This window comes from Oncorhynchus kisutch, linkage group LG7, assembly GCF_002021735.2.
Source record: "Oncorhynchus kisutch isolate 150728-3 linkage group LG7, Okis_V2, whole genome shotgun sequence".
NCBI lineage: Eukaryota > Metazoa > Chordata > Actinopteri > Salmoniformes > Salmonidae > Oncorhynchus > Oncorhynchus kisutch.
In genome coordinates this window covers 49849887-49915169 of record NC_034180.2, presented here as the reverse complement: position 1 = coordinate 49915169, position 65283 = coordinate 49849887, and the positions used below count along the sequence as shown (strand labels likewise).

Genomic DNA, 65283 nt, shown 5'->3' with positions numbered 1-65283 from the left:
GGTAATCCAATTAACTCTCTTGGACTAGGCCCTGAACTGGTTGGGGTGCTATTTAACTCTATGCATGCTTGCACTAGCTTTGGTCCCCAATCTTTGTCCGCTCTCCACAACCCCAAAGTTGTTTTGAGTTTGCCAATGGTCCTCTCTGCACACCCATTTGCTTGAGGTGTGTAGGGAGGTGAGAAAGTGTGCTTTACTCCCCTCTGGGTGCACCATTCCTCTACCTTTTTGTTTTTATACTGACGTCCATCGTCAGTCCTGATCGATTGAAACCGTCCTAGGGTCAAAGTCAAAAGGTTAAGCATTGTCAACACAGGCAGAGCATTGCATGTTTTCGCTGTGTGTACCATTGTGTAGCCTGTTGCCATGCACACCGCTACTATAGCATACCTATGTCCCAGTACCGTAGCACTTTTCATGGGACCCATAGTCTTTAATGCTATTTGACTCCAGGGTGTACATGTTTTGATGTGTTGATCAGACACTCTTCCTAGATTACTAGGCTTTTGCTCTTGACAGGTAATGCACTGCTGGCACACCAGTTTGGCCTCTACTGGGTCAAATTCAATCTGGTCCTGTCTAAGACGCTTCATAAAGGTTTTGGGACCTAGATGTCCCCAATCTATGTGTAACGCCTTGAGTTAGTCTGCTTCAGTTTTGTAGATAATTATTCTGCCCATCTGGACTAGTTCATCTACTTCCCTGTTGCCTTGTTGATTGAAGTCAGCTTCCTTTCCACCCCCATCTACTGTGTGGGCTTTTTGGTGACTGACAACAATATCCATTCTATCCATTAACTCATGGATCTATCTCCACTCTCCTTCGTGCTGAATTGTTTTGTTTTTAGCACTTCTGTAACTATTGTTCTGCCATATCTTTTTGTCAGAAGTCATGGCCTGGGCACTGTAGTAACTGTCTGTAACCAGTTCTATTCTCTTTAGATTGGATGTAGAACAGTGTAGCAGTGCTTCCTTTATGGCCATGACTTCTGCTTTCTGGGCAGTGCTTCCTTTATGGCCATGACTTCTGCTTTCTGGGCAGTGCCTGCTATTTCTTGTTTCCTTTTTATGAGTGTTTCGCCAGTGGCTTTGTTTTTTACAATAAAACCCCACTTGGTTACTTCCTGTTTTCTCACTTCCATCCGTGAGCACTACTATGTCCCTAGGTTTATCCTCTTTTGGTTTTACCTTGACTGTTGTAGGTCCTGGTCCTGGTTCGTCAGTGTCCCATCCTTGGTCACTGATGAACATAACTCCTTTGGTGGCATGTACTTTCCTCCACTTATCCCAAGTGGTGGTTGTAATACCTACCATTTTCTTTGTATGGTTAGTGGCCCATAGTTCGTTTAGTTCTGTGTCTTTTATGATTATGGCCTGTCCTTGGGCAAGGGACACACATTTTAGCCCCTGTACTGGAGTACTTCATTGTGGGCCCTTTCAGCTGTTTGATGTAACATTTTAATAGTTTTTCCTGATAGCTCATTCGAAATCCAAATGTAGCCATCCCTCACCACTTCTAGCCCTTCAAGTTTCAGACACAGCCAGAGGGGTACGTTGGGGTCTCTGGGCTTATTTTCTTGGGCTTCTTTTTGTTGTCCCATGCTTTGGTTTGTCTACCATATTCTTTGTGTGACATGGCCTTTTGATGCCCTTCTCTTGTTATGCCTCTGTAGCAATGCTTTGCAGCTCTGCTATAACCTTTGACGTGGTTTCTTAGATACCCTATTTTGCATAGGGCCCTCTGCATTTCCTTTACTGTGTGAGGCTTGCTGAGCTCTGCTACTTTTTCAAATAAATTGTGGCTTGCGGTGATTCCAGTGCCTATAGTGAAACCGAGAAAGTTCACTTCCTCTCGACCTATTTGGCTCTTTGTCAAGTTCAGTTTCATGCCTGCTCTGTTGAGTCTGTCTAGGGCTGCTATTACTGCCTCTGTGTGTTCTGACTCTCTCTATTTAGTCTGGAACATTTTTTATGACTCCCCTTACTTAGAATTTTTTTGCGTCCGATAAGCTGAGGAGATTTTCTTCTCCTTGTAGCATATTTATCCCTATGTGGTTTATTATTTTCATATCCTTTTTTTAAAGTCCATCCTGAAATTTTACCCTGAGGCGTCCACTCTTTGCAATATTTACTTCCATGTAAAGTCCCATTCCCCTACTCCTGTGTCAGTGTCTAACTGACCTAATACATTTGCACATGGGCCACTATCTATCTCAGCTCTTTCAATGTAGTTATGTCTATGTTTAACTTCCTCTTAACTGCTGCTTTTAATGGCTGTGGTTTAAAACCGGCCTTTTTCACTTCCGCATCTGCTTCCTGTTGCCGCAGCTAATACTGACAGTACCAGATATGGTCTCTGTTTCCAAATATTGACTGACTGTCTCACTGTCTCCCTGTTTACACTAATGCATTTTATAGAACTCAACATTTCTATGTAGTAATCTATAAGATAATTATATAGTTCAACTTAATTAACCCGATACTCTCAATGACCCTGGGTCACAACAGATGCCATATATTCTTGTCATCTTTCTACTATTTGAAGACAAACCTTCAAATGATTAGATAAGGCCAAAACGCTGCTAAACATAGCATATGTTTTCTGTACTAATGAAATCTCTCTTTCGGGAGTCCACTGTATTTTATCTAACAATAACCTGGGTTAATCTTAACTCAGTCTCATCAATAATTTTATATATGTTGCGTAGTATGTGATCCATTACCTACAGTACTTTATTATCCCTAAGAACTGCAACATATTTATTTTCATAATTAAATTGAATGCTTATAAAATCACTATTTTTCTACCTTCATCTTTTTTCTGCCCTGTTGGCTTAAAATATATCCTAAATATTTAACATAAATCTTCCTGCATGGCTCTCAACATTACACTAGTGTCTCCTAGATTCGTTGGAGTCCCATCTTGTATCAGGGCCATTGCCATGGGGTACCAGGGCTGTGCATAGAAGGCCACTTTGCCACAATACATACTTACATCCTCTGGCCCCCCTTCTTTTTCTGGAATGACCTTTAATTAGAACCCAATTTCGTATTACTACGAGGTCTGCCTTCCTTAACGGCGCTGAAAATAATTCACTCTTGTTAACATATCTTCACCTTGAGGTTTGTATAAATTTCCTATTTAGTTATAAACTCTATAATATTTTCTAGTTTCCTCAGCGATTTTTTTCTCAAAGAGTAGACTCTAACCCGCCATTGCTCTTTACCTTGAGACTGTATTTAGATTTCCTATTTAGTTATAAACTCTAGTACTTTCTTATTTCTCAGGGATTTTTCCTCAGAGTAGACTCTAACCCAACATTGCTCTTTACCTCAAGATTTAATTTAGATTTCCTATTTAGTTATAAACTCTAGTACTTTCTTATTTCTCAGGGATTTTTCCTCAAAGAGTAGACTCTAACCCAACATTGCTCTTTACCTCAAGATTTAATTTAGATTTCCTATTTAGTTATAAACTCTAGTACTTTCTTATTTCTCAGGGATTTTTTCTCATACAACGCCCATAGTGACACTTACGCACTATGTTAGCTTTACTTTCCCAAGGAAATAATACAATTCAAAGTAGTTATACACTTTGAATAGAGACTGGTGTTCCTTAATCATTTTATAATTAATTTCCACCTGTTCCAACAATTTCTAGTGAAGTTGATCAGTCTTCACTGGAAATTCTTAGGATTCAGGGCTATTTGTCTAATCCTGTTATTGGAGGGGCCGTCTGTTCCCTCTTGGTCAGCGGCCCCAGGGTAATTCCTGGTACGCACAATGCGAGCCTAGTGCTGGGCAGACCTGCCGTTTGCCTGCGTATCATTTCCTGTTCATCCTGTATCATTTCACCCACGAGATCAGGAGCAGAGTTTCAATCGGTCAGAGTTCTGTTAAGAATTTAGATAGGTTGCGACTCCCCTCTACTGGCTGAGAGGTTGAATTGGAGTCGGTGCTTTACTAAATTGAGAGATTCAAGTTTGGCTCGGATGGGAGAACCCGCTGGTGATTCCCTGCCCCAAATGGAATACCAAAAAGTCTGTGTCCGCAACACTGAGCTCAATCGAGAGGCTACAGAGAACTCTCTGGATATATTTGCATCAGCACCCACGTACCTGGCGCAAAACCACAGGGTCAATTCAGACATCCATAAGAGAAAGGAAGGGATAACCTTAAGGACTAGTAGAGTGCCTCTCAACCCCGTTGAACTACCGCAGTGTCAGTGGCCCGCAACGAGGTCGAGATACTGAGCTCAATCGAGAGGCTACAAAGAACTCTCTGGATATATTTGCATCAGCACCCACGTACCTGGCACAAAACTCACAAAACAACTGTTCAATAGTTAAACGGTATATCGGAGAGTTACTTCTCAGATCCAACAAGTTAGAATCTTTTAAGTAATTTGAGTCAGGTGTCAATTTACCCGAAGTCAAATGGTTGTCTAAATGAATTCAGAATTCAAGAAGTCAGCGCGCAAGGAATGGCAAATGTCTCTTTATATACCTTTTGATTAGGGAGCCTGGTGTCTCCTGGTGGATTTTTGCTTCAACACAACACCAAAACACCTTCGAACACTGATTTGTTCCCGATTGAGAAAAATTGGCTGAGCACTTTAAGTGGATACATTTCAGCACAGGAAATTGCCTAATAATACAATAGAAATCTCTCACCCCACAGCTTCAACGTGTAGGTCGTTCTCATTTTAGAGGCAGTGGACCCCTCCTCTCTCTCCCCAAAGACACTAATTTTAGAAGCAGTGGTCCCCTCCTCTCTCTCCCCAAAGACACTAATTTTAGAGGCAGTGGTCCCTTCCTCTCTCTCCCCAAAGACACTCATTTTAGAGGCAATGGTCCCCTCCTCTCTCTCCCCAAAGACACTCATTTTAGAGGCAGTGGTCCCCTCCTCTCTCTCCCCAAAGACACCCATTTTTTTTTGCCAACCTTTCTAAAAATGAAGTTCTTAAAAAGGATAATCCGAGTTATTTTCAGGGAGTAGCCATTCCATAAGGGAAATATGCAAATACATGCAGAAAGAGGCCAATAGAATCTGGCTTCCTTGTGCTTGGCTCTGCCCACCTTCTTCCTTGTTCGGCTCACTGTGTGAGAGTCGAGGTGCAGGAACCAGTTGGTCCACATTGTGTCACCACTGATACACTTCCTCCCTGTATGAACACAGATCAGACCTGCAGCGCTCAAATGCGACCACTTGGGCAGCCTGGTCTCATAGAGTTGACGTAACATAGTAAATGTAAATCTGGGACACTCAAATCAGTATGATATGTTATGTTTGGTATGGTTTCATAAGACAGGTGGTTACTTAAGGCAAAAATGAAAGAAGAGTGGTTGGCTGGGGTGGATTGGTAGGTGTATAATGCTAATGTCTAGCAACTCAAAGACTGTGAGTTTGAATCTCATCACAGACAACTTTAGCATTTTAGCTAATTAGCAACCCAAAAGTTGTGAGTTCGAATCTCATCACGGACAACTTTTGCATTTTAGCTAACTACTTAGCATGTTAGCTGAACTCGAACTCTTTTAGCTAACCCTAATCTTAACCCTAACCCTAACCTTAGCCAGCCAGCTAACATAAGCCACCTAGCGAGAATTCGTAACATATTGTACGTTTTTCAAATTCTTAACATGTAAGATGAATCATAATTATTAACATAACATAAGAAATTGGTGATTGAAAACAACAAATGAATACATACCATATGAAACATAACATACTAAATAAATTAGATCGCCCAGATTTACGTAAAGAATAATACGAAATTCTCAGACACCAGGTTGCAGCCAGCTAGTCAGCCAGCTGATGACGCTATGGCAGTGCAAGAAAGCGCAACACAATTCAATAATAAATCAAGAGCAGCCTTGTAACTTTGCCCTCCCTAAGATCCTCATCCCTGCCCACCTCTACCGTCTTGCTTTCTGCTAAAATAATACTATGCATTATAGGAAAGATTATTTGAATTTGGTTCAGGATTTTCCATAAACTAAGTCAAATTATACAGTTGTTTTAATATGAGTACAAGCATTTCAGAGGTACAGTTTTGGCCAGAATACATTTGTTATGTTCAACTAATGATTTTAGTCTTTATTTTATTTAACCAATTTAACCAAATTCCAATGGCTTCTGTTTTTGTGAACAAGTTTGTTCATGATTTACACTAATAATATTCATTAACAATCGAATAATGTCAGCAAATACATTTATAGTGTTTAAAATAAAACGTTTATTTATTTATTGTAACGGCAAAGTATTTCAGTTTTTAATTACAACTGTCGGTTTTAATAACCTGTAATAAAGCTGAAAGACCAATATACTAAAACGAATATTATTATACATCATTTGTAGCTATACTAGATGTGTTTCAGTTTTATTTGTTCTAATAAAAATAATTTATGCATAAAAATGTATGCATATCAAATTGAGAATAAAACTTATCTCACGAATAAGCTTGTATGTGATTGTATGTGACGCTCGGGGTCGCAGTTTGCATGAACAATGGAAAACAAAATTGCATCCTCTCCAAACCCATCGCATCGTTTGCCTATCCTAGTGTGCGTAAAGCAGGTCACACACCTGCCCCGAACCAACACCGAACTGCGATCCTTTCTTCCCACTTCTAATTTTCGATTGGACAACTTTCTCCCACGTGTGTTGGCCGGAGATGCTTAAATATGCCCCCAGAGAGCAAATTATTGTACTCGTGGTTTAGTATTATGAATTGCTTCTTGATACGGACCTATTAAAAGAACCAACTGCCTGCCACAGGATGCCATCGTTAATCGGAGGACTCGTCTGTTGTATTTCCTTCCTTGCCCTGGAAGTCCAAGCAACATACCGACTTCATGGGGGATACCATCCTCGGCAGCATCAGGCAGACAGCCCTATCGTGTCACGGCAAACGTTTCAGCGGGGCTTCCAACAGCAACAACCATTTCAGAGTGTTCAGCAAGGTCAGCAACAACCATTTCAGAGTGTTGAGCAACCAGCTCAGTCTCAGAATCAAAGAACTATTGACTTGGGAGGTTGGTTCATTTTCATGCATTGTCTATTATTCTGTAGAGAGGCTTATGCTTTCTGTCTATAGTGCGCAGACAGCCGTAGCCGGTATTTGGAATAGTCAGCGCAGACTGCGGTTTATATTAAATTATATTTGAGATTATAGTGTATTTAAATTAATAATTTGCCATTGACGTCCATGTATGATGTGCATTAAAGTTTCGAATGTAGTCTAATCTCCTGTATTGGCCAGTCGTCTGGAATTACAGAATAAAGGATTCTCTAAATGATTTGATACTGTAAATATACATTCTTATCTTGACAGACAATAACATACATGTAGAAATTCATTAGTAGGAAACATGTTACCAAATAGCACATCAAAGGAAGGACTGTCAATGTGTAGGCTTGTCAATGTGTAGGCTAATTTACTCAGTCCTTTGAGCTAAATTAAACCTTCCGGCTATTATATTTCAAAGTTAAATGTTCAGAACCCATCAACGTTACATTGTGAGAAATGGTTAACAAGATGATGTCGATTACTACTGTAGAAGTTGTATTTTTAATGTTTATTTTTCATCAGCTTTTTTGCATCTGTACTCAATTGCTAGCAGACAGGATCGATTCTTAAGGTTAGCAGCCAGCCTCTTACTGATGCTTAAGGCTATACGCGTTTTTTTGTACTTCACGTCATCACCATGTAAGCCATAGGCGCTGGACCAAAAACAATAACCATTGCTCTACTGCATCTTCCTCCCTCGTGGTGGCCCAAAGCACATGGCAATAATCACGTACTAGCAGCCACACAGGAAATGGCCACCAGTCATGTACCTCCAGCTCACTGCACCACCCCTTCGACCTGCACCCCCACCGCTCCCTTCTGTGGGTGCTTTTACCCCTTTCTTTTCCCAATCTCTTATCTTGTTCAATGATTGAGCAGGTGCTGTGGTAAAAGTCACTATTGTTTTTTTTTTTATGTCCTCTGCAGGTGAATCTTGAGAGAAATAGGATAAACATGTGCTTACTATACTACATTGGATGAATTGACTTCCATGTTCAAATTTAACCTTTATTTAGCTAGGTAAGTCAGTTAAGAACAAATTGTTATTTACAATAACAGCCTACCCGGGGAACAGTAGAACAACAGATTTTTTTATTTTTATACCTTGTCAGCTCAGGGATTCAATCCTGCAACCTTTCGGTTACTGGCCCAATGCTCTAACCGCTAGGCTATCTGCCGTCCCAAGTTACCATGTTTACTTCCCTGAGAAAAGGTCAGAAACAAAGCTTTGTTTCATCTCGTATCCATTCCTAATCAACTTTACTTCAGATTTAGATTCAGATTCCTTTATTACTTCAGATTCCTTTATTACTTCAGATTCCTTTATTACATCAGATTCCTTTATTACATCAGATTCCTTTATTACTTCAGATTCCTTTATTACTTCAGATTCCTTTATTACTTCAGATTCCTTTATTACTTCAGATTCCTTTATTACATCAGATTCCTTTATTACATCAGATTCCTTTATTACATCAGATTCCTTTATTACTTCAGATTCCTTTATTACTTCAGATTCCTTTATTACATCAGATTCCTTTATTACATCAGATTCCTTTATTACTTCAGATTCCTTTATTACATCAGATTCCTTTATTACATCAGATTCCTTTATTACATCAGATTTCTTTATTACTTCAGATTCCTTTATTACATCAGATTCCTTTATTACATCAGATTCCTTTATTACATCAGATTCCTTTATTACTTCAGATTCCTTTATTACTTCAGATTCCTTTATTACATCAGATTCCTTTATTACTTCAGATTCCTTTATTACATCAGATTCCTTTATTACATCAGATTCCTTTATTACTTCAGATTCCTTTATTACATCAGATTCCTTTAGACTTGTATTTCTACTGCTTTGTTTTGTAGCATATCGTTGCTGTGTGTAAAGAAGAGTGCACGATTGCCCGCTTAAAAACTAACGTTCCCGTCCAATCTTTTTTTAAATAGTAGCACATGTTAAGGTGACTTGCTAAAACCTTAAGCAACTCCAGGCCTGAATGTGAAACCTGAATGTGTTTGATATATACTGAATGTACAAAACATAGGGAACACCTGCTCTTTCCATATCATAGACTGACCAGGTGAATCCAGGTGAAACCTATAAATCCTTATTGATGTCACTTGTTAAACCCACTTCAACCAGTGTAGATGAAGACTTGAGACAATTGAGATATGGATTGTGTATGTGTGCCATTCAGAGGGTGAATGGGCAAGACAAAATATTTAAGTGCCTTTGAACAGGGTATGGTAGTAGGTGCCAGGCGCACCAGTTTGAGTGTGTCAAGAATTGCAACGCTGCTGGGTTTTTCCATGCTCAAAAGTTTCCAGTGTGTATAAAGAATGGTCCACCACCCAAAGTACATGCAGCCAACTTGACACAACTGTGTCAACATAGGCCGGCATCCCTATGGAACACTTTCAACACCTTGTAGAGGTGTACCCCGATGAATAGAGCCTGTTCTGAGGGTGGAGCAACTCGATATTAGGAAGTTGTGCCTAATGTTTTGTACACTCAGTGTATATGACAGACGAACTCTGGCTAGCAGTTCCCTGATAAAGTGTGTAGAGCAAACCATTTCACCCTCTGTGGTAAAAACCTATGTCACGTTCTTTTCCCTCGCAGAAACCCACTGCAAAAGCCGCCCCCTAGATCTGGTGTTCATCATCGACAGCTCCCGTAGCGTACGCCCCCAAGAATTTGAGAAGGTCAAAATCTTCTTGGCTGACATGGTCGACACCCTTGAGATTGGCGCAGACGCCACACGTGTGGCCGTTGTGAACTACGCTAGCACAGTGAAGATTGAGTTCCTGCTCAAGACGCACTTCGACAAGCCGGGCCTGAAAGCAGCGTTGGCGCGCATCGAATCCTTAGCGGCTGGCACCATGACTGGGCTAGCCATCAAGACGGCCATGGAGGAGACCTTCACCGAGGGATCGGGCGCCCGGCTAACCAACAAGAACATCGCCAAGGTGGCCATCATCGTGACGGACGGACGGCCCCAGGACACGGTGGAGGAGGTTGCCGCGGCGGCGAGGGCGGCAGGCATCGAGATCTACGCAGTCGGGGTGGACAGGGCGGACATGAAGTCCCTGCGTCTCATGGCCAGTCTGCCATTGGACGAACACGTGTTCTACGTGGAGACCTACGGCGTCATCGAGAAGCTCACGTCCAAGTTCAGGGAAACGCTGTGTGGTAAGAGAATGAGGCTAGTGCTAAGACTTAGGTGAGAGATAAGACATGTTTGCAAGTCCTCCTATAATAGGGGTGCACAATTGAATAAGAGCCTCAGTCCTTCTGGTTTCAGTTTCTTTCAGTCCTTGACACCTACTAATGTTACTGACCACCCAGGAAACATACCTGGTTTCCCAGTTCTAAACTAGTTGTAGGATTCCCAGGTCTAAACTAATTGTAGGATTCCCAGGTCTAAACTAGTTGTTGGTTTCCCAGGTCTAAACTAGTTGTTGGATTCCCAGGTCTAAACTAGTTGTTGGATTCCCAGGTCTAAACTAATTGTTGGATTCCCAGGTATAAACTAGTTGTTGGATTCCCAGGTCTAAACTAATTTTTGGATTCCCAGGTATAAACTAGTTGTTGGATTCCCAGGTCTAAACTAGTTGTTGGATTCCCAGGTCTAAACTAGATGTTGGATTCCCAGGTCTAAACTAGTTGTTGGTTTCCCAGGTCTAAACTAGTTTTTAGATTCCCAGGTCTAAACTAGTTGTCGGGTTCCCAGGTCTAAACTAGTTGTTGGTTTCCCAGGTCTAAACTAGCCGTTGGATTCCCAGGTCTAAACCAGTTGTTGGATTCCCAGGTCTAAACTAGTTGTTGGTTTTACAGGTCTAAACTTGTTGTTAGATTCCCAGATCTAAACTAGTTGTTTGATTCCCAGATTTAAACTAGTTGTAGGATTCCCAGGTCTAAACTAGTTGTTGGATTCCCAGGTCTAAAATAGTTGTTGGATTCCCAGGTCTAAACTAGTTGTAGGATTCCCAGGTCTAAACTAGTTGTTGGATTCCCAGTCCTAATCAAGTTGTTGGATTCCCAGGTCTAAACTAGTTGTAGGATTCCCAGGTCTAAACTAGTTGTTGGATTCCCAGGTCTAAACTAGTTGTTGGATTCCCAGGTCTAAACTAGTTGTTGGATTCCCAGGTCTAAACTAGTTGTTGGATTCCCAGGTCTAAACTAGTTGTTGGATTCCCAGGTCTAAACTAGTTGTAGGATTCCCAGGTCTAAACTAGTTGTTGGATTCCCAGTCCTAATCAAGTTGTTGGATTCCCAGGTCTAAACTAGTTGTAGGATTCCCAGGTCTAAACTAGTTGTTGGATTCCCAGGTCTAAACTAGTTGTTGGATTCCCAGGTCTAAACTAGTTGTTGGATTCCCAGGTCTAAACTAGTTGTTGGATTCCCAGGTCTAAACTAGTTGTTGGATTCCCAGGTCTAAACTAGTTGTTGGTTTCCCAGGTCTAAACTAGTTGTTGGTTTCCCAGGTCTAAACTAGTTGTTGGTTTCCCAGGTCTAAACTAGTTGTTGGATTCCCAGGTCTAAACTAGTTGTTGGTTTCCCAGGTCTAAACTAGTTGTTGGTTTCCCAGGTCTAAACTAGTTGTTGGATTCACAGGTCTAAACTAGTTGTTGGATTCCCAGGTCTAAACTAGTTGTTGGATTCCCAGGTCTAAACTAGTTGTTGGATTCCCAGATCTAAACTAGCTTTTGTTTAAAAATCAAGAATGGAAACCAGCAGATGCGGCTCTCGAGGACTGGTGTTGTGCACCTGTACCCCAAAAACATTGACTAATAATAATAATTCTTTCAATATTTAATGTGAAACAGTGATTAAAAATAAAATAAAATAAAAAAAATAGATTCCGTATGATAACCCTCAATTGACCAATTAGAAAGTTATTAATAATTTACCTGAATGAATTCTAACCTGATTAATCCTGTTCAAGGTGACGATGTTGTCAGACTAAACCAATCAGCTGTGAGGATGTTTGTTTACAGGTGTGGACGCCTGTGCCCTGGGACACGACTGCGACCACATATGTGTCAACAACAACAACAACAACTCGTACGCCTGCAAGTGTCGGGAAGGCTATACACTGAATGCAGACAAGAAAACATGCTCACGTAAGGACCACAAGCCTCTATCGGGAATGTGGATAGCACTTTGTTCGATAGGTACCTACATAAGGACTTCATAACACATTCATAACCCATGAATAACCCATATATAAGCAAGCATTTCCCAACAACCACAGGTTGATTTTTGTGATACTTATACTGCAGATTTCAACGATTGTTGACATAAGTATTTATGAAATGCTCATGTACTGCTTGTGAAGGTGTTATGTTATGTATGAGTTATGAATGTATTGTGAAGTCCTTATGTAGGTAGCCTTCAAACAAAGTGTTACCGGAAAGTTTTTGTTTGTAGGGGACATATTTTACTGTATTTATTGTGTAATACAGAAATGGGAGGGTAACAAAACAAGCCTTGTATTTTGGGGCAAAGGTCAATATTAATGTGAAAGATTTTGTCTTATGTTTACACTTGGCAGCAGGTTCTTTGCAAAACCAAAACCAAAACCAAAACCAGAACCAGAACCAAAACCAAAACCAAAACCAAAATGGATCAGGTTCCAACGGTTGGTGCACCTTTATTTCAGAATTCATAGACTAGACATCCTAAGTGCTGCTGTTATGGTATGCATGCCCAGTGCTTGAAGTGGACTGAAATAGATGCCACAGTCATTCTGGCTGCTGGTACTGTTATATTTATTATTCTACAAGAGGTGCAGAAACTCATGATGTGGAACATTTAAGGTGCCCCCCGGGAACTCAGTCCCTGTGTGTTCCTGCCAAAGTCAAGCACTGTGCATGCCACTATCCAATGCGTTTACGCCATCTTCGCTAGCTAACATTGCTTTGTCCCCTCTTCACCTTATACGGCCAATAGATGGTGAGTTTGTTGTGATGCGTCGGCTTGGCTTATTTAGCATTAAAACCCACAGAGCTGCAGAGTAGCCCGGGCTGCAGAGCTAAAGCTCTCGACCTGCCTTGGTTATCGATGGTTCCAAGAGGGTCCGCTTGGACAACTTTGAGCTGGTGAAGAGTCGGCGCTGGCACTGTCCAGGTTGGCCTGATCCGGGTACACCAGCTGAGTCCGGACCTAGTTCACCTTAAACCACCACCAAGGCTTTGAAGAAGGCAGTGAGAGGTGTTCGGTACATGGGTTCCATGACCGTGCTGGCCCTGCTCCACCTGCTGGACAGGAGCTTCACACAGGGAGAAGGCACCAGGCCAAAGTGCCCCGGGTGGCCATCGTGCTGACGGATGGACAGTTGCAAAAGGACATCTCGGAGCATGCCAGGAACCTTAAAGAGCAAGGTGAGAGACCTTTTTCTTAAACAGTATAATGTAACACCATTTTATTGAGTTGAATATATCTGAAGTGGTAAGATGACAACTCCAAACTCTAAAATTACTCACTTTTTTTGGTTTGTTCATCCAGTACATTCTTTGAGTTCATTATTTGAATGCATGTTTCCGCCTACCGTAGCTGTGTAATACTTAAACATCCAATCCCATGTATATCATGCACCGTATCGCAGTTTTGAGTTTGTCAAAAGAGTGACCTTTGTCCTGTCCTGTCTTCCTTCTCTCTTTCCTCAGGTGTGGAGATGTACGCGGTGGGTAAAACGGAGGAGAGCGAGCTCCTGGAGATCGCCTCTGAGCCCCACAGACAGTATTACGTTCACTCGGCTGACTTTAGCACCATGGAGCAAGTTCTGCCACTGTAAGGAAGAAGGAAATAGATGAGCATGGGAAGGTGCAGCATGAGCTAGCTGCTAGAGAAACAACAACTAGATCCAGGAGAAGGACCCAAAGGAGCCTGGTCGACTGACTTGTGTTTGGCCTCATACGTTTATTGGACTGATCCTTGGGTATTTCAAATTGCATGCAGTCACCTGTGGTTTGTTTCACATCTACGGGAGACCTTGAAAATCAAAGTATACATGATGGGTTTGTGTTATGATGAACAAGTGCTTGATTGAAGGGCTTGTCTACTGCCTTGGTTAAAGCTTGAATGAATGGCTGGCCTACTGCCTTGGTTAAAGCTTGAATGAATGGCTGGCCTACTGCCTTGGTTAAAGCTTGAATGAATGGCTGGCCTACTGCCTTGGTTAAAGCTTGAATGAATGGCTGGCCTACTGCCTTGGTTAAAGCTTGATTGAAGGGCTTGTCTACTGCCTTGGTTAAAGCTTGAATGAATGGCTGGCCTACTGCCTTGGTTAAAGCTTGAATGAATGGCTGGCCTACTGCCTTGGTTAAAGCTTGAATGAATGGCTGGCCTACTGCCTTGGTTAAAGCTTGAATGAATGGCTGGCCTACTGCCTTGGTTAAAGCTTGAATGAATGGCTGGCCTACTGCCTTGGTTAAAGCTTGAATGAATGGCTGGCCTACTGCCTTGGTTAAAGCTTGAATGAATGGCTGGCCTACTGCCTTGGTTAAAGCTTGAATGAATGGCTGACCTACTGCCTTGGTTAAAGCTTGAATGAATGGCTGGCCTACTGCCTTGGTTAAAGCTTGAATGAATGGCTGGCCTACTGCCTTGGTTAAAGCTTGAATGAATGGCTGGCCTACTGCCTTGGTTAAAGCTTGAATGAATGGCTGGCCTACTGCCTTGGTTAAAGCTTGAATGAATGGCTGACCTACTGCCTTGGTTAAAGCTTGAATGAATGGCTGGCCTACTGCCTTGGTTAAAGCTTGAATGAATGGCTGACCTACTGCCTTGGTTAAAGCTTGAATGAATGGCTGGCCTACTGCCTTGGTTAAAGCTTGAATGAATGGCTGGCCTACTGCCTTGGTTAAAGCTTGAATGAATGGCTGGCCTACTGCCTTGGTTAAAGCTTGAATGAATGGCTGACCTACTGCCTTGGTTAAAGCTTGAATGAATGGCTGGCCTACTGCCTTGGTTAAAGCTTGAATGAATGGCTGGCCTACTGCCTTGGTTAAAGCTTGAATGAATGGCTGACCTACTGCCTTGGTTAAAGCTTGAATGAATGGCTGGCCTACTGCCTTGGTTAAAGCTTGAATGAATGGCTGGCCTACTGCCTTGGTTAAAGCTTGAATGAATGGCTGGCCTACTGCCTTGGTTAAAGCTTGAATGAATGGCTGGCCTACTGCCTTGGTTAAAGCTTGAATGAATGGCTGACCTACTGCCTTGGTTAAAGCTTGAATGAATGGCTGGCCTACTGCCTTGGTTAAAGCTTGAATGAATGGCTGGCCTACTGCCTTGGTTAAAGCTTGAATGAATGGCTGGCCTACTGCCTTGGTTAAAGCTTGAATGAATGGCTGGCCTACTGCCTTGGTTAAAGCTTGAATGAATGGCTGGCCTACTGCCTTGGTTAAAGCTTGAATTAATGGCTGGCCTACTGCCTTGGTTAAAGCTTGAATGAATGGCTGACCTACTGCCTTGGTTAAAGCTTGAATGAATGGCTGGCCTACTGCCTTGGTTAAAGCTTGAATGAATGGCTGGCCTACTGCCTTGGTTAAAGCTTGAATGAATGGCTGGCCTACTGCCTTGGTTAAAGCTTGAATGAATGGCTGGCCTACTGCCTTGGTTAAAGCTTGAATGAATGGCTGGCCTACTGCCTTGGTTAAAGCTTGAATGAATGGCTGGCCTACTGCCTTGGTTAAAGCTTGAATGAATGGCTGACCTACTGCCTTGGTTAAAGCTTGAATGAATGGCTGACCTACTGCCTTGGTTAAAGCTTGAATGAATGGCTGGCCTACTGCCTTGGTTAAAGCTTGAATGAATGGCTGGCCTACTGCCTTGGTTAAAGCTTGAATGAATGGCTGGCCTACTGCCTTGGTTAAAGCTTGAATGAATGGCTGACCTACTGCCTTGGTTAAAGCTTGAATGAATGGCTGGCCTACTGCCTTGGTTAAAGCTTGAATGAATGGCTGGCCTACTGCCTTGGTTAAAGCTTGAATGTGATTATTACCCTTTTGCAAAACCCAATTGATTTACCATTGACTTCCCCTCAATGATCTAAAAAAACTTTGCCTGATCTTTGACTAACTACTTGACATCCACTTGACTGTATGCATTTGTCTGTACTGGAAGTTTTGCCTTTACATTACGTCAACTAGTTGTGACACTTTACATTACGTTGCTCACAGTAACAGGGAATTGTAATATTTGATTGCATTGTGCAATGTGTAACTACACAATTTGTTTCCTTGTATCCACAATGGAAGATGATTTTAATAGATCCCTAAGTGTGGAAGAAGTGACACTTTATGGGGGGCTGCTGAGGGGAGGACGGCTCATAATAATGGCTGGAATGGAGTGAATGGAATGGCATCAAACCCATGGAAACCATGGAAACTATGTGTTTGCTGTATTTGATACCATTCCACCTATACCGCTCCGGCCATTACCACGAGCCCATCCTACTCAACCAACCTGTGCGTAATACTGAGTAGCCTATCATATTTAGACGACCAAAATAATACAGGAAAAGCTAACAGATAAGTTGTTTATTGGTAACTGCAGTAACTTAACGTCAAGTTTTTTCATAAAAAAATATAGCATTTATTCATTATTGCCATTGATGTCTTTTTCAGAGGACGCGAATGAGATGAGTGGGAATGAGCTGAGTGAAGACGCCTGTATGTGTGAGGCTCAGATTGCGTTCCAGATGAAGATGCAGTCCACCATAAAGCAGCTGACCAACAAACATATCCTTTAACCTCACCGGTCCTTTTTATAATGGGTAAGGGTGGTATTTATATAGGGCTTTACACAAGATTCTCAAAGCCACTACCACCAGCTGCAATGTTGTATGGCCATGTGTATACTGGTCTACTTTAAACTGTTACACTTCCCTATTACACTTCAGTATATGCATTGAAGAAGACAAGTCATTTCCTTGACTGTTATTTCCACTTGATGACCTATCGAGGAAAGTGACCCAGTTTGGAGTCAGGCGTTGATTCTAAAGAAGAGGACGCTGCAAAGAGACCATTCAGAGCTCACCCAGTTAACCTCAATCTAAAGTGGCTGTATAGTTTTCCTCTTTTATCGACAACAGTCCATTTTGGAGTCATCGTACTGTATAACCTCCCTCAATATATGTGGGTTTTTTTAGATCTAAAACAATGTATTTAAAAATTGAACAATAATGTTCAATTTGCTCACAACAGATGTCCCCATTTCATTTTTAAAGCTAGGAACAAAGACCAAAGTTGACTTTTTTTTTTTGCACAATATTTGTCTCCCCATGGTGGCACCTTTCCAGTTGAACAACATTCCATCTTCCACCACATCAGCTATAATAAAGAGGAAGCAATAGAGGCTCCGTCACTGACCAGTGATTTGTTTTCTTATTGTGGTGCAGGATAAATGAAAGACAAGATACACGAAATGTCATTTCTGTCAATATATGGTGTTCTATTGTTCTATTTCCTAGTGTTCTATTTTCTATTGTTCTATTTTCTAGTGTTCTATTTTCTAGTGTTCTATTTTGGATATTTGTACAAATGTACACATTAAATACATATTTTGAACAAATCTCATTAACATTGTTTCTGTCTGTATTTTTTTGTCATAAAGAATAATGTGCTACATGCATGTGCTGTATATATGTCAAGCACAATATAAAAAAACATAATAAATACATTTGCTGGCTGTCTCCAAGTCCACCAGCTACTAAACAATTTGTATGGAGAATAATTAACCCCCCTAAAAAAAGGAGAGACTGAAAAGTGATTGTCAAGTTTATATATGCCATTTCGCAGACACTTTTATCTAAAACAACTTTAGGTCATGCTTGCATACTTACATCCAAAGTGAATACAGTTGTAACTACATTTTCATGTATGGGTGGTCGTGTGAATCAAACCCTCAACCCTGGTGTCAAGCACCATGACCTACCAACTGAGAGCCATACATGACCAAGGAATTTTACAGACTAGCTGGATGATTAAAAAGTATGCACATAATGTTGCCAAACATTTCCCAGACTGAGCCATACTGTAGATATTCTAATACATGGCTCTGGCATTTCCCGTTTCAGAAGTGTTAACATACACAAATGGGAACAGTGCATGGAGATAATAAACTTGGAATAAAGAGACAAACATGCCGAAGGGAGTGCAACGAACAAGGACTACAACACAACACAGATATAAATAATGATGGACTACAATTACCGCAATGTTGAGGGCGGAAGCCCCGATAAAGAGCTTTCCGGTGTGGTTACCAGGGATACCGATGAAAGCGACGTCGATGTTCTGCAACGAAAGCTGGCTTGTGAATTTAGTTTATGAAGGAAACCCATAGTTATGAGATGCAATATATTCTCACCTATGAATGTATTTTGCGCGGAGTTTGCTAGCTATATTCTACAATAGTTTGTTTGTCAACGGTGACTGAATCTCCAGCTAGCTAACGTTACTTCCATAAGCTAGCTAGCAAGTTGCTATCGTTTGCTCTCTAACATTGCTAGCTGGCTAATGTTAGCTTTAGCAAGCACATTCTAGTGAACGTGTGTTGGGTCACTTGGCAGCAACGATGTTTATTTATCTCAGTAAGAAGGTAGGCATACATTTAGCTGTCAGATAGTTTTGTTGATACGCGTGAAGCTTCCATACGTCTCTCACTTGTTGTTGCCTATCAAGACGAGAACTGCATCAACATGCCATTATGATTAATATTGTATTCATCACCATCATGCATATAGTCTCTTGCATGCTTGAGCCAGCCATTTACTGCTAGCTAGCTAGTTATGAGACCTGCAAACTAACGTTAGTCATACAAACTAACGTTAGTGCATGTTACTACCTGTGATAGCAGACACATTTTTCAGAGCCTGTTGGCATAAGCAATACAATCAATGTCCCTTTTGCCTACAACAATAACAACCAGTTATAATCAATTTGATCTAAATGCACAATCCTCTTCCCCTCTCAGATTGCCATCCCCAACAACATACGGCTGAAGTGTGTGTCATGGAACAAAGACCAAGGCTTTATAGCCTGTGGAGGGGATGAGGGTCTTCTCAAAGTCCTTAAGCTGGAGACACAGACAGGTGAATTGGCTTTCCAACACAAGTTACCTCTATAAGTTGAGATTGGCTGAGAGTACCATCTGAGTTATGTTATGCAATGTTTACAAACCCATTTGATTCAGATTCATTTTAGTTATTTAGCAGACACTTTTATCCAGAGTGACTTACAGGAGCAATTAGGTTTAGTGGCTCAATGCTCTCAACCGTGATGCTACCTGCCTCCCAGATTCCAAATGTTTGTGAAACAGAGCTAGAGTAGCTAATTGTGTGTGAAAAACAATTTAAAACCGAAATTAGTTTGGCAACAGTAGACATACTCTGCCAGCAGTATTATGTCAATTAGAAAGTAGGATGGTGAGTTTCTATCTGAGCTTTACCCCCGTGTGTTACCTAAAGGGCTCAGACTTTTGTCTTTTCTCAGACTTGCTCTGACTTGGCTAACTGTGGACTTTTAATGCCTTGTCACAAAGCAACTGTCTTTGTGATGCAGAGGTTGTTGATTCTACTCACCCCAAGTCTTTAGTGTCACACTCCCGATGGAAGCACAATTACACTAGAGCCTACATTAACATAAAACACTGGCGTGGGGTAAGTCTTAGGTGGAAGTGCAGCATAATGGTGTTAGGAAGTAATTTGCTCGGGCTTCTCTGTATTAGGCTACTTTAGAGCTATGGTATAATTCAAGCAGCTTGTGATGTTGACAGGATTATTTAACTCACTATAGGCTAGATAATCAAATCAAATGTTATTGGTCACATACACGTGTTTAGCAGATGTAGTTATTGCGGGTGTAGCGAAATGCTTGTGCTCCTAGTTCCGACAGTGCAGTAATATATAATTACTTAGTGTTAGGAATTACTGTACTAGTATCCTATAAAGGAATTAGGAGTGTCCTATATATTTAAGTAGCCTAAACAATAGTGTTGTAATTGTAAAAACACACACACAAAAAAAACATGACCTCTTGTTCTCATTGGCGCTGTGAACTTTCAACAGACGATGCCAAACTCAAAGGACTTGCAGCACCCAGCAATTTGTCAATGAATCAGACACTTGAAGGCCACAGTGGTAAGTAAAGCGCTATTTATGCCTCTTTCTGGGAGCCAGTGGGACCTCTGAACTCTGTTTGTTGTTTGGTATGACACAGGTGCAGTCCAGGTTGTGACGTGGAATGAGCAGTACCAGAAGCTCACCACGAGTGACCAGAATGGTCTCATTATTGTGTGGATGCTCTACAAAGGTAGGCTACACTGTATAGTCACATTTACTGATAATAATGCATGGGGGGGGGGGGGGGTCCATCAGGATGCCGGTGGTCAGAAAGACTGTAGTGGTGTTACACTTGAAGGATATGTCAAGTCAGAGAAACTTCAGCCATCTTGAAGCCATCTCAGTGTTGTCCATTTCTGTTGACTATTATGACATAATGATATGGTGTGGGACTATGTGATGATTATAATGATTGTGGTACTATGTGATGATTATAATGATTGTGGTACTATGTGATGATTATAATGATTGTGGGACTATGTGCTGATTATAATAATATGGTGTGGGACTATGTGATGATTATAATGATTGTGGGACTATGTGATGATTATAATGATTGTGGGACTATGTGATGATTATAATGATTGTGGGACTATGTGATGATTATAATGATTGCGGGACTATGTGATGATTATAATGATTGCGGGACTATGTGATGATTATAATGATTGCGGGACTATGTGATGATTATAATGATATGGTGTGTGACTATGTGATGATTATAATGATATGGTGTGGGACTATGTGATGATTATAATGATATGGTGTGGGACTATGTGATGATTATAATGATATGGTGTGGGACTATGTGATTGATTATAATGATATGGTGTGGGACTATGTGATGATTATAATGATATGGTGTGGGACTATGTGATTGATTATAATGATATGGTGTGGGACTATGTGATTGATTTATAATGATATGGTGTGTGACTATGTGATGATTATAATGATATGGTGTGTGACTATGTGATGATTATAATGATATGGTGTGTGACTATGTGATGATTATAATGATATGGTGTGTGACTATGTGATGATTATAATGATTGTGGGACTATGTGATGATTATAATGATTGTGGGACTATGTGATGATTATAATGATATGGTGTGGGACTATGTGATGATTATAATGATATGGTGTGGGACTATGTGATGATTATAATGATTGTGGGACTATGTGATGATTATAATGATATGGTGTGTGAATAGGCTGCTGGTACGAGGAGATGATTAACAACAGGAACAAGTCCGTGGTGAGGAGCATGAGTTGGAATGCAGATGGCCAGAAGATTTGTATTGTTTACGAGGACGGGGCAGTCATTGTTGGATCTGTAGATGGTAAGTGCTCCTCTCTTTATCACGTCTGTCTGGACAGTTTGGTTTGTTTTCCCAAACAGAGATTAAGCCTAGTCTTGGGCTAAGAAACACTTCCATAAAGAGGATGACCTAAGAATTGTTTTTCTAATTTATGCACTGGGTCCATCGGGTTATTTCAGTTTTAACAGTCAGAACAAGTTGTCATTGGATTGCTGTTGCTTTCTCACACCCATTGTATAATGGTAATGAGAAAAGCATCATGACGAATATGGCACGTGGTTGTTTTCTAATGGATGTGTTTTGTCTTTTTAGGTAACCGAATCTGGGGGAAAGAGCTCAAGGGAATTCAGCTCGCTCACGTGGCCTGGTCGCCAGATAGCAAGATCCTGCTTTTTGGGATGGCCAATGGGGAAATCCACATCTACGACAATCAGGGAAACTTCATTGTAAGTCTGGTAGCCTTTGAAAAAGATAGCAACACCCCAAAAGTAACGATGGATAGCGCTTTTTGTACACTTAGTAAAGGTGCACGTTTCAATTGTTCTAGAGTGTTTAATGCAACCCCACTTCTGAAGAGTGGATAACATAGTTCTAGGAGACTTAGAGATACTCATTATGTTGCAGATGAAGATGACGGTCAGCTGTCTGCATAACGTGACAGGAGCCATCAGTATCGCAGGGATCCACTGGTACGCAGGGTCAGAGGGCTACGTGGAGCCAGACTGCCCCTGCCTGGCCATCTGCTTCGATAACGGACGGTGTCAGGTCATGCGATACGAGAGTGATGAAAGTGAGTGAATTGGTCAAGAACTTTTGTGAAACAGCACAGTTTAAAAATATATGGCAAATAGAAATCAAACTGGATGGACATCAGAAAAAGATGGGTGAGGTTGAGGGTAGAGGAAGGACAAAATAGAACTATTGTAAAATAGATTGTGTTCATAAAATGTATATAGTATGTATAAGCTGGAAGTAGAAGCCTGGTTGTTCATTAGTTTGTTCCAATGGGTAGAAGGGTGGTTAAGTTAGTGGAAAATAATAAAGGAAAATATGATAAATACGTTAAAAAAAATATATGTATGTGTGTATGTACAGAATGTATGTACGGAAGTTTACATACACTTAGGTTGGAGTCATTAAAACTTGTTTTTCAACCGCTCCACAAATTTCTTGTTAACAAACTATAGTTTTGGCAAGTCGGTTATGGCATCTACTTTGTGCATGACACAAGTCATTTTTCCAAAAATTGTTTCACTTCTAATTCACTGTATCACAATTCCAGTGGGTCAGAAGTTAACATACACTAACTTGACTGTGCTTTTAAACAGCTTAGAAAATGATGTCATGGCTTTAGAAGCTTCTGATAGGCTAATTGACATAATTTGAGTCAATTGGAGGTGTACCTGTGGATGTATTTCAAGGCCTACCTTCAAACTCCGTGCCTCTTTGCTTGACATCATGGGGAAATCAGCCAAGACCTAAAAAAAAAAAAATTGTAGACCTCCACAAGTCTGGTTCATCACTGGGAGCAATTTCCAAACACCTGACGGTACCATGTTCATCTGTACACACAATAGTACACAAGTATAAACACCATGGGACCACACAGCCATCATACCGCTCAGGAAGGAGACGCATTCTGTCTCCTAAAGATGAACGTACTTTGCTGCGACAATTGCAAATCAATCCCAGAACAACTGCAAACGACCATGTGAAGATGCTGGAGAAAACAGGTTCAAAAGGATCTTGGTACAAAAGTATCTATATCCAAAAATATAACTATTTGGCCATATTGACCATCGTTATGTTTGGAGGAAAAAGGGGGAGGCTTGCAAGCTGAAGAACACCATCCCAACCGTGAAGCACGGGATTGGCAGCATCATGTTGTGGGGGTACTTTGCTGCAGGAGGGACTGGTGCACTTCACAAAATAGATGGCTTCATGAGAAAGGAAAAGTACGTGGATATATTGAAGCAACATCTCAAGACTTCAGTCAGGAAGTTAAAACTTGGTCGCAAATGGGTCTTCCAAATGAACAATGACCCCAAGCATACTTCCAAAGTTGTGGCAAAATGGCGTAAGGACAAGTCAAGGTATTGGAGTGGCCATCACAAAGACCTGACCTCAATCCTATAGAAAATGTGTGGGCAGAACTGAAAATGGGGAGGGGGTGGAATGGGGAGTTAGAAAGGGAAATGGGGAGGGGTTGGAATGGGGAGTGAGAAAGGGGAATGGGGGTGAGGGGAATGGGAAGTTAGAAAGGGGAATGGGGGTGAGGGGAATGGGAAGTTAGAAAGGGGAATGGGGGTGAGGGGAATGGGGAGTTAGAAAGGGGAATGGGGAGGGGGTGGAATGGGGAGTTAGAAAGGGGAATGGGGAGGGGGTGGAATGGGGAGTTAGAAAGGGGAATGGGGAGATAGAAAGGGGAATGGGGGTGGGGGGAATGGGGAGTTAGAAAGGGGAATGGGGAGGGGGTGGAATGGGGAATGGGGAGGGGGTGGAATGGGGAGTTAGAAAGGGAAATGGGGAGGGGTTGGAATGGGGAGTGAGAAAGGGGAATGGGGGTGAGGGGAATGGGAAGTTAGAAAGGGGAATGGGGGTGAGGGGAATGGGAAGTTAGAAAGGGGAATGGGGGTGAGGGGAATGGGGAGTTAGAAAGGGGAATGGGGAGGGGGTGGAATGGGGAGTTAGAAAGGGGAATGGGGAGGGGGTGGAATGGGGAGTTAGAAAGGGGAATGGGGAGATAGAAAGGGGAATGGGGGTGGGGGGAATGGGGAGTTAGAAAGGGGAATGGGGAGGGGGTGGAATGGGGAATGGGGAGGGGGTGGAATGGGGAGTTAGAAAGGGGAATGGGGAGGGGGTGGAATGGGGAGTTAGAAAGGGGAATGGGGAGGGGGTGGAATGGGGAGTTAGATAGGGGGAGGGGTGGAATGGGGAGTTAGAAAGGGGAATGGGGAGGGGTGGAATGGGGAGTTAGAAATGGGGAGGGGGTGGAATGGGGAGTTTGAAAGGCGTGAGGAGAATATTGAGGGGGTGGAATGGGGAGTTAGAAAGGGGTGAGGAGAATGGGGAGTTAGAAAGGGGTGAGGAGAATGGGGAGTTAGAAAGGGGTGAGGGGAATGGGGAGTTAGAAAGGGGTGAGGGGAATGGGAAGGGGGTGGAATGGGGAGCGAGCTGAATGCGGCGGGAGAAAATGGAGCTTTGTAGAGAATGCAGAATCCTTGACAGTTAAATGTCGGCTGTAATGACTTATTGACAAATTATGCCAGAACCCCAAGGTCTAAACTGTAAAAGAGATATTTACATGTTTTCATTTTAACATCATTCCAATCAGTTTTGCCTGCTGGGTGGAAACCCCTGGCTAAGTTGGTTACATTTGAGTAAGTTTGGGGTAATATCGTGATAATGACAATGAAGGTCCTTGCTCCACCTCCAATTCCCCTTCCTTGTAAACCCTTTCTCCTGACCATCTCCAGGCCCAGTGTTCATAGACACACTGATGAACGTGGCCAGTATCCAGTGGAACCAGTGTGGCAGCGTGCTGGCTGTGGCAGGCTCCCTGAGGGGCATGGAGAAGGAGGTCAACGTGGTGCAGTTCTACACCCCATTCGGAGAGGTGAGAGAGCCAGGACATCCCAGACGCCAACCTCTCATAGCATAGCTTTCAGATGTTCCCTGGCAATGTGGAAAGTTGCAGGCAAACATGACTTGTTTTTAGTTTAAGTCAACCGGCTTTCTGAGTTAGACTGAATGATACTAACCCGAAATAAATTAAGTTTGTGTAAATAAAAAGTTATTTAATACGTTGTATGAATACAAAGTTGTGGCAGATCGGCATTGATGTCAAAAGGATTCCATGTGATCTCCAGTTAGGATTCGGCCCCTACAGAGTACACAATATTGTCATTAGGCTATATGGCATTTGACCAAAGCAAATTTTACTCCCTTTTGCATAGCATTTGCGAACATTGAAGGTACCTGGCAAGCAGATGACAGAGGTTGCTTGGGAAGGGGGAGGACTGAGGATTGGACTGGCTGTTGACTCCTACATTTACTTTGCCAACATAAGGCCCGATTACAAGGTAAAACAATCATCTGGGGAATAATCGGCTCTGCTTGAAGGTAACAGGGTTTCTTGTACTTTGGTTAAATTCTCTGTGTTTAAAAACTGTTAACACAAGCCGTTTGTAAATGGAGATTAATATGAAATGAAAATGATTTTAGTATGAGATAACAAAAAGACAACAGTTACACAGCGGCAGAATAAATTCAACCACACATTTGTTTCATCACAAAACCGGAGAGTCCGGTGAAGTCCACAAAGCAACTATAGCATTTAACAAATAGTTGCATGACCTGCAGCATGGGCAAGCAAGTTAATGTTCCCGTTAAACAACGTGATTTACAACCCCAGAGAGTTATTGCAAGTCAGCACATAAACAACAGGAGCACTACCTCCAGCATCGTTTCAACTTCAAACATTATTACATTTTTTAATCCTATTTAACTAGGCAAGTCAGTTTAGAACAAATTCTTATTTTCAATGACGGCCTACCGGGGAACAGTGGATTATAACTGCCTTGTTCAGGGGCAGAACGACAGATTTTTACCTTGTCTGCTCGGTTACCTTTCGGTTACTGGCCCAATGCTATAACCACTAGGCTACCTGCTGCCCCAGGTTAAAGAGTGACTGCCTTTAAAAAGCAACAAATCCCTTTGAAAATGGGCTATGTGGCATCGATATGAGTCAGGAAAAAGTTATTCTAGTTGACAAAATTGACTACAAAGTGTAAATCGGATAATTTAGGTCATAAAGTCAGTCTCGTCTAAACTCATCTGACTCTGTCGTACAGTAGTACACGCTTTTACTTTTTGTTGTGATAGGCTCCCTGGATAAAATGTCTACTAGCCTAGCTTCCTCTCATGGGAAACAATGAACCAGCTAAGTTAGCTAGCTAGTTAACGTGGGTCTACTAGGCTACATATTGAACTTCAATCGTCTCAGGCTGGTGGCACAATATATTCATTTATAGTTGGATCAGAATCACCTTTATAATCATTGGCCTGTATGGAGAATTAAGTCCAAATCCCCATCTCCGTACATGGCTTGGGAAAGGGACGATTTAGCTAGCTAGCTAGCTACCGCAGAACATCAACACAAGCACACCAGAAACAATTACGTTTAGCTTTTCATGTGATTTGGTTGGTGTAGTGGTTCAATTGTCCAATACAATTGTCCCAATACAATTTCCATTCTGATCCTTTAGCCACAATGGAGAGTGGTGAAATGTTTGTCTTGACGCAGACATGTCCAATGTCCAACATACTGAGACAGAGGAGTGCTGTTTCACTGTCCAGACAGCATCAGATACATGGTCTACACATACTGAGACAGAGAGGTGCTGTTTCACTGTCCAGACAGCATCAGATACATGGTCTACACATACTGAGACAGAGGGGTGCTGTTTCACTGTCCAGACAGCATCAGATACATGGTCTACACATACTGAGACAGAGAGGTGCTGTTTCACTGTCCAGACAGCATCAGATACATGGTCTACACATACTGAGACAGAGGAGTGCTGTTTCACTGTCCAGACAGCATCAGATACATGGTCTACACATACTGAGACAGGGGGGTGCTGTTTCACTGTCCAGACAGCATCAGATACATGGTCTACACATACTGAGACAGAGAGGTGCTGTTTCACTGTCCAGACAGCATCAGATACATGGTCTACACATACTGAGACAGAGGAGTGCTGTTTCACTGTCCAGACAGCATCAGATACATGGTCTACACATACTGAGACAGAGAGGTGCTGTTTCACTGTCCAGACAGCATCAGATTCATGGTCTACACATACTGAGACAGAGAGGTGCTGTTTCACTGTCCAGACAGCATCAGATACATGGTCTACACATACTGAGACAGAGGGGTGCTGTTTCACTGTCCAGACAGCATCAGATACATGGTCTACACATACTAAGACAGAGGAGTGCTGTTTCACTGTCCAGACAGCATCAGATACATGGTCTACACATACTGAGACAGAGGAGTGCTGTTTCACTGTCCAGACAGCATCAGATACATGGTCTACACATACTGAGACAGAGAGGTGCTGTTTCACTGTCCAGACAGCAACAGATTCATGGTCTACACATACTGAGACAGAGGAGTGCTGTTTCACTGTCCAGACAGCATCAGATACATGGTCTACACATACTGAGACAGAGGGGTGCTGTTTCACTCTCCAGACAGCATCAGATACATGTCTACACATACTGAGACAGAGAGGTGCTGTTTCACTGTCCAGACAGCATCAGATTCATGGTCTACACATACTGAGACAGAGAGGTGCTGTTTCACTGTCCAGACAGCATCAGATACATGGTCTACACATACTGAGACAGAGGGGTGCTGTTTCACTGTCCAGACAGCATCAGATACATGGTCTACACATACTGAGACAGAGAGGTGCTGTTCCTGCTCTTGTATGATTCCTACTGTGAGATACTGTAGATTCAGCAAAGTAATGAAAACACAGAAAGACGAAAGATCATTTGGTCAAGTATTTGGGGAAAGCCTGGCTTCCATTGGCATTCATGAATACACACCACTGATTTACTCTCCATCTCATCTCTCTCTGTCTCTGTTTTTCTCTCTCAACAGTGGGGCTACTGCTCCAACACAGTGGTGTATGCCTATACCAAGCCTGACCGGCTGGAGTACTGTGTGGTGTTCTGGGACACCAAGAACAACGAGAAGTTTGTCAAGTACGTCAAGAGCCTCATGTCCATCACCACGTCTGGAGACTTCTGCATCCTGGCCACCAAGGCAGATGACACACACCCACAGGTACACATACTGTCTGGTACACACACACTGATACAGGTACACACACTGGTACACACACCGTCTGGTACACACGCACTGGTACAGGTACACACACAGAAGTACATACACTGGTACACACGTACACACACTGCCTAGTACACACACTAGTACTAGTACACACACACAACCAGGTACACCCACAGGTACACACACTGGTACTGGTACACACACACATCCACAGGTACACACACTGTCTGACACACACACACACACACACACACACACACACACACACACACACACACACACACACACACACACACACACACACACACACACACACAGGTACACACACTGGTACATACACAGGTACACACTGGTACAGGGCTCCCGAGTGGCACAGTGGTCTAAGGCACTGCATCTCAGTACCAGAGGAGTCACTACAGACACCCTGGTTCGAATCCAGGCTGTATCACAACTGGCCGTGATTGGGAGTCCCATAAGGCGGCGCACAATTGGTCCAGCGTCGTCTGGGTTTGGCCAGAGTAGACCATCATTGTAAATAAGAATTATTTTCTTAATTGACTTGCCTAGTTAAATAAAAGTTACACATACTCATCTACACACACCGACACAGGCAGAAGGACTGGCAGCCTCGCCGGGTCGCTAGGCACTAACTTACAACTATGTTGAATGGAATCAAGACTACATTTACAAAGGGAGTAGTTGTTGATATAGGAGAGGCCTAATACTTGACTTGAATGACCCGTCATAATGAACTTGGCTTGACCAAACATCCACATTATTATGTTCAAAGCATCAAACTGTTTAACAGTTCCAAGTGTAAAGTGTTACTCAAATCTGACAAGCAGTAAGAGAAAGTAGAACTTGTAAGTACTGTAAGAAACAACTTGTAGCTTGATCAGTCTCATGTCAGTATCTCTCTGCGTGTCATGCCTTCTCTTGTTTTCAAATTCATTGCCACAAAGGAGGATGCTGACGTAGAGTCGGGAAATAATGCCATGGTAACGTACACCCTCTAAATATGACCCTGTGTGGTAATGTACACCCTCTAAATATGACCCTGTGTGGTAATGTACACCCTCTAAATATGACCCTGTGTGGTAATGTAAATCCCTCTAAATATGACCCTGTGTGGTAATGTACACCCTTTAAATATGACCCTGTATGTCAATGTCCACCCTCTAAATATAACCCTGGATGGTAATGTAAATCCCTCTAAATATGACTGCTGTATGTCAATGGTCACCCTCTAAATATAACCCTGTGTGGTAATGTAAATCCCTCTAAATATAACCCTGTGTGGTAATGTAAATCCCTCTAAATATAACCCTGTGTGGTAATGTAAATCCCTCTAAATATGACCATGTGTGGTAATGTAAATCCCTCTAAATATAACCCTGGATGGTAATGTAAATCCCTCTAAATATAACCCTGTGTGGTAATGTAAATCCCTCGAAATATAACCCTGTGTGGTAATGTAAACCCCACTAAATATGACCCTGTATGGTAATGTAAATCCCTCTAAATATGATCCTGTATGTCAATGTCCACCCTCTAAATATAACCCTGTGTGGTAATGTAAATCCCTCTAAATATAACCCTGTGTGGTAATGTAAATCCCTCTAAATATGACCCTGTGTGGTAATGTAAATCCCTCTAAATATAACCCTGTGTGGTAATGTAAATCCCTCTAAATATGACCATGTGTGGTAATGTAAATCCCTCTAAATATAACCCTGGATGGTAATGTAAATCCCTCTAAATATAACCCTGGATGGTAATGTAAATCCCTCTAAATATGACCATGTGTGGTAATGTAAATCCCTCTAAATATAACCCTGGATGGTAATGTAAATCCCTCTAAATATGACCATGTGTGGTAATGTAAACCCCACTAAATATGACCCTGTATGGTAATGTAAATCCCTCTAAATATGATCCTGTATGTCAATGTCCACCCTCTAAATATAACCCTGTGTGGTAATGTAAATCCCTCTAAATATAACCCTGTGTGGTAATGTAAATCCCTCTAAATATAACCCTGGTAATGTACACCCTCTAAATATAACCCTGGATATTAATGTAAATCCCTCTAAATATGACCCTGTGTGGTAATGTAAATCCCTCTTAATATAACCCTGTGTGGTAATGTAAATCCCTCTAAATATGACCCTGTGTGGTAATGGAAATCCCTCTAAATATAACCCTGTGTGGTAATGTAAATCCCTCTAAATATAACCCTGGATGGTAATGTAAATCCCTCTAAATATAACCCTGGTAATGTACACCCTCTAAATATAACCCTGGATATTAATGTAAATCCCTCTAAATATGACCCTGTGTGGTAATGTAAATCCCTCTAAATATGACCCTGTGTGGTAATGGAAATCCCTCTAAATATAACCCTGGATGGTAATGTAAATCCCTCTAAATATAACCCTGTGTGGTAATGTAAATCCCTCTAAATATAACCCTGTGTGGTAATGTAAATCCCTCTAAATATAACCCTGGTAATGTACACCCTCTAAATATAACCCTGGATATTAATGTAAATCCCTCTAAATATGACCTGGTGTGGTAATGTAAATCCCTCTAAATATTACCATGTATGGTAAAATACACCCTCTGAATTTGACCATATATGATGGAGGTGATTGAGTTTTGTATGACTGTTGAAGAAATGAATGACTTTGTCTTGTTTTCCAGTATGTGCTGGTTCTCTGTAACTCCATTGGGACCCCACTGGATTCAAAATACATTGACATTGGTGAGTGATTTCTTTTAGAAAGATAAGAGAATATTATGTTTAAAGCAGGTTTTAATAAACTGGAACAGTGTGTTGTTTCACAATGTATCAACGATAGTTTCGTTCAATTTCCCTGATAACACTTCAAAAGTGTAGACGTCAGAAATGTAAAGAAGTGCACGTCAGTGGAGAGACACCTTGCCGTTTTGGACAATGTGAATACTAAACACTTTGGCAGGTTTTGTACCAGATTCCTCTGGAATGAGAAAGCCCGGCACTTCCTACCGCTGATCTGTCACCCAGTTTCAAAGAGCTGCTGTCTCGTCTGGGGTTCTACCCGCCAACAATCCTTCCCTTTCATGGGCTTGTTCATGACATACACCCTGAAGATTCCCCCCATCTATAGGTCTCCTACACATTCTGTAATATTCCTTCTGCCCACGTTGCAAGCCAAGTCTGTGCTACTGGCCAAACGTTTACCCAAGACCATAGCGGAGGCAGTTCAAAGTCTGTCACCTGAGAGGGCTGGGAGAGCCTCAAAGAGATCCAAGTGTCAGAGCATGCTGAATCAACAGTAAAGAATGTATACTTCCTCTTTGTGGTGAATCTTCCTCACTGTGACCTGAGGAGACCTCTTCGTGGGCCTGGAGCGTTGCATTGAAAGAATGTGCCTGTCACTATTTTTGTTTCTGGAAATTATAATGTTTATTTATATAAATTGTTTATTTAGTCAGAATATTATTTTAGCTGTGAAGTTTTTCACTGATTTTATGAATGATATAATTACATTTTTGTTTTCTGTTGCTACGTTTAGCTCCGGTGTGTCCCACTGAACACGACCCTTGGTTACAAATTTTTATTGAATTTAGGATCCTTAGTTTACTGAAATAACCTTGGACCATGTCACCTCGGACAGATCCTCTGTTCGTGACCATGACTAAGACCCATGTGATCGCTGCATCCAAGGAGGCTTTCTACACCTGGCAGTACCGCGTGGCCAAGAAACTAACTGCCATGGAGATCAACCAGGTGTCCAGGACCAGGAAGGAAGGTAGGGAGAGGTGAGTGCTGCCGGTACCGGGCCTGTTCAGAGGATAGAATAGGGAATCATGTCAACTCTATTCATTCCGTTTCTATCCAGGAAAGTTCAGGTGGCAAGGTTCAGACACCTTGCACAAGAGCAACAAACCAGATTAAAGATCTTCTGTCATTGATGAGAAAATATCCAGAATGAAACCAAATAAACTGAACGGAACCACCCCTCGACATGACGTTATTCTAAACTGTTTATTTGGCCTGTGGCACTAATATCATGTTTTGTAGATTTTTAAGGGGGTCAGAAGATGTTTAAGATTAAAACCAATCAATAAAATGTATTTATAAAGCCCTTCTTACATCAGCTGATGTCACAAAATGCTATTACAGAAACCCAGCCTAAAACCCCAAACAGCATGCAATGCAGGTGTAGAAAATCACTTTATTTGTGAATTGTACACAAGGTCCAACCAAAATTGGACTTCTGCTTAATCCCAACTCCTCTAAAAAAGACACATATAGTGACTTGCGAACATATTCACCCCCCTTGGCATTTTTCCTATTTTGTTGCTTTACAACCTGGAATTAAAATATATTTTTTTAGGGGTTTGTATCATTTGATTTACACAACATGATTTACACAATAAGCTTGGCACATCTAGCCACTGGGATTTTTGCCCATTCTTCAAGGCAAAACTGCTCTAGCTCCTTCAAGTTGGATGGGTTCCGCTTGTGTACAACAATCTTTAAGTTATACCACAGATTCTCAATTGGATTGAGGTCTGGGCTTTGACTAGGCCTATCGAAACATTTAAATGTTTCCCCTTCAACAACTCGAATTATGCTTTAGCAGTGTGCTAGGGGCATTGTCCTGCTGGAAGGTGAACCGTCTCTTTCTCAAATCTCTGGAAGACTGAAACAGGTTTCCCTCAAGATTTTCCATGTATTTAGTGCCATCCATCATTCCTTCAATCCTGACCAGTTTCCCAGTCCCTGCCGATGAAAAACATCCCCATAGCATGTTGCTGCCACCACCATGCTTCACTGTGGGATAGTGTTCTCGGGGAGATGAGGTGTTGAGTTTGCGCCAGACATTGCGTTTTCATTGATGGCCAAAAAGCTCAATTTTGGTCTCACTTGACCAGAGTACATTGTTCCATATGTTTGGGGTGTCTCCCACATGCCTTTTGGTGAACACCAAATGTGTTTGCTTATTTTTTTCTTTAAGCAATGGCTTTTTTCTGGCCACTCTTCTGTAAAGCCCAGCTCTGTGGAGTGTAGTGTTTAAAGTGGTCCTATGGACAGATACTCCAATCTCCGCTGTGGAGCTTTGCAGTTCCTTCAGGGTTATCTTTGGTCTCTTTGTTGCCTCTCTGATTAATGCTCTCCTTGCCTGGTCTGTGAGTTTTGGTGGGCAGGTTTGTTGTGGTGCAATATTCTTTCAATTTTTTTATAATGGATTTAATGGTGCTCCGTGGGATGTTCAAGGTTTCTGATATTTTTTTATAACCCAACCCTGATCTGTACTTCTCCACAACTTTGTCCCTGACCTGTTTGGATAGCTCCTTGGTCTTCATGGTGCCGCTTGCTTGGTGGTGCCACTTGCTTAGTGGTGTTGCAGACTCTGGGGCCTTTCAGAACAGGTGTATATATATACTGAGATCATGTGACAGAACATGTGACACTTAGATTGCACACAGGTGGACTTTATTTAACTAATTATGTGACTTCTGAAGGTAATTGTTTGCGCCAGATCTTATTTAGGGGCTTTTTTATTTTTTTTATTTAAACAAGTAATTTTTTCCATTTCTCTTCATCACTTTGGACTATTTTGTGGATGTCCATTACATGAAATCCAAATAAAAATAAATTTAAATTACAGGTTGTAATGCAACAAAATAGGAAAAACACCTAGGGGGATGAAGTTGGAGTGGAGGACTGCCGGATTGTGCACTCATGAAGAACTTGTTGTGGAGGTTAAGTGCCTTTGCATGGCAGGCAATGGCATCTTGGATTGCCAGCTCACTTCCCGACAGATTTTTCTGGTCAGACCCGGGATTCAAACTGGTAACCCTCCGGTTGCTGGCTCGCCTCTCTAACCGCTAGGCTACCTGCCACCCTAGTCTCTGGTTGTTTGATCCTGTGCAAGGTGTTGACATTGAAATGAAAAATGTCCATTCATCTGCCTGAACCAGTAGACAGACAGTAGACAGCGGGTTGACCAGTGAGTCAGTGATACTGACCTCAGACAGACAGGCAAGAGTAGGGCCTACTGTCCTGCCAGGGATGTTCCTGTCTGTATGCCAACACATCAGCTTGAAGGAAAGTCTAATATGCTCTCGCTCTGTCTCTCTCTCTTGCTGTCTGTCTCTGCCCACCCAACGCCCTCTCTCCCATCTCTCTCTGTACCACTATATCTTCCTGAACCCGCCCCACCCATTTCTGTCTGGCTGTGTCTGTCTGGCTGTGTCTGTCTGTCTGTCTGTCCAAAAGACAGAGAGACAGAGAGAGACGGGACAGAGAGAGACAGAGACAGACAGGATGCGAAAGAGACTGCCAGACAGACATAGACAGAGATGGGGAGGGTCAGAGAGACAGACAGACAGGGAGAGAAAGAGAGAAACAGCCAGACAGAAATGGGTGGGGCGGGTTCAGGAAGATATAGTGGTGCAGAGAGAGATGGGAATGAGGGCGTTGGGTGGGCAGAGACAGACAGAAGAGAGAGACAGAGAGAGAGCATATTAGACTTTCCTTCAAGCTGATATCAGGAAGATATCTCTCTCTCTCCCTGTCTGTCTGTCTCTTTCTCGACATGTCTGTCTGTCAATTAAATTCAAGGGGCTTTATTGGCATGGGAAACATATGTTAACGTTGCCAAAGCAAGTGAGGTAGATAATATATAAAGTGAAATAAACAATAAAAATGAACGGTGAACATTACACTCGCAGAAGTTACAAAATAATAAAGACATTACAAATGTCATATTATACATATATATATATATGGGACAAACACCAAATTGAGACTCTGCATGCAAAAATATCCTCTGCGTACAACGTAAAACCCCAAATAATGCATGCAGAGCAGAATTAGGCCGATACCCGCGAATTATCAAAATCCAGAAAAAAGTATATATATATATATAGTGTTGTAACAATGTACAAATGGTTAAAGTACAAAAGGGACAATAAATAAACATATTTGTTGTATTTACAATGGTGCTTGTCCTTCACTGGTTGCACCTTTTCTTGTGGCAACAGGTCACAAATCTTGCTGCTGTAATGGCACACTGTGGTATTTCACCAAGTAGATATGGGAGTTTATCAAAATTGGGTTAGTTTTCAAGTTCTTTGTGGATCTGTGTAATTTGAAGGAAATATGCGTCTCTGATATAGTCATACATTTGGCAGGAGGTTAGGAAGTGCAGCTCAGTTTCCACCTCAGGTCTGCCTATGGTGGCCTTTCTCAAGAGCAAGGCTATGCTCTCTGAGTCTGTACATAGTCAAAGCTTTCCTTAAGTTTGGGTCAGTCACAGTGGTCAGGTATTCTGCCACTATGTACTCTCTGTTTAGGGCCAAATAGGATTCTAGTTTGCTCTGTTTTTGTTTTGTTAATACTTTCCAATGTAATTATCTTTTTGTTTTCTCATGATTTGGTTGGGTCTAATTGTGTTTCTGTCCTGGGACTCTGTGGGGTCTGTTTGTGTTTGTGAACAGAGCCCCAGGACCAGCTTGCTTAGGTGACTCTTCTCCAGGTTCATCTCTCTGTAGGTGATGGCTTTGTTATGGAAGGTTTGGGAATCGCTTCTTTTTAGGTGGTTGAGGAATTTGGCTGACTTTTTTCTGGATTTTGATAATTCGCGGGTATCGGCCTAATTCTGCTCTGCATGCATTATTTGGGGTTTTACGTTGTACGCAGAGGATATTTTTGCATGCAGAGTCTCAATTTGGTGTTTGTCCCATTTAGTGAATTCTTGGTTGGTGAGCGCACCCCAGACCTCACAACTATAAAGGGCAATGGGTTCTATAACGGATTCAAGAATTTTTAGCCAGATCCTAATTGGCATGTTCAATTTTATGTTACTTTTGATGGCATAGAATGCCCTTCTTGCCTCTCAGATTGTTCACAGCTATGTGGAAGTTACCTGTGGCGCTGATGTTTAGGCCAAGGTATGTATCGTTTTTTGTGTGCTCCAGGGAAACGGTGTCTAGATGGAATTTGTACTTGTGGTCCTGGCGACTGGACTTTTTTTGGATCACTATTATTTTGGTCTTACTGAGATTTACTGTCAGGGCTCAGGTCTGGCAGGGCCCAGGTCTGTCAGGGCCCATGTCTGGCAGAATCTGTACAGAAGATCTAGCTGCTGCTGTAGGCCCTCCTTGGTTGGTGACAGAAGCACCAGATCATCAGCAAACAATAGACATTTCACTTCAGATTCTAGCAGGTTGAGGCCGGGTGGTGCAGACTGTTCTAGTGCCCTCGCCAATTTGTTGATATATATGTTGAAGAGGGTGGGGCTTAAGCTGCATCCCTGTCTCACACCATGGCCCTGGTGGAATTATATAATTTTTTTGCCCATTTTAACCGCACACGGCTTTTATAATGTCGTATGTTTTACCCCCAACACCACTTTCCATCAATTTGTATAGCAGTCCCTCATGCCAAATTGAGTTGAAGGCTTTTTTGAAATCAACCAAGCATGAGAAGACTTTGCCTTTGTTTTGGTTTGTTTGTTTGTTAATTAGGGTGTGCAGGGTGAATACGTGGTCTGTCGTACGATAATTTGTTAAAAAGCCGATTTGACTTTTGTTCAGTACATTGTTTTCACTGAGGAAATGTATTTGTCTGCTGTTAATGTTAATACAGGGGATTTTCTCTGTCTCTCTCTGAAGGGTTTATCATATTGATGATAGTCCATCTGGGACCACTGAGGGCCCCCTGGACTTTGCCAAGGCCTTCACTGTGAGTTGCATTTTTAGAAGCACACAAACACCCACTTTGTTAACACAAGCTGACTATGTCACCCTCGGGTTACAATGCCTGTTAAAACTCCAAGATAGAGCTATCAAAAATACATTCAATAAAGTTGCATGGAAATCATTAATTCTTAACCCATTGCCTCATATATTTCCCTTTTCTGTTTTAGGCAACACGAGACCCCATTTGTTGCATCACAGCAACAGACAAGACACTGATTGTGGTAGGTATTTCTCTCAGGATTTTAATTGAGTATTAAGTTCTATCAATGATCAGAAAAGTTCAGTTTGGAAATGTTTTTTTTTTTACCGTGTTTGTCTGTTTGTGATCAAAGGGCCGTGAGTCTGGTACCATCCACAAATACAGCCTCCCTAACGTTGCTCTGGTGCAGAAATACTCCTTGAACTACCGGGCCTACCAGCTCTCACTCAACTGTACCTCCAGGTCAGGACTGTTGGCTGGTTACTGTAATATGACACCATACGTGGTGTTTCAGTAGCAGATCTTGATAAGAGAATAAGAGAATGAATGAAGAGAATGAAGCAATGAAGCTTATTGCTTTCAGTACAGAAGTACAACCGACATAGCATTGCTATGAACCATCTGAACAGTTATTGCCTGGTTCAAAAGCTGTTTGGTGAACTTCATTGCAAGAAACAAAGTGACGTTATTTTCAAAAAAAATATTGTAAAATCTTGTATTGATAAAAACCCATGTTTTTCTTTAGCCGCCTGGCGATTATTGATATTTCGGGAGTGCTTACGTTTTTGGACCTGGAAGTGCGTTCGTCTTCGGATGATGGCTCTGGAAGCCAGGCGGGGACAGGCGACCCCTCCAAGTTTGAGCGTAAGGACGTCTGGGACATGCTGTGGGCCAATGACAACCCTGATCTGTTTGCCATGATGGAAAAGACCAGGATGTACGTGTTCAGGAACCTGGACCCAGAGGTGTGTCCCTCTGACATACAGTACCAGTCAAAAGTTTGAACACACCTACTCATTCCAGGGTTTTTCTTTATTGTTGCTATTTTCTACATTTGTAGAAGACATCAAAACTATGAAATAACTCATATGGAATCATGTAGTAACCAAAAAGTGTTTAACAAATCAAAATATATTTTACATTTGATATTCGTCAAAATAGCCACCCTTTGTCTTGATGAAAGCTTTGCACACTCTTGGCATTCTCTCAACCTGCTTCACTTGGAATGCTTTTCCAACAGTCTTGAAGGAGTTCGCACATAGGCTGAGCACTTGTTGGCTGCTTTTCCTTCACTCTGCTGTGTTTTGTTTTTTTGACATACAATTTCTCATGATTTTAATATTCCATATTAATCAGGAACCCATTCAAACGTCTGGATACATTTGCAACTTTGAAGACCTGGAAATCAAATCAGTCCTGCTAGATGAAATCATGAAGGTAACCTTCTTTTCTTCATATGCAAAAGTCACACTTTCCGTAATACCAGTAATATGACAGCAAATAAAGTTAGGCAGTTAGCTGTACGGGAACAGATGTTTACTATTGCTATTGGAATACATACAGGCTCCCAGCAGAACACAAATGAATGTGCACAACAACAGCAAAGACGTGTCTATTTCTGTTAGTTATGTAAAGTATACTTTGCTAAATGGAGTCGGATGCCAAAAGGTCCGGAATATCCGTGATGCAATGGGAATGTGGAGTGATCTTAGATTTCCTCTTAGGATCCGGAGAGGCCGAACAAGGATTACCTCATCAACTTTGAGATCCGCTCCCTCCGCGACAGCCGCGCGCTGATCGAGAAAGTGGGCATAGAGGACGCCTCCCAGTTCATCGAAGACAACCCTCACCCCAGACTCTGGTAAATACATGGACAGTCATCTTGTTCCCGGCCCCCTTTGGGGAAAAAGCCTGCGGATGAGGTTACATAGACAGTAACCCTGCATGTCATGGAGTCACTTAAAGGGACAGTTCATTACAAAATGATAGTTTCAGAACACCTCATAAGTTGTCTTCGGTTGAGATATGTCCAGGTCCCTGGCCATCTGATGTGTGCACCCAGCTATATGCTGACCTTGCCATCTGATGTGTGCACCCAGCTATATGCTGACCTTGCCATCTGATGTGTAGATCCAGCTATATGCTGACCTTGCTATCTGATGTGTGCATCCAGCTATATACTGACCTTGCCATCTGATGTGTAGATCCAGCTATATGCTGACCTTGCCATCTGATGTGTAGATCCAGCTATATGCTGACCTTGCCATCTGATGTGTAGATCCAGCTATATGCTGACCTTGCCATCTGATGTGTAGATCCAGCTATATGCTGACCTTGCCATCTGATGTGTAGATCCAGCTATATGCTGACCTTGCCATCTGATGTGTAGATCCAGCTATATGCTGACCTTGCCATCTGATGTGTAGATCCAGCTATATGCTGACCTTGCCATCTGATGTGTAGATCCAGCTATATGCTGACCTTGCCATCTGATGTGTAGATCCAGCTATATGCTGACCTTGCCATCTGATGTGTAGATCCAGCTATATGCTGACCTTGCCATCTGATGTGTAGATCCAGCTATATGCTGACCTTGCCATCTGATGTGTAGATCCAGCTATATGCTGACCTTGCCATCTGATGTGTAGATCCAGCTATATGCTGACCTTGCCATCTGATGTGTAGATCCAGCTATATGCTGACCTTGCCATCTGATGTGTAGATCCAGCTATATGCTGACCTTGCCATCTGATGTGTAGATCCAGCTATATGCTGACCTTGCCATCTGATGTGTAGATCCAGCTATATGCTGACCTTGCCATCTGATGTGTAGATCCAGCTATATGCTGACCTTGCCATCTGATGTGTAGATCCAGCTATATGCTGACCTTGCCATCTGATGTGTAGATCCAGCTATATGCTGACCTTGCCATCTGATGTGTAGATCCAGCTATATGCTGACCTTGCCATCTGATGTGTAGATCCAGCTATATGCTGACCTTGCCATCTGATGTGTAGATCCAGCTATATGCTGACCTTGCCATCTGATGTGTAGATCCAGCTATATGCTGACCTTGCCATCTGATGTGTAGATCCAGCTATATGCTGACCTTGCCATCTGATGTGTAGATCCAGCTATATGCTGACCTTGCCATCTGATGTGTAGATCCAGCTATATGCTGACCTTGCCATCTGATGTGTAGATCCAGCTATATGCTGACCTTGCCATCTGATGTGTAGATCCAGCTATATGCTGACCTTGCCATCTGATGTGTAGATCCAGCTATATGCTGACCTTGCCATCTGATGTGTAGATCCAGCTATATGCCTCAATCCAAAATGGATGGAAAAGATAAACACAATATCCAGTTTTTTTTGTGTTTAATTTGGTTTTGAGGCATGCAGCTGGATCTACACGATTGATGGCTTGTGATTCTTCTTGACATTAGACTACTTTTAAAGTCTGAAAATGACTTATCATTTGATATTGGAGTGAACAGTCTCTTTAAGGCCTTTCAATAATCTATTCTGTCAGTCAGTCCTCCATTCTTACCCAGTTTGAATGGACTCTTGTATTGACATCAATGTCTACCCTGAGCCTTTGCAGCCTTTCCAGTAGGCGCTCACACCCAGCAAGCATCAGTTTGCTCAGAAAACGTGCCACACAGACGTTTGGGTCGGGGGTCAAAATAAATTTTTGTAGGACCTATGTGACGTCAGAAAGTGGGAACTCAATGCTTTTTACAAGTGTATGGTCTGTTTAATGATGTTCTCCTCAAAGAACAAACAGAGGAGAAACTGTGGCATGTGTAACATATGGAATGTCTAGCAACAGAAGGAGATTTGGCCTATTCTTAAAATATCAGTCCTAGTCACATTTTCAGTTTAGTTTTATACTCGTATTTGAAGAACATCATTTAAGGTGAGCCTGGGCTTCCCATCCCTGATACAGGTTGAAAGCATCACTGTCCTTTTTTTTTTAATCAAAGGCTAATATTCATCTGGTTATGTGGGAGAATCCCCACGCTGGCGCGACGGAGTATGGTTGATTTATCTCGCTGTTTTGGTAGCACTCGGCTAAAGGATTCTGGTTGAAAGAGGACTTCGGCTCCCCATGTCATTTTTCACACCGACTCGAGGAATTTTGGAACTTTTGGGAAGAAATGTCCCTTTCCTCCCCTTGGTGCTGAAACCAACCTGTCAGGGGTGAGAAGTCCCTTCGATTGACTGAACAAGGTGTAGTGGTAGAGACCTGATGTGCCACAGATATTTTGACATGCCTGTATTGCCCGCAAATGTTCCATTTCTAAGGTGCTCCGTGTACAAGATGCATACCAAAGGTAACTAGTCATTTTCAGGATCAGGAGTTCAGGTGGAGCAAAAGTTGTAAGAACAACCTTCGTCACTCACTCACGCGCACACACGCGCGCACACACACACACACACACACACACCATCCCATCACCACCCCAGTCTGATTCAGAACACTCCACCCCAACACCCCAGTCGGATTCAGAGCACTCCACCCCGACACCCCCAGTCTGATTCAGACCACTCCACCCCAACACCCCAGTCGGATTCAGAGCACTCCACCACAACACTCCAGTCTGATTCAGACCACTTCTTCCCAACACCCCAGTGAGATTTAAAGACATTCTCTGCGGCATGTCATTCTTTAGATTTTTTACATTTATTTAACTAGGCAAGTCAGTTAAGTACAAATTCTTATTTACAATGACGGCCTACACCGGCCAAACCCGGACGATGCTGGGCCAATTGTGCGCCGCCCTATGAGACTCCCAATCACGGATGGTTATTATACAGCCTGGAATCGAACCAGGGTGTCTGTAGTGATGCCTCTAGTACTGAGATGCAGTGCCTTACATGCTGACCAGACCGGACACGTTGCGTGCGTGAGCATTGCAAAAAAAATTTGTTATTCAATTATTGCACCCACACTGCTCATGCACGCCAACGAGCGTCTGCGATGCCAAGGGCTAAAATAGAACTCCTTTCTATTTCTGACGCAGATCGCGCTGAAAGTCCTGCCTCTGCCATCTCCTCATTGGTTATACCCACGTGGGTGATTGAAAGACTAAGTTTTGCCGGTTGTCGTGGTACAAGTGTAGATGCCAATCACCATATAAGTTCAAAGATGAAAAAGCCTGGAAGGAGGAGAGATGACTATAAACGATTCGGTTGGCCGTTTTATGTGTGGATTAATTGTCGGAGTATTAGACCTTGTGCATTTCAGGTAAAATTAACAACTCAATGTTTATATCCCAGTACAAATTAGCTAGCAACAGCAAGCTAGCTAAATAGGACAAATTACCTAGCAACAGCACGCTAACTAGCTAAATTGCCATACATGTTTAATGATTTTCGACCTGTCCCCAAATTAATGTCATTGGTTCAGAGTTTGTTTTGATATTTTAACCTGCGTGTCGTGATCGCGTTTGGTGTAGGGGACAAAATCAATGTATGCACGATGGCGCACGCGCGTAGCCGGTTTGTGTTCCGTGTTAGACAGCTGCGCCACTCTGGAGTCTTATTGTGACATACAACTGAAGTCGGAAGTTTACATACAGTTAGGTTGGAGTCATTAAAACTAGTTTTTCAACCACTCCACAAATTTCTTGTTAACAAACTAGTTTTGGCAAGTCGGTTAGGACATCTACTTTGTGCATGACACAAGTAATTTTTCCAACAATTGTTTACAAACAGATTATTTCACTTATAATTCACTATATCACATTTCCAGTGGGTCAGAATTTTACATACACTAAGTTGCCTGTGCCTTTAAACAGCTTGGAAAATTCCAGAAAATTATGTCATGGCTTTAGAAGCTTCTGATAGGCTAATTGACATCATTTGAGTCAATTGGACGTGTACCTGTGGATGTATTTCAAGGCCAACCTTCAAACTCTGTGCCTCTTTGCTTGACATCATGAGAAAATCAAAAGAAATCAGCCAAGACCTCAGAAAAATTGTAGACCTCCACAAGTCTGGTTCATCCTTGGGAGCAATTTCCAAACGCCTGAAGGTACCACTTTCATCTGTACAAACAATAGTACGCAAGTACCATGGGACCATGCAGCCGTCATACCGCTCAGGAAGGAGATGCGTTCTGTCTCCTAGAGATGAACGTACTTTGGTGTGAAAGTGCAAATCAATCCCAGAACAACAGCAAAGGAGCTTGTGAAGATGCAGGTACAAAAGTATCTATATCCACAGTAAAACAAGTCCTATATCAACATAACCTGAAAGGCCGCTCAGCAAGGAAGAAGCCACTGCTCCAAAATGCCATAAAAAAGCCAGACTACGGGTTTGCAACTGCACATTGGGACAAATATCGTACTTCTTGGAGAAATGTCCTCTGGTCTGTTGAAACAAAAATAGAACTGTTTGGCCATAATTACCATTGTTATGTTTGGAGGAAAAAGTGGGAGGCCATCCCAACCGTGAAGCACGGGGGTGGCAGCATCATGTTGTGGGGGTGATTTGCTGCAGGAGGGACTGCTGCACTTCACAAAATGGAGGGCATCACGAGAAAGGAAAAGTATGTGGATATATTGAAGCAACAGCTCAAGACATCAGTCAGGACGTTAATGCTTGGTCGCAAATGGGTTTTCCAAATGGACAATGACCCCAAGCATACTTCCAAAGTTGTGGCAAAATGGCTTAAGGACAACAAAGTCAAGGTATTAGAGTGGCCATCACAAAGCCCTGACCTCCATCCTATAGAACATTTGTGGGCAGAACTGAAAAAGCGTGTGCGAGCAAGGAGGCCTACAAACCTGACTCGGCTACACCAGCTCTGTCAGGAGGAATTGGCCAAAATTCACCTAACTTATTGTGGGAAGCTTGTGGAAGGCAACCCGAAACATTTGACCCAAGTTAAACAATTTAAAGGCAATGCTACCAAATAGTAATTGAGTTTATGTACACTTATGACCCACTGGGAATGTGATGAAAGAAATAACAGCTTGAATAAATCATTCTCTCTACTATTATTCTGACATTTTACATTCTAAAAATAAAGTAGTGATCCTAACTCACCTAAGACAGGGAATATTTACTAGGATTAAATGTCCGGAATGTGGAAAACAGAGTTTAAATGTATTTGGCTAAGGTGTATGTAAACTTCCCACTTCAACTGTGTGACAACACTAAAGTGTGGACTTTTTTCAAAATGTGTTTTTTCAGGAGGGGTTTTGTTGGTATACCACAGGTTATGATTATATTGCATTTGCATGTAGGGTTGCAAAATTACAGTAATCGTGGTTGGAAGATTCTCAGAATCAGGAGCGAATTCGGATTCCTCCAACCACGATTTCTGGTAAACCTGGGGATTTTGGGTAAGTTACTGAATTTTACAACCCTAATCACATCTAGTGAGCCTGTGTAAATGTTCTGAACCTTCTCAAGAGACATTTCACAATATTATAGTCTTCACCGTGCTATTGATCTGCTCCCAGGCGCCTATTGGCCGAGGCGGCCCTCCAGAAGCTGGACCTGAAGACGGCTGAGCAGGCTTTTGTCCGCTGTAAGGACTACCAGGGCATCGAGTTCGTCAAGAGCCTGGGCAACCTGCAGAGCGAAGCCATGAAACAGGCCGAGGTGGCGGCCTACTTCGGCAGGTTCGAGGAGGCCGAGAGAATGTACCTGGACATGGATCGCAGGTAAGGTGTTGGATGTCATGTAGGATGTTGTGCTTTACCTGTATGGCTTATGCTAAATATTGAAGACACTAAACAATAAAGGATACCCTTGTTTTTTGTTATGTTTTAGAATGTTAAAGCAATGTTCACCTGTTGATTAAAGTTGGTAAAATGGTGTTGAAGTTTTTCACTATTGACTTAACTTCCATGATGTGATGCTGTCCTAATATGGATGCTGTACCTTACAGCTAACGACAGATAACATCTCTCTCTTTAGGGACCTGGCTATCAGCCTGAGGATTAAGCTGGGGGACTGGTTCCGCGTCCTTCAGCTCCTGAAGACGGGATCAGGTGACTGTGATGATGCCCTGCTGGAGCAGGCGTACAATGCCATCGGGGACTACTTTGCAGACCGACAGAAGTGGTACGGGTCTTTCACTTTTTATATTTCAAGATGGTGAATGGTATTTTACCACTTTTTCTCCCCCAATTTCATGATATCCAATTGCGATCTTGTCTCATCGCTGCAACCCCCCAACGTGCTTGGGAGACATGAAGGTTGGGTCATGCATCCTCTGAAACATGACCTGCCAAATTGCGTTTCTTAACACCCGCTCGCTTAACCTGGAAGCCATCTGTTGGGTGAAATACTGTTCAACTGATGACCTAGGTCAGCCTGCAGGCGCCCGACCCCGCCACAAGGATTCACTAGAACACGATGAGCCAAGTAAAGCCCCCCCGGTCAAACCCTCCCCTAACCCGGATGTTGCTGAGCCAATTGTGTGCCGCCCTATGGGACTCCCGGGTCACGGCCGGTTGTGACACAGCCTGGGATCCAACCCGGGTCTGTAGTGACGCTTCAAGCACTGCGCTGCAGTGCCTCAGAACGCTGCACCACTCGGGAGGCCATACTTGCACGTGTGATTCTAGACAACAGAACAGAGTCCAGTGGTCTTGCCAGGATCCTTTCCCTCAGCATTTTGTCTCTTATGTTGACATTTAAAATTTTGACACTTGTGGTTTCATAATATCGTGTGAGTGTACTAGTATTGTAGTCTGCAAATGCTTTGTTGCCAATGCTCCTCTCCAGGGTTAATGCGGTCCAATACTACCTTCAGGGGCGCAACCAGGAGAGGCTGGCAGAGTGTTACTACATGCTGGAGGATTACGACGGACTGGAACGACTGGCTAGTTCTCTACCGGAGAACCACAAACTGCTACCGGTGAGGGCTGTAGAAAAGAGAGGACATGAGATAAGTGTCCAGTAGTGCTTTTATACCTACGTTACAGTTAAAAAAGTGAGTGCAGGGGCCACTTCTTGTCCTCAGTATTCAATGAGGTCTGGAGGGCCGTACTGAAAATTGGTGCTATTTCGTCGCCATCAAAATGTGCAAAAACATAGTCCTCTATCCATTGTTTAATTGTTTTGGGAATGTTTGAAGTTTCTCTGATTGTTAACGAGCTGGATAGAGTGAAGAGACTGTAAATGTCTGTCTGCCATCCCTGAGCTAGTGTTTAGTGTTGGTTCTCCACTTTCTCTGACTCACCTCTCCTACCCGTCCGTCTGGCTTCCATCAGCATGTCAATAAATACAGTGTGTTTAGTAGGTTTCTACCACGGTTGGGGTCAATTTGGTTTTAATTTTCAACCCAATCAATTCAGGAAGTGATACCTGAAATTCAAGAACAATGGGCAATTTTCAATTGAGGAATTGAATTTCACATCCTGACTAAATGGACTCAAATCCATAAATATCTCCTTAACTTTAAAGGCTTCAATTGTAATTTCCCACATTCAGCCATTTCCACGTGGACAAAGAAAACCCTTTCCCCTCATCTATCTTTTATGTTTGCACGTCGTAGGACATCGGCCAGATGTTTGTCACCGTAGGCATGTGTGAGCAGACGGTAAACGCCTACCTGAAGTGCAACCAGCCCAAGGCTGCTGTCGACGCCTGCGTTCATCTAAACCAGGTGAGAGACGGACAAACGGTCAGAGACCTCCAGAGGGGTTGTGGTTCTGAGCTTAGGACAGTTTATCTATTCAGTGCTGATTCCAAATTGGAAAGTGTAAACTGGCAGTCCCCGCTGTCCTCCACCAACTAGGTTTTGACATCACCACACCAGATGATATCACTGCACCAGTGGCAGACCACAGTAGGACTTTCTGTTCTGAGGATTGCACTGTCAATTCTTTTGTCATTGCACTGTGAATGGTTTTTACTACTGAAGTGTGTTTTTTCAGATGTCTTCGGCATCAGCACGACAGACATGAGCAACACTATTTTCTTTCATGTGCCACGTTTCTTTTGAGGCATCATAACAGAATTGCTTGATGTAAATGTGACCAGGAGAGAAGTGTTAGGATATGTGATATAGATAATTTAGCTCAAGGCAGTTTATTAAACGCATGTTATTTTGGACACAGTTTTCCTGATACACATGCTTTCATCATGATACTTTTCTCCCCATTTCCTGTTGTGTTGAAAACCACGTATGGACCTCCAGGACCTCCAGCATTAGGCTCACACCAATAGCTTTTAAATTATCTTTCAACTGGTTATTTTTTCCAAAGCCCAAACATAGTTTTTTTCAATCTAATTTCTACATATTAGAAAATATACAGTACCAGTCAAAGGTTTGGACACACCGACTCATTCCAGGGTTTGTCTTCATTTTTACTATTTTCTACATTGTAGAACAATTGTGAAGACATCAAAACTATGAAATAACACATATGGAATCATGTAGTAACCAAAAAAGTGTTAAACAAATCAAAATATATTTTATATTTGAGATTCTTCAAAGTAGCCACCCTTTGCCTTGATGACAGCTTTGCACACTCTTGGCAGGCGTGTCCGAACTTTTGACTGGTATTGTATATTAAACAATTATTTATTCACAAAACATACCAACATATCACAATTAACCAACAACAAAACATTACTTTCCACACCACATGTAAACACAAAGACACAACATTGTTCTGACTCACACTTATACATTCATATCAGGTGCATTTATTAGTGCATAACTGTTTCTGCTTTTTCACAGTGGAACAAAGCTGTGGAGCTGGCCAAAAACCACAACATGAAAGAGATCAACTCTCTTCTGGCCAAGTATGCCTCTCACCTGCTGGAGAAGAACAAGCCTTTGGAGGCCGTGGAGTTGTACCGTAAAGCCCATCATTTCCTAGAAGCAGCTAAACTCATGTTCAAGGTACTGCCAACGATTATGCCTTAACACCATGCAAAGTCACATTCTTGTTTTGAAGTGGCTTCTGGCGTTAAGAAGGCAAATGTTGGAATGTAATTGGTAGGGCACACATAAAGGGACATGATCAACCAATAGAAAATCTGCAACACTTCCAATGATGAATACCATACGTCACCACTACAGTAAATACCCACACTTCCCCGCTACAGTAAATACCACACTTCCCCGCTACAGTAAATACCCACACTTCCCCGCTACAGTAAATACCCACACTTCCCCGCTACAGTAAATACCACACTTCCCCGCTACAGTAAATACCACACTTCCCCGCTACAGTAAATACCACACTTCCCCACTTCAGTAAATACCACACTTCCCCACTTCAGTAAATACCACACTTCCCCACTTCAGTAAATACCACACTTCCCCACTTCAGTAAATACCACACTTCCCCACTTCAGTAAATACCACACTTCCCCACTTCAGTAAATACCACACTTCCCCACTTCAGTAAATACCACACTTCCCCACTTCAGTAAATACCACACTTCCCCACTTCAGTAAATACCCCACTACAGTAAATACCACACTTCCCCACTTCAGTAAATACCACACTTCCCCACTTCAGTAAATACCACACTTCCCCACTTCAGTAAATACCACACTACAGTAAATACCACACTTCACCACTTCAGTAAATACCACACTTCCCCACTTCAGTAAATATCACACTTCCCCACTTCAGTAAATACCACACTTCCCCACTTCAGTAAATACCACACTTTCCCACTTCATTAAATACCACACTTTCCCACTTCATTAAATACCACACTTCCCCACTTCAGTAAATACCACACTACAGTAAATACCACACTTCACCACTTCAGTAAATACCACACTTCCCCACTTCAGTAAATACCACACTTCCCCACTTCAGTAAATACCACACTTCACCGCCACAGTAAATACCACACTTCACCGCTTCAGTAAATATCCACACTTCCCCACTTCAGTAAATATCCACACTTCCCCACTACAGTAAATATTCCACTTCCCCACTACAGTAAATACCACACTTCCCCACTACAGTAAATACCACACTTCCCCACTTCAGTAAATACCACACTTCCCCACTTCAGTAAATACCACACTTCCCCACTTCAGTAAATACCACACTTCCCCACTTCAGTAAATACCACACTTCCCCACTTCAGTAAATACCACACTTCCCCACTTCAGTAAATACCACACTTCCCCACTTCAGTAAATACCACACTTCCCCACTTCAGTAAATACCCCACTTCAGTAAATACCACACTTCCCCACTTCAGTAAATACCACACTTCCCCACTTCAGTAATACCCCACTTCAGTAAATACCACACTTCCCCACTTCAGTAAATACCACACTTCCCCACTTCAGTAAATACCCCACTTCAGTAAATACCACACTTCCCCACTTCAGTAAATACCACACTTCCCCACTTCAGTAAATACCCCACTTCAGTAAATACCACACTTCCCCACTTCAGTAAATACCACACTTCCCCACTTCAGTAAATACCCCACTTCAGTAAATACCACACTTCCCCACTTCAGTAAATACCACACTTCCCCACTTCAGTAAATACCACACTTCCCCACTTCAGTAAATACCACACTTCCCCACTTCAGTAAATACCACACTTCCCCACTTCAGTAAATACCACACTTCACCGCCACAGTAAATATCCACACTTCACCACTACAGTCAAATCTAATACTTATCTTCCAATTCAGTCCTTAGCTAATAACCTTCAGAGGTATTTAACTATATTGTGCCTCGGAACGGATTAGAGAAAGACCCGTGGCTGAGCTCTTATTATTCTCCTGTACACTGGTGTCAAGAGACCCATCTGTCATCTGCTGTGTTAACTTGTCAGATAGCGGATGAGGAGGCTAAGAGGAGGACCCGGCCATTGAGGGTGAAGAAGCTGTATGTGCTGGCAGCCCTGCTAGTGGAGAACTACCACAGCCAAGTGAAGACCTCCCAGCAGAACAAGGCCAAAGGGAAGACGTCAGAGGTACACAAACCACACAGTCATTAAGACATACAATCCTTTAGGTCCTATGTGTCATTGTGGTTTGTTGGCTGCTATCAAATCAAATGTTATTTGTCACACGCTTTGTAAATAACAGGTGTAGACTAACAGTGAAAGGCTCACTTACGGTTGCTTTTCCAATAATGCAAAGTAAAAAATAAAATAAAAAGAATGCTATTTAATGCTAACAGTAATGTAATTTACAATTTGTTGGAGTTGTTGGCTACAAGGGTCTGATTTATATAGTGTTTACACCAGTGCAAAGGGAGCTCTTGTTATTTTCCAAAAGTGAATACAGATTAAGCATATCAATAGTTTGGTGTTTAATTCCCCTCTGATAACAGATGTACTGATACTATGGCTTGGTCTTTAATTCCCCTCTGATAACAGTAAATTCCCCTCTGATAACAGATGTACTGATACTATGGCTTGGTCTTTAATTCCCCTCTGATAACAGTAAATTTCCCTCTGATAACAGATGTACTGATACTATGGCTTGGTCTTTAATTCCCCTCTGATAACAGTAAATTCCCCTCTGATAACAGATGTACTGATACTATAGCTTGGTCTTTAATTCCCCTCTGATAACAGATGTACTGATACTATAGCTTGGTCTTTAATTCCCCTCTGATAACAGATGTACTGATACTATAGCTTGGTCTTTAATTCCCCTCTGATAACAGATGTACTGATACTATAGCTTGGTCTTTAATTCCCCTCTGATAACAGATGTACTGATACTATAGCTTGGTCTTTAATTCCCCTCTGATAACAGATGTACTGATACTATAGCTTGGTCTTTAATTCCCCTCTGATAACAGATGTACTGATACTATAGCTTGGTCTTTAATTCCCCTCTGATAACAGATGTACTGATACTATAGCTTGGTCTTTAATTCCCCTCTGATAACAGATGTACTGATACTATAGCTTGGTCTTTAATTCCCCTCTGATAACAGATGTACTGATACTATAGCTTGGTCTTTAATTCCCCTCTGATAACAGATGTACTGATACTATAGCTTGGTCTTTAATTGCCCTCTGATAACAGATGTACTGATACTATAGCTTGGTCTTTAATTCCCCTCTGATAACAGATGTACTGATACTATAGCTTGGTCTTTAATTCCCCTCTGATAACAGATGTACAACAGTGTTCATTCATCAGCCACTCCCTTCTCTTCCTTCAGGCTACATCTGCTCTAGCTGGCCTGCTGGAGGAGGACGCCACCTCCTCAGACAACCGCATGGTGGACAGCGCCTGGCGTGGGGCCGAGGCCTACCACTTCTTCCTGCTGGCTCAGAGGCAGCTGTACGAAGGCTACATGGTGAAAGCCATGAAGACAGGTACCCCTCTCTCTATATGTTATATTTTCTATCCTTCTTTCTTCTCTCTGCTGTTCCTGACAACCTTCTCGCTTCACCAGGTATGAAAAGACATGGCAAATAACAAAGACAGCCCTCTCTTTTATCAAGCGTCTATTAAAGGGTATGTAGGCCTATGCCTTCTCCGAGGTATGACTGTGCCCGTAACCCTTTCTCATTCATCCTTGAGGGTGTTTTTTTTTTACTAGCCCTCTGTTCATACATTCAAACTGTTAAATCACTCTGTAGCTCAGTTGGTAGAGCGTGGTGCTTGCAATGCCAGGATAAGTGGGTTCGATTCCCGCGACCACCTGTACGTAAAATGCTTTGGATAAAAGCGTCTGTTAAATGGCACATCATATTTCTTATTAGATTGTTTGTTTATCTCCACTCTTTCTGAAGGCACACAAAATAAACAAACTAAATCTCAATGGAGACCATGACAAAAGCCTATACCGGAGTAAACGTCTGTATTTATTAGGACCACCTTGATAGGTTTCTTTATTTTTAGGAGCTTGGTTTAACTGAACAGGTTCCTGTATTCCCTTCCAATAGGTGCACTTCTTTGCAAGGCTTTGGAAAACCTCCCTGGTCTTTATTTAATTTAATTAGGCAAGTGTGTAACAGTTCTTAACTGACATCTCTTGGAGGAGGGAACGCAACACCCTGTTATATCTCAACTCCCCGTGGAGTGAAAAAGTATGTGATCGTAGGTGCGGGGAAGGATGACAGAGGCAGAGAAAAACAGAGACTGTTCTGCCTTATTATTATTGGACCATGCTGGTCATTTATGAACATTTGAACATCTTGGCCATGTTCTGTTATCATCTCCACCCGGCACAGCCAGAAGAGGACTGGCCACCCCTCATAGCCTGGTTCCTCTCTAGGTTTCTTCCTAGGTTTTGGCCTTTCTAGGGAGTTTTTCCTAGCTACCGTGCTTCTACACCTGCATTGCTTGCTGTTTGGGGTTTTAGGCTGGGTTTCTGTTCAGCACTTTGAGATATCAGCTGATGTACGAAGGGCTTTATAAATACATTTGATATGATTTGAAATACAGTTTACAGGGAATTTATTATTCCTTCACACGGTAAAGTGGGGAAAAGGGTCTAGACGGAACCAAAGCAAAGAAAGTAAAAGTTAAAGAGTCCCCTCTCCTAACTTACCTGCCTTCCTACTTCTAACCTAACCTTTAGCACCACCTGGTGCACTAACCAAAATACAGGGTTTGGTCCGCCCAGGTCTTACTTAGTGTGCATAGACAGATTAAATACTACTGGTTATGTATGCCCGTAGGCCTCTCGCCTAAACACTCCCAAGGTGCATTCCCCTTCCCCCCCTGGGAACAAATTACCAAAAATGTACATGAACAATTTAAATGAACCAAAAACACTAAGTCCTATTGGCATACACATACCTCGGAAGGAGCGGCTACAAAATAATAGCCACAAGAGAGACAACGCTACTTAGAGAGAGACCTATAAGACGACAACATAGCAAGGCAGCAACATATGACAACACAACATGGTAGCAACACAACATAACAACGACAACATGCTAGCAACAATAAAACATGGTACAAACATTATTGGGCACAGACAACAGCACAAAGGGCAAGAAGGTAGAGACAACAATACATCACGCAAAGCAGCCACAACTGTCAGGAAGAGTGTCCATGATTTGAGTCTTTGAATGAAGAGATTGAGATAAAATGAAGAGATTGCGATTAAATCTGTGTTTGAAATTCACCGCTCGACTGAGGGGACCTTACAGATAATTGTATGTGAGGTTACAGAGATGAGGTAGTCATTCAAAAATCATATGCAACTCATTATGTGACTTAAGCACATTTTTACTCCTGAATATATTTAGGCTTGCCATAACAAAGGGGTTGAATACTTATTGACTCAAGACAGTTCAGATTTTTATTTGTAATTCATTTGTAAAAACTTCAAAAAAACTTTGTTCCACTTTGACGTGACAGTGACACAAAATCTCAATTTAATTCATTTTAAATTCAGACTGTAACACGTTAAAATTTGGAAAAAAACAAGGGGTGTGAATACTTTCTGAAGGAAATGTATTCAGGGTGTGATTAGCTTGGTTTAGCTAAACAGGTATATGTATTCAGGGTGTGATTAGCTTGGTTTAGCTGAACAGGTATATGTATACAGGGTGTGATTTAGCTTGGTTTAGCTGAACAGGTATATGTATTCAGGGTGTGATTAGCTTGGTGTAGCTGAACAGCTCACTGTATTCAGGGTGTGATTAGCTTGGTTTAGCTGAACAGCTCTCTGTATTCAGGGTGTGATTAGCTTGGTTTAGCTGAACAGCTCACTGTATTCAGGGTGTGATTAGCTTGGTTTAGCTGAACAGCTCACTGTATTCAGGGTGTGATTAGCTTGGTTTAGCTGAACAGCTCTCTGTATTCAGGGTGTGATTAGCTTGGTTTAGCTGAACAGCTCACTGTATTCAGGGTGTGATTAGCTTGGTTTAGCTGAACAGCTCACTGTATTCAGGGTGTGATTAGCTTGGTGTAGCTGAACAGCTATCTGTATTCAGGGTGTGATTCGCTTGGTTTAGCTGAACAGCTCACTGTGTTCAGGGTGTGATTAGCTTGGTTTAGCTGAACAGCTCACTGTATTCAGGGTGTGATTAGCTTGGTTTAGCTGAACCGGTATATGTATTCAGGGTGTGATTAGCTTGGTTTAGCTAAACAGCTATCTGTATTCAGGTTGTGATTAGCTTGGTTTAGCTAAACAGGTATGTATTCAGGGTGTGATTAGCTTGGTTTAGCTAAACAGGTATGTATTCAGGGTGTGATTAGCTTGGTTTAGCTAAACAGGTATATGTATTCAGGGTGTGATTAGCTTGGTTTAGCTAAACAGGTATATGTATTCAGGGTGTGATTAGCTTGGTTTAGCTAAACAGGTATATGTATTCAGGGTGTGATTAGCTTGGTTTAGCTAAACAGGTATATGTATTCAGGGTGTGATTAGCTTGGTGTAGCTGAACAGGTATATGTATTCAGGGTGTGATTAGCTTGGTGTAGCTGAACAGGTATATGTATTCAGGGTGTGATTAGCTTGGTTTAGCTGAACAGGTATATGTATTCAGGGTGTGATTAGCTTGGTTTAGCTGAACAGGTATATGTATTCAGGGTGTGATTAGCTTGGTTTAGCTGAACAGGTATATGTATTCAGGGTGTGATTAGCTTGGTTTAGCTGAACAGGTATATGTATACAGGGTGTGATTAGCTTGGTTTAGCTGAACAGGTATATGTATTCAGGGTGTGATTAGCTTGGTGTAGCTGAACAGGTATCTGTATTCAGGGTGTGATTAGCTTGGTTTAGCTGAACAGCTCACTGTGTTCAGGGTGTGATTAGCTTGGTTTAGCTGAACAGCTCACTGTATTCAGGGTGTGATTAGCTTGGTTTAGCTGAACTGAACAGGTATATGTATTCAGGGTGTGATTAGCTTGGTTTAGCTGAACCGGTATATGTATTCAGGGTGTGATTAGCTTGGTTTAGCTAAACAGGTATATGTATTCAGGGTGTGATTAGCTTGGTTTAGCTGAACAGGTATATGTATTCAGGGTTTGATTAGCTTGGTTTAGCTAAACAGGTATATGTATTCAGGGTGTGATTAGCTTGGTTTAGCTAAACAGCTATCTGTATTCTAAGGGTGTTTGCGGAATGTGGTCACATGTCAGTTTCTTGGAAAATAGTTGTGTAGGTTACCTATTCATGTATAAATTACTTGTACACTGTTTTACCAGCACTGACCTTAACCCTTGTTGTCTTAAGGGTCAAACATGACCCGACACTGTTTAACAGCAGAGAAATGCCCCTAAATTATATTTTTTCAACAAAAAATGTGATGTCTTTTTCTAGAGTGACCCCAACATTAGAAAAAGTGAAACATCGCCTTGTTCATATTTCCATGAAAGCTGTACACCACCAGGGTACAAATATTATTTTTTGACCCGGTAGTTATAAAGAAATGGACTGAGGTGGCACAATGTCACGTGTTACAATTTCTTCACTTCTTTTGAACTCAGCCAGCAGCTCCTGAAGAGGAAGATCACCATGGTTGGCACAGTTAGAAAGAACAAGCCTGAGCTCCCCCCTGCACTCCTCGCAACAAGGGGGAGTGAGGCCTTCTCATCAAAGTTTGCCTTCACCCCCACCACTACTCTAGTTTCTTACCTCCCAAAGAGGAACAAGAATGTGGTCCTCCTGAGCACACTGCACAAAACGGCTGAGATCGTTGATCGTGAGGACAGGAAGCCAGCCATCATCCTTGGAATACAACCACAAGAAAGAAGGCGTGGAAAACCTGGACAAGGTGATTGGAACTTACAGCTGCAGGAGGATGACTGCCCGCTGACCCCTGGTCAGCTTCCATAGCATCATTGATGTGTCCTCATACAATGCCTTCATGATATGGAACAAGATCAACCCGACCTGGATGCCTGATAAGCAGAACAAGAGGAGGGTGTTCCTGGAACAGCTGGGAAAGGCACTTGTAACACATTCAATGAAGGGAGCGCCTCCCCTGTACAGCAGCCTCTGCAGCGCTTGTGAAAGCTGTTCGGGGGCTGAATCTTGTCCTGATCCACCTGAGGCTGGGGCAGGCAAGTGGAGGAGATGCCAATTATTCCCCCCAAAGTACTGTAAAACAAATACTATGCGCTGCACATGTGAGAAATGTATCTGCAAAGTCCATGCACACACACTTGCATATTGTTCTAAATGTGCTAATTAGAGTGGATTGATTTATGCTCTTCACGTTTTTGTTTTGTATCTATTATCTTATTTTATTGTTATTTATTGTTGTTGTTTATACACCTTGTGGGTGGGGGGCAATGGTTTTTAAAAAATGGGAGAAGACTAGTATTTTGTAGTTGAATTCCTCATTTTACAGTATATAAGAATATATCACTATGTTGCCAAAAAAGTTAGACTGTTATTGTTTCCCTTCAATAAAATTAATTAAAAACTACTTTCTGCACATTTCTGCTACTTGCTTAGGCTATACAAGTGCTATCTTTTTCTAAAAAATAAATGACTACATCTATGCAGTACCTTTAGCAATAATAAGAGTAATAATAAACCTCTACTTTAGTAAAGAAAACAATTATGATCGGTGTGTTGTAATAAAAACAACTGGTGTCCACTGATTAAATGCAGTCTTTCTGCATTGTGTAGAGGGGAAACCCTCAGATATTCACACAGTTTTGTGATGAATGACAGGTTGTTTCTTCATGCAAAATAGATTTGGGTTTTAAAATTCAATTAAGCTGCTTTATTTGAGGGGTTTAGTGAAGGCAGGTAAAAAAAATGTTTTACCCTTAGGACAAGGGGAGTATACACAAGATGTTAAAATGAACTGTAAATACTCAACTAATCTCCCCTCCAGCTCTCCACCTACGGGACTACGAGGACATCATCCCAGTGGTTGAGATCTACTCCCTGCTGGCCATCTGCTCATCAGCCAACCGGGCTTTCAGTACGTGTTCCAGAGCTTTCATCAAGCTGGAGTCCCTGGAGAGCCTGAGCCCTGAGCAGAGACAGCTCTATGAAGACCTGGCTCTGGAGATCTTCACCAAACACAGCCCCAAGAACAACCACATGTCTGGACTGGACAACGCTCCTGAGGGGTGAGGGCCATGACCACTGCATTACAGGCCTGGGTTCAAATAGGATATATATTTAACTTCTTATGGATCAAATCCCTTTAGCGGGATTGATTTGACAACATGAAATCACATGAAATCACACATGCAATACACCAAATTAAAGCTACACTTGTTGTTATTCCAGCCGCAGTGTCAGATTCCAAAAATGCTTTACGGTGAAAGCAAACCGTGCTATTATCTGAGGACAGCAACCCATCAAACAAACACAGACAATCATAATTCAACCCGCCAGCCGTGACACAAAACTCAGAAATAAAGATATAATTCACGCCTTATCTTTGACGAGCTTCTTCTGTTGGCACTCCAATATGTCCCATAAACATAACAAATGATCCTTTTGTTCGTTTAATTCTGTCGTTATATATCCAAAATGTCCATTTATTTGGCGCGTTTGATCCAGAAAAACACTGGTTCCAACTCACTCTACATGACTACAAAATATCTCATAAGTTACCTGTAATCTTTGTCCAAACATTTCAAACAACTTTCGTAATACAACTTTAGGTATTTTTTAACGTAAATAATCAATAAAATTTAAGATGGGATAAACAGCGTTCAATACCGGATGAAAACAAAGAAAGCATGTTCCAGGTCGTGCGCACCAAATCATTAGAGTGCACCTGGAGTGACACAGGAAAATAACAGGGCTACTTCTTCATTTCTCTAAAGGAAAAACATCAACCAATTTCTAAAGACTGTTGACATCTAGTGGAAGCTATAGGAACTGCAAGGATATTTCTATTAAAACGTCCTTGCCATAGAAAACCAATGGGAAACAGACCTCAAACAAAACATTTCCCTGGATGGATTGTGCTCGGGTTTCGCCTGCCAAATCAGTTCTATTATACTCACAGACTTTATTCAAACAGTTTTAGAAACTTTAGAGTGTTTTCTATACAAATCTACCAATTATATGCATATCCAAGCTTCTGGGCCTGAGTATCAGGCAGTTTACTTTGGGCACACTTTTCATCCGGATATGAAAATAGCGCCCCCAAGCCATAATTAATGAATATTTTAGCTGTGCTTGATTGAGCTTGCCTGCCGGCTGGCTTAATGGGTGAGAGCTAAACCCTGTCCATCTTGAACCCTGGTCTGGACTGCTAAACCCTGTCCATCTTGAACCCTGGTTTGGACTGCTAAACCCTGTCCATCTTGAACCCTGGTTTGGACTGCTAAACCCTGTCCATCTTGAACCCTGGTTTGGACTGCTAAACCCTGTCCATCTTGAACATAGATCTGGACTGCTAAACCCTGTCCATCTTGTACCCTGGTCTGGACTGCTAAACCTTGTCCTTCTTGTACCCTGGTCTGGACTGCTAAACCTTGTCCATCTTGTACCCTGGTCTGGAATGCTGTACCCTGGCCATCTTGTAACCTGGTCTGGACTGCTGTAGCCTGGTCTGGACTGCTAAACCCTGTCCATCTTGTACCCTGGTCTGGACTGCTAAACCTTGTCCTTCTTGTACCCTGGTCTGGACTGCTAAACCTTGTCCTTCTTGTACCCTGGTCTGGACTGCTAAACCTTGTCCTTCTTGTACCCTGGTCTGGACTTTTAAACCCTGTCCATCTTGTACCCTGGTCTGGACTGCTAAACCCTGTCCTTCTTGTACCCTGGTCTGGACTGCTGTACCCTGTCCATCTTGTACCCTGGTCTGGACTGCGGTACCCTGGTCTGGACTGCTAAACCCTGTCCATCTTGTACCCTGGTCTGGACTGCTGAACCCTAGTCTGGATTGCTAAACCCTGTCCTTCTTGTACCCTGGTCTGGACTGCTAAACCCTGTCCTTCTTGTACCCTGGTCTGGACTGCTAAACCCTGTCCTTCTTGTACCCTGGTCTGGACTGCTAAACCCTGTCCATATTGTACCCTGGTCTGGACTGCTAAACCCTGTCCATATTGTACCCTGGTCTGGACTGCTAAACCCTGTCCATCTTGTACCCTGGTCTGGACTGCTAAACCCTGTCCATCTTGTACCCTGGTCTGGACTGCGAAACCCTGTCCATCTTGTACTCTGGTCTGGACTGCGAATCCCTGTCCATCTTGTACCCTGGTCTGGACTGCTGAACCCTGGTCTGGACTGCTAAACCCTGTCCATCTTGTACCCTGGTCTGGACTGCTAAACCCTGTCCATCGTGTACCCTGGTCTGGACTGCTGAACCCTGGTCTGGACTGCTAAACCCTGTCCTTCTTGTACCTTGGTCTGGACTGCTAAACCCTGTCCTTCTTGTACCCTGGTCTGGACTGCTGTAGCCTGGTCTGGACTGCTGTACCCTGTCCATCTTGTACCCTGGTCTGGACTGCTAAACTCTGTCCATCTTGTACCCTCGTCTGGACTGCTGTACCCTGTCCATCTTGTACCCTGGTCTGGACTGCTAAACCTTGTCCATCTTGTACCCTGGCCTGGACTGCTAAACCCTGTCCATCTTGTACCCTGGCCTGGACTGCTAAACCTTGTCCATCTTGTACCCTGGCCTGGACTGCTAAACCCTGTCCATCTTGTACCCTGGTCTGGACTGCTGTAGCCTGTCCATCTTGTACCCTGGTCTGGACTGCTGTAGCCTGTCCATATTGTACCCTGGTCTGGACTGCTGTACCCTGGTCTGGACTGCTAAACCCTCCTCCTTGAACATATACCTGGACTGTTGTACCTCTGATAGCTACAGTTACACTCTCTTTTTCTCTCTCTCTCTCTCTTTCCTTTTCTCTCTTTTGCTCTCTCTCCTTTCTCTCTCTCTCTCTCTCTCCTCTCTCTCTCTCTCTCTCTCTCTCTCTCTCTCTCTCTCTCTCTCTCTCTCTCTCTCTCTCTCTCTGTGTGTGTCTCTCTCTCTCTCTCTCTCTCTCTCTCTCTCTCTCTCTCTCTCTCTCTCTCTCTCTCTCTCTCTCTCTCTCTCTCTCTCTCTCTCTCTCTCTCTCTCTCTCTCTCTCTCTCTCTCTCTCTCTCTCTCTCTCTCTCTCGATCATCGGGGATTACTAATATACATTGTAGTCATTTCCCCTTGTTGGAGAGAGCCCTGCGCGGGTTCCAACCGTGTCTTGTGTAATTGCTCTCTCCAAGTAATATAACAGGACTATGGCTGTCTGTGTAGTACTTGGTAATTACCTGATCATTCTACACTTGGGTTTATTTTGAGCTTCAGTGGCACAAGCATCACTGGGTAACAATTGGTACAATGTAGATACTGATTGAGTTGAATCCTTTCAGGTAAGTACCAGATAGTATTTATTGTTGCCACATAGTTTCTTAGTTAGTACTATATACATACCAGGAAGGTACCAGCTTTAACCGGTAAAACAAAGTATTAGCAAACGTACACTGTTCCACATGACAGGCCTGTAGTTAGTAAAGCTTCATCTTCTCCAACCATCATTCTGTTCTCTTCCAGGGCTGAGGGGAAGCTGCCCACCTGCATCGTGACCGGCTGGACCATCTCAGAGTACCAGTTCTGGATGTGCAGCGTGTGTAAGCACTGTGCACTGGAAAACGAGATTGGCAGCCACAACTTCTGCCCTCTGTGCCACAGCTCGCTGGCATAAAGTCCAAGATCTTTATGTCAATCAGTACTGCAAACTTTTGAGTTTCCAAGGATAAGCCCCAAGAACAGGGCAGGTACGACGCATACATTGGCTCACACTACACTCAGGCTAACTAAATACGGTGCCTTCAGAATTCATTTATAGCCCTTGATTTATTCCACATTTTGTTGTTCAAGCCTGAATTCAAAATGGATTTTTAAAAATTCTCACCCATCTACACACAATACCCCATAATGACGAAGTGAAAACTGGTTTTTAGAAATGTTTGCTAATTTATTGAAAATGAAAAATAGAAATATCTAATTTTACATAAGTATTTACACCACTGAGTCAATACTTTGTAGAATCACCTTTGGCAGTGATTACAGCTGTGAGTCTTTCTGGGTAAGTCTCTAAGAGCTTTCCACATCGGTACTGTGCAACATCTGGCCATTTTTTATTTATTCTTCAAGCTCTGTCAAATTGGTTGTTGATCATTGCTAGACAACCATTTTCAGGTCTTGCAAATAGATTTTCAAGTAGATTGAAGTCAAAATTGTACCCCGGCCACTCAAGAACATTCAGTGTCTTCTTGGTGAGCAACTCTCGTGTAAATTTGGCCTTGTGTTTTAGGTTATCATCCTGCTGAAAGATTCATTAATCTCCCAGTGTCTGGTGGAAAGCAGACTGAACCAGGTTTTCATCTAGGATTTTGCCTGTGCTTAGCTCCATTTCTTTTTTTTATCCTGAAAAACTCCCCAGTCCTTATCGATGACAAGCATACCCATAACATGATGCAGCCAGCACTATGCTTGAAAATATGGAGAGTGGAACTCAGTAATGTGTTGTATTGGATTTGCCCCGAACATAATACTTTGTATTCAGTACAAAAAGTTAATTGCTTTGCCACATGTTTTGCAGTATTACTGTAGTGCCTTGTTGCAAACAGGATGCATGTTTTGGAATATTTGAATTTCTTCTTTTCACTCGGTCAATTAGGTTAGTATTGTGGAGTAACTACAATGTTTTTGATCCATCCTTTTCTCCTATCACAGTCAATAAACTAACTGTTTTAAAGTCTCCATTGAACTTATGGTGAAATCCTTGAGCAGTTTCCTAGCTGTCCGTCAACTGTATCTTTGTAGTGACTGGGTGTATTGATACACCATCCAAAGTGTAATTATTAACTTCACCATGGTCAAAGGGATATTCAATGTCTGCTTTTTGATTTTAAACCATCTACCAATAGGTGCCCTTCTTTGCGAGGCATTGGAAAACCTCCCTTGGTCTCTGGTCTTTGTGGTTGAATCTGTGTTTGAAATTCCCTGCTCGACTGAGGGACCTTACAAATAATTGTATATGTGGGGTACAGAGATGATGTAGTCATTCAAAAGTCATGTTAAACACTATTATTGCACATAGAGTAAGTCCATGCATCTTATTATGTGACTTGTTAATCAAAGTTTTCCTCCTGAAATGATTTAGGCTTGCCATAACAAGGGGGTGAATACTTATTGACTCAAGACAGCTGTTCATTTTCTTTATTGATTTGTAAAAATGTCTAAAACATAATTCCGCTTTGACATGATGGGGTATTTTGTGTAGGCCAGTGACCCAAAAATCTCAGTTTAATCCATTTAAAATTCAACCTGTAACACAACTAAACGTGGAAAAGTCTAGGGGTGTGAATACTTCCTGAAGGCACTGTAATTCCGTCCTTATTGTAAGTGTATTGGAGATCTGTGAATCTGACAGATCCATGTCAGCCAGTCCAGTAGTCAGTACTTCATTTGTTTTGCATAACAAATGTATTGATTATGGATTGGCATGGGGTGTCAACATGATGGAGCTCTGTCTATTAGATAAAATACTTCAAATAGTAGCCTGATACAGAACTCAAAGTGTTATTATATTCATCAATTTATTTAAACTTGTTTTCCATTTATCTAGCACTAAGGTTTCCAGGGTGTTTTTTATGTTCATGTGGTTTGCTACAGTTGTTTGTTGACAGTACATATCACACATCTATTTTTTAAAACTCTTAAGCAGTGATGTTCTCTTAATTTTAAAGGTTTTAAAGACTCAAATGTTTTTGTGACATGTCGACGCATACACATTTTGTGCAACTGGTTTCATAAAACTGTTACTCTTAATTTTTACTGAACAAAATATTGAAAAGGGACCAATTTTAGTATATTGTCTTGACATAATTAAATGGAATGTCATTTGATATTGATAAAAATGTATATTAAATGAAATAACATACGAGTCTTTTTGTTGCATGTTTTATTTGTTCCACTTTCATTTGTTAATTGGAAAGAGGTTTATACTGGACTTACCAGGAGACTTGAAATCCACCTTTACCTGCTTGTAGAGCACTTATGCTAATCAGAGAGATTGTCTTAATGTCAATGATATTAACCACCAATGTTGAAGGAATTTCATCTCCCGGAATGAGCTTGGTCTGAGTTTGCCAAACTTTCTTATAAACTCTGTTTAGGGCGGCAGATAGCCTAGTGGTTACAGCATTGGACCAGTAACCAAAAGGTTGCTGGATCGAATCCCCGAGCTGACAAGGTAAAAATCTGTTGTTCTTCCCATGAACAAAGCAGTTGTAGGCTGTCATTGTGAATAAGAATTTGTTCTTAACTGACTTAAATATAAATTTGGTCATGTAATTAATGTCAACAAGCACGCAATGGAAAATCATTGTTTCATACAAGTACTCCCTGTTTTATTTTGTTTGTTGCCTTGGAAACACAGCCAACTTCAAATCAGGTTGATCAAGGTCAGGCTGGCAACAGGAGTGGGATGTTTTGCTTGTGTACAGTCTATTTCTGCCATCTATGGTCCACAATTGGTATCATACAGTGAGCAATAGATAACATAATTTTTTAAGCAGGAGAAAGGGGGATATCTAGTCAGTTGTCCAACTGAATGTAATTCAACTGAAATGTGTCTTCCGTATTTAACCCCCAACCCCTCTGAATCAGAGAGGTGCAGGGGGGCTGCCTTAATCGACATCCACGTCTTCGGTGCTCAGGGAACAGCCTATATTTGAAGTGCATATCCACTAATGTGGAAGACTAGGTCAGGGTAGCCTAGTGGTTAGAGCGTTGGACTAGTAACCGAAAGGTTGCAAGTTCGAATCCCCGAGCTGACAAGGTACAAATCTGTCGTTCTGCCCCTGAACAGGCAGTTAACCCACTGTTCCTAGACCATCATTGAAAATAAGAATTTGTTCTTAACTGACTTGCCTAGTAAAAAAAGAAACATTTTAATTGTTGAGTCCATTTTCCTCTAGGTCTCAAAAAGCAGAAATCAGTCACGAGAGTATTTCTGGAGAGAGATATGCTTTTTCTTTATCCTAAATGACAAACTTAAAAAGGCTCCTAATGGCGAATGAGGAAAACATGAAATGTATAAAATATGGTTGATTGGTATTTGATTGTGTGGGTAAATTTGATTTATTATTTACATGGGTAACAATATGAACAGGGTTATTCAATTCCACAGAACAGAGACCACACAAAAAGCTATGATCAAAAATGATTGCCTCATGCAGCACAAGAAGATCTGGAATATCAAGTAAGTTAAACATAACATTATGATACAGACAACAATACTTTTAAAAGTGAAAAACATACATTTATACATACAGTACCAGTCAAAAGTTTGAACACACCTACTCATTCAAGGGTTTTTCTTTATACTGTGTTCTACATTGTAGAATAATAGTGAAGACATGAAAACTATGAAGTAACACACATGGAATCATGTAGTAACCAAAAAAAGTGTTAAGCCAATCAAAATGTATCTTATATTTCAGATTCTTCAAAGTAGCCACCCGTTGCCTTGATGACAGATTTGCACACTCCTGTCATTCTCTCAACCAGCTTCATGAGTAATGATTTTCCAACAGTCCTGAAGGAGTTCCCACATGCTGAGCACTTGTCAGCTGCTTTTCCTTCACTCTGCTCTGGGAATTCATTTGTCCAGGTCCTGAGCCAGCAAAGCAGCTCCAAACAACGATGTTCCCTCCACCATATTTTACAGTTGGGTTGAGGTTTTGATGTTGGTGTGCTGTGCCTTATTTTCTCCACATGCAGAGTTGTGTGATCCTTCCAAACAACTCAACTTTAGTTTAATCTGTTCACAGAATATTTTGCCAGTAGCGCTGTGGAACATCCAGATGCTCTTTTGCGAACTTCAGAAGTGCAGTAATGTTATTTTTTTGGATAGCAGTGGCTTCTTCCACGGTATCCTCCCATGAACACCATTCATGTTTAGTGCTTTACATATCGTAGACTCATCAACAGAGATGTTAGCATATTACAGAGATTTCTGTAAGTCTTTAGCTAACACTAGGGTTCTTCATAACCTCATTGAACATTCTCCTCTGTGCTCTTGCAGTGATCTTTGCAGGATGGCCACTCCTAGGGAGAGTAGCAACAGTGCTGAAGTTTCTCCATTTATAGACCATTTGTCTTACCGTGGACTGATGAACATCAAGGCTTTTAGAGATACTTTTGTAACCCTTTCCAGCTTTATGCAAGTCAACAATTCTTAATCTTAGGTCTTCTGAGATCTTTTTTTTTTTTTATAGGGCATG

The 65283-nt window shown here is 42.1% G+C and overlaps 2 protein-coding genes across 7 annotated transcripts; both read left to right on the top strand.

The window, feature by feature from the left end:
- Positions 1 to 6516: 6516 nt before the first annotated feature.
- Positions 6517 to 17667, top strand: matn3b (matrilin 3b). Of its 5 annotated transcripts, none has more exons than XM_031829240.1 (6): positions 6517 to 7036; positions 9707 to 10276; positions 12085 to 12210; positions 12645 to 12728; positions 16717 to 16830; positions 17039 to 17667. In XM_031829240.1, exons 1-6 carry the CDS (start codon positions 6781 to 6783, stop codon positions 17083 to 17085), a joined length of 1197 nt encoding a protein of 398 aa, XP_031685100.1. In that variant the 5' UTR covers positions 6517 to 6780; the 3' UTR covers positions 17086 to 17667. The 5 variants fall into 5 exon arrangements, with proteins under 5 accessions (XP_031685100.1, XP_020344000.2, XP_031685101.1 ...); XM_020488411.2 differs by having other exon boundaries at positions 6518 to 7036; positions 12642 to 12728; XM_031829241.1 differs by having other exon boundaries at positions 6519 to 6964.
- Positions 17668 to 18357: 690 nt separating this feature from the next.
- On the top strand, positions 18358 to 62939 carry wdr35 (WD repeat domain 35). Of its 2 annotated transcripts, XM_031829237.1 has the most exons (28): positions 18358 to 18688; positions 19064 to 19181; positions 20157 to 20228; positions 20308 to 20400; positions 21427 to 21555; positions 21847 to 21980; positions 22159 to 22324; positions 25011 to 25150; positions 25491 to 25616; positions 28208 to 28393; positions 29362 to 29397; positions 31103 to 31163; positions 32059 to 32203; positions 37070 to 37139; positions 37324 to 37377; positions 37489 to 37598; positions 37882 to 38101; positions 38493 to 38573; positions 38861 to 38997; positions 44615 to 44818; positions 45075 to 45221; positions 45888 to 46020; positions 46660 to 46770; positions 47851 to 48015; positions 49934 to 50074; positions 51283 to 51439; positions 56876 to 57116; positions 60542 to 62939. In XM_031829237.1, exons 1-28 carry the CDS (start codon positions 18665 to 18667, stop codon positions 60690 to 60692), a joined length of 3552 nt encoding a protein of 1183 aa, XP_031685097.1. In that variant the 5' UTR covers positions 18358 to 18664; the 3' UTR covers positions 60693 to 62939. The 2 variants fall into 2 exon arrangements, with proteins under 2 accessions (XP_031685097.1, XP_031685098.1); XM_031829238.1 differs by lacking the exon at positions 29362 to 29397.
- The last annotated feature ends 2344 nt before the right edge of the window (positions 62940 to 65283 follow it).

What these genes read in the sequence shown, in the direction of transcription:
- matn3b (XM_020488411.2), top strand. Translation starts at nt 6,781, where the DNA reads ATGCCATCGTTAATCGGAGGACTCGTCTGTTGTATTTCCTTCCTTGCC. An exon ending in AAGAACTATTGACTTGGGAG is followed by an intron (nt 7,037 to 9,706) that starts GTTGGTTCATTT and finishes TTTCCCTCGCAG; the next exon opens with AAACCCACTGCAAAAGCCGC. An exon ending in AAAGCAGCTGACCAACAAAC is followed by an intron (nt 16,831 to 17,038) that starts ATATCCTTTAAC and finishes TGTTATTTCCAC; the next exon opens with TTGATGACCTATCGAGGAAA.
- wdr35 (XM_031829237.1), top strand. Translation starts at nt 18,665, where the DNA reads ATGTTTATTTATCTCAGTAAGAAG. An exon ending in TTCAAAATACATTGACATTG is followed by an intron (nt 31,164 to 32,058) that starts GTGAGTGATTTC and finishes CACCTCGGACAG; the next exon opens with ATCCTCTGTTCGTGACCATG. An exon ending in AGGAAGGAAGGTAGGGAGAG is followed by an intron (nt 32,204 to 37,069) that starts GTGAGTGCTGCC and finishes CTCTCTCTGAAG; the next exon opens with GGTTTATCATATTGATGATA.